This window comes from Callithrix jacchus, chromosome 10, assembly GCF_049354715.1.
Source record: "Callithrix jacchus isolate 240 chromosome 10, calJac240_pri, whole genome shotgun sequence".
Classification (NCBI taxonomy): Eukaryota; Metazoa; Chordata; class Mammalia; order Primates; family Cebidae; genus Callithrix; species Callithrix jacchus.
This window is the reverse complement of record NC_133511.1, coordinates 72056683-72126694: the sequence shown is the minus strand read 5'-3', so window position 1 is coordinate 72126694 and position 70012 is coordinate 72056683. Positions and strand designations below refer to the sequence as shown.

At 47.5% G+C, this 70012-nt stretch overlaps 3 protein-coding genes and 1 pseudogene across 20 annotated transcripts in view; 3 read left to right on the top strand and 1 right to left on the bottom strand.

Moving 5' to 3' along the window:
• HPX (hemopexin) overlaps window positions 1–7214 on the top strand; it is a 10078-nt gene extending 2864 nt beyond the window's left edge. Inside the window, exons 6-10 of the mRNA XM_003734200.4 lie at window positions 455–667; window positions 930–1061; window positions 6364–6494; window positions 6578–6740; window positions 6876–7214. Coding sequence (XP_003734248.1) covers window positions 455–667; window positions 930–1061; window positions 6364–6494; window positions 6578–6740; window positions 6876–7135 — 899 coding nt within the window. The 3' untranslated portion in view covers window positions 7136–7214. The remainder of the gene's footprint in view (window positions 1–454; window positions 668–929; window positions 1062–6363; window positions 6495–6577; window positions 6741–6875) is intronic.
• Window positions 7215–18985: 11771 nt separating this feature from the next.
• Window positions 18986–44940, top strand: APBB1 (amyloid beta precursor protein binding family B member 1). Of its 18 annotated transcripts, none has more exons than XM_035265617.3 (15): window positions 19422–19530; window positions 24850–24899; window positions 27383–28120; window positions 35364–35539; window positions 35641–35697; window positions 35785–35870; window positions 35981–36044; window positions 36464–36613; window positions 36960–37087; window positions 37477–37591; window positions 37736–37820; window positions 38124–38207; window positions 43855–43970; window positions 44105–44281; window positions 44363–44940. In XM_035265617.3, exons 2-15 carry the CDS (start codon window positions 24854–24856, stop codon window positions 44528–44530), a joined length of 2190 nt encoding a protein of 729 aa, XP_035121508.3. In that variant the 5' UTR covers window positions 19422–19530; window positions 24850–24853; the 3' UTR covers window positions 44531–44940. The 18 variants fall into 18 exon arrangements, with proteins under 18 accessions (XP_035121514.3, XP_054097969.2, XP_035121508.3 ...); XM_035265615.3 differs by having other exon boundaries at window positions 35349–35539; XM_035265623.3 differs by lacking the exons at window positions 19422–19530; window positions 24850–24899 and adding an exon at window positions 18986–19169.
• Window positions 44941–45391: 451 nt separating this feature from the next.
• SMPD1 (sphingomyelin phosphodiesterase 1) lies at window positions 45392–49699 on the bottom strand. Its single transcript, XM_009007588.5, has 6 exons — window positions 49269–49699; window positions 48030–48802; window positions 47128–47299; window positions 46821–46897; window positions 46508–46653; window positions 45392–46351 (listed from the first exon to the last, which is right to left on the bottom strand). The coding sequence occupies exons 1-6, from the start codon at window positions 49617–49619 to the stop codon at window positions 45942–45944; spliced, it is 1929 nt and encodes a 642-aa protein (XP_009005836.3). The 5' UTR covers window positions 49620–49699; the 3' UTR covers window positions 45392–45941.
• A 13273-nt stretch (window positions 49700–62972) lies between these two features.
• On the top strand, window positions 62973–63694 carry LOC100411328 (lysine-rich nucleolar protein 1 pseudogene; annotated as a pseudogene).
• The last annotated feature ends 6318 nt before the right edge of the window (window positions 63695–70012 follow it).

The window sequence follows — 70012 nt, the reverse complement described above, 5'->3', positions numbered from 1 at the left end:
TACCCTCCTTAGTCTCACACACAAGGCTCTCTATGGCCAAATCCCTATTGGCCCTTCAGCTTTGACTTTTATCATACTTTTATCTTAACACTAAGCTCCAGAAACCATACGCTCTTCTCTGTTCCATCACTTTGCTTCATGCTGTGGAATCTTTCCTCTCTCTGGAGTTACATCTCTTCTTGTTGTGTCCCTTGTAACTCCTACTTCATATTTCAGTTTAAATATCCTCTTCCCTGGGAAGCTTTCCTTGACTCTCCCCACTGCCCTTGTTGAGCTGATCCTGTGCGCTTTGCTGCTAAATTTTGGTGAATGATCACCCTCCTTTAGCTGCCTTTCTGATGGCTGTGAGCTCCATGTGGTCAATACCATGTCTGGTCCATCCTGGGATCCAGGGAAAACACAAGGGAGGGCATAACCTGGCCTCACCAAATCCCTATCGATTGATTGGACAAAGGTGACAGCGAATGGTTCTGGGACTTGACTACGGGAAACATAAAGAAGCGTTCCTGGCCAGCTGTTGGGAACTGCTCCTCCGCCCTGAGATGGCTGGGTCGCTACTACTGCTTCCAGGGTAACAAATTCCTGCGCTTCAATCCTGCTACGGGAGAGGTGCCCCCTAGGTACCCTCTGGATGTCCGAGACTACTTCATGCCCTGCCCTGGCAGAGGTAAGAAAGCCCCTAGCACTTGAGACCTGTCAGAATTTATTCACCTTCCCTGAGCTTGTGGATCTCATGTGTCATAGCTTTCACCTTAACTCCATGTTGGGACACCTTGGCCTTTAACCTAGCCCCATTTCCATTCTGGATCTTCCCGTTGCCCTCATATGGGGAAACCGACATCCCCACTAACCCCAGCCATCTCTTCCACCTTGGACCTCACTCTGACCTCTGGCCTCTTTCTGTGTTCTCCACCCATTTCTTTCCCCAGGCCATGGACACAGGAATGGGACTGGCCATGGGAACAGGACCCACCATGGCCCTGGTTATATGCGCTGTAGCCCAGATCTAGTCTTGTCTGCACTGACGTCTGACAACCATGGTGCCACCTATGCCTTCAGTGGTGAGAGATGCCTCCAATTCCCCAATATGCCCTCACATCTCTTGAACTTGTGTCTCCCATTTTTGATACATTTCTCCATTGTCATCACTGTGTCACTTATTTTGTTCTCTCTGTCCCCCATCTTTCTGCATGCCCTTCTGTATCCCTCATCTCCCCTTATGAGGCATATTTCTCAATCTTGTCTATCCCAAGCCCCTAACTTCATCCACCTGTCTACCATCTACTCCCATGGCTGTGCTGTACCTCTTTGCCTCCCTTTGTTCTTGCACATCTTTCTGAGTCCTCTGGCTCCCCCTGATTTATCCTCAGAACTCCATCTTGTTCCAGGCTCCCAGTTCCTATGTCCAGACCCCTAGACATAGCACTGCCTGGGGATGAGATGGTCTCATTGCTGAGAACCAGCTGTGAAGTGTTGGGTACTTTAGACCTTCAGAAGGTAGCTTCACTAGCCTATGGAGATTTCTCCTCTGAGTAGCTAATGGAGATACCCCTACCTTGATTTGTGGCATCAATTGGTAAAAGCCATGTAATGACACCTAGGGCTGTTCTGAGTTCAGTCAGGCAGTAAATAGTCATGCTGCACAGTTGAGAATATCCCCAAGAGGAGGAGTGAGCAACCACATCACATCTAACCTGATACATATTTATATATAAATTTAGGATAGTGGTAAGAATATAGAATAGTGCAAATATTTTTTTCACACAAAAATTGTTTGTCTCCTGACCTTTGGACAAATTTGACCAGTGATGACTATCAAGTTCTGTTGAAAAATACATAACTACATGGAGAGCAAATCCCCACAACAGGATCGCACACTATAATGAGAACATACAGCTAAGATGAAACACACATCTGTAGTGAAAACACAACATTGAACTGAGAACGTATGCCATAGTAAGAACACATAAGTATCAGGAGAACATGTAGCTATGGTGAGAGTCCTTTGGGAGGACACACAGACAAAGTGAAATTCAGAAAGACCTTGAGAAAACAGGGCCACAGGAAACACACAGAAGAAGAGAGAGACACCAAGCCATGTAGAGATCACAGAACTTCAAGGCCATGTAGCTGTAATGAGAATGCTACCAACTCCTAAATGAAAAATGTCATATATGTTCCATAGCTGTTGAGAGAACACATGGCATGAAGAAAACACCATTATATTAAAAATACCCAGGCTGGGTGTGGTGTCTCACTCCTGTAATGCTAGCACTTTTGGAGGCTGAGGTGGGCAGATCGCTTGAGCTGCTTGAGCCTAGGAGTTCGAGACCAGCCTGGGAAACATGGCAAAACCTCATCTCTACAAAAAATACAAAAATTAGCTGGGTGTGGTGGTGCACTACTGTAGTCCCAGTGCTCCAGAGGCTGAGATGGATCAACTGAGACTGGGAGGTTGAGGCTTCAGTGAGCCATGATTATGCTACTGCACTCCAGCCTGGGTGAGAGTGAGACCCTGTCTCAAAACAAACAAACAACATATATATAAAATATATAATTTATATATATAAACTATATAACTATATATTAAATATATATTATGTATATACAAAATTTATATATATAAACTGTATATATATAAAATACATAACTATAAATTATATATTAATATATAACTATAAACTATTATACATAGTTTATGCACACACACACACACACACACACACACCCCTAGCTAAGGTGGGAATGCACTATCTTGTTGAAAACACCAACGTGACCCTGCTACAGCATGCAGCAGGCCCTCTCCTCTCACTGGTAAATCTTTTTTTCTCTATCTGCCTCATAGGTGTTTTTTGTTGTTGCTTGTTTATTTGAGATAGAGCCTCACTCTGTTGCCCAGACTGGAGTGCAATGGTGCAATCTCGGCTCACTGCATCCTCAGCCTCCCGGGTTCAAGATTTTCTCTGGCCTCAGCCTCCCGAGTAGCTGGGATTATAGGCACGCACCATCATGCCCAGCTAATTTTTGTATTTTTTAGTAGAGACGGGGTTTCACCGTGTTGGCCAGACTGGTCTCAAACTCCTGACCTCAGGTGATCCGCCCACCTCTGCCACCCAGAGTGCTAGAATTACATGTATGAATCACCATGCCTGGCGTCTCAGAGGTTTTTTTTTAATCTATTCTCTGCTTCTTCACAACTTTGGCTTGCACATAGACCATCATGTCCTTTCCACCTTCTCACTACTTTATGATCTTTTAGTCTCAGATCCAACCAATAACTCCCTCGGTTATTCTTTTATTCCTAGTAAGATTTCCAGAGGGGGAATCTGAATGGCCCAGTCCATATTTTCAAACCAGATCACATTAAAGTGGCTGATGACCAACCTATGTATTGGCTACATTAATGGGTGGGGGACTCATCACTTACTTCGCTGCACAAAGCAGCATAGCTCTGGTTCTTAAAATAGGGTCCCTGGGCCAGGTGTGGTGGCTCACACCTGAAATCTCAGCACTGTGGGAGGCCAAGGTGGGCAGATCACTTGATTCTGGGGGAAACAACATATATATAAAATGTTTATATATATATAAACAACATATATATAAAACATATATATAAAAGCCTAAACAACATGGTGAAATCCCATCTCTACTAAAAATACAAAAAATTAGGTGTGTTGGCATGTACCTGTAGTTTCAGCTAGTCAAGAGGCTGAGGTAGGAGGTTTGTTTGAGTGTGGGAGGCAGAGATTGCAATGAACCATGATTGTGCCTCTGGAATCCAGCCTGGGTGGTAGATTGAGACCCTGTCTCGAAAAAAAAAAGCGGGGGGGGGTTCCTAAGCAGGGCAATTTCAGTGGGAAACCTCCCAGGGGAGGTAGATATGTCAGTCAGCACTACATACTTAGTACACAAGTATAAAGATAACTTGTGGTTGCCCCAATAATACCATGTATTTATTCAACAAGTATTTGTTGAGTATTTGATAAGTAGTGGGCACTGTCCTAGGCACTGAGATACAGTAGTCAACATGGCAGGCGAGATACCTGTCCTGAGAGGCACTGCTAAAGTGAGAGAGGACAATAAGAGAGAGGAAGGAGGAAAGAGAATACTTTTAGGTAGGATTAAGGGTTGTAAAGAAAATAAGACAGGATGGTGAGATAGAGATGAGGAGAATGAGGGCCCTCTTCTGAAGAAATGACTTTTGAGCTGAGACTTCAGTGATGAGAAGGAATTAGCCATATAAAGTGCTGGAGGAAAAGCATTTTAGCGAGGGTGAGCAGCACATACTTCAAGGAATCAAGAAGGAAGCCTGGTGAGGCTGAAACAGAGAAAGAGCAGGTGGGTGGCTTGAAAGAATGGGGAAGGCAGTGGCCAGGTTACCTAGACCTGGTAAGGGCTTTCAGCCATAAAAGGGAGTCATAAGAAGGTCTTGAGCAGGGCTGTGATATATTCTAACTCATTTTTTATAAAATATCACTCTGACTTTTTGTGGAACATAAGTTATAAAGGTAAAATCATATAAGCAAGGAATCCAACTAGCAATTCCTGCAGTTGTCAAAATTAGAGGTGATGACAGCTTGGACTAGGATGATAGCAGCAGAAGTGGTGAGGAGTCATCGTGATATGTTGTTTTGGAGGTAAAGCTGACAGCATTCACTAATAGATAGGATAGGTGGGGCAGAGTGGCTCACACCTGTAATCCCAGCACTTAGGGAGGCCAAGGTGAGTGGATTACCTGAGGTCAGGAGTTCGAAACCAGCTTGACCAACATGGTGAAACCTTGTCTCTACTAAAAATACAAAATACAAAATTAGCCAGGAATGGGGGCACATGCCTGTAATTTTAATCGCACCACTGCACTCCAGCCTGGGCAACAAGAGCAAAACTCAGTCTCTAAATAAATAGGTTATCGGTCAGAGTAGGGAAGGGAAAAGAGGTTTCAAGAATGACTCAGCTTTTGTGGACTTGGCAACTGAGTGGTTGGTGGTTTTGTTTTCTAAAATGGTGAAAGACTAGGGAGTGTGTGTGTGTGTGTGTGTGTGTGTGTGTGTGGTGGGGGCAGAAATCAGTTTGGATATATTAGGTTTTGGGTGACTCTTGGAACCCCATAAGCATGTCAGGTAGAGCTGATGAGAACAGATTCGAAGTCATCAGCACATAGATGGCATTTAAAGCCCCTGGACTAGGTGAGATTGCCAAAAAAGTGAGGGTAGAGAGAGAAGAGAAGAGGCCCAAACTAGGGGATTCCAATATTTAGATATCAGGTTGAAGAAAAGAGTAATCAAAAAGATAAGAGGAATACTGGGAGAGTCTGGTGTCACAGAAACCAAGTTCTAAAAAAAGACATTTAAAGGAGAAGGAAATAGTGAACAGTCAAGTGCTCCTGAGAGGTAGGGTCAGATGAAGAAGGAGAATTGACCACAAGATTTGGCAAATTGGAGAATATTGGCAACCTGGATAAGAACAATTTCAATCGTTGAGGGAAACAGAAGTATAATTGAAGAGGATTGAGGAAAAAAGGATAAATGGGAGCCTGGATAATTCCTTAATAGGTTGTTGTGAAAAGAGGAGAGGAGAAGAAAAATGGGGGTGCTGGCTCCCTCACTTTCCTGCCACCTCACAGGGAGGGACTGGAGAACACAGCCAGAGTGAGAACAAGGAGCAGAAGTGGTGTTTCCTTTTTAACTTCTGGCCACTGTACCTCATTATCTATAACCACATCTCTATACATGGACACCTGAGATCCTTAGGGAGTGCCTGCCAACCCCATGATGTTGGCCTCATCTGGAAACTTAGCCACTGTTCTCTATACTTCATTCATTCATTCATGCATTCATTCATTCATTCATTCATTTGAGACAGTTTCACTCTCGTTGCCCAGGCTGGAGTGCATGGTGTGATCTCGGCTCACTGCAACCTCTGCCTTCCTGGGTTCAAGCGATTCTCCTGTCTCAGCCTCTGGAGTAGCTGGGATTAAAGGCACGCGCCACCACACTGGGCTAATTTTGTAGTTTTGGTAGAGACGAGGTTTCTCCATGCTGGTCAGGCAGGTCTCAAACTCCTGACCTCAAGTGATACACCTGCTTCAGCCTCCCAAAGTGCTGGGATTACAGGTGTGAGCCACCATCCCTAGCTCACACTTGCCTTTGTTTCAGGCATCTGCTGATTCCAGTTTCAACCAGGCCACAGTGCCCAACATTGCTGACTAAGTCTTGCCCTATTTCTCCTTCTCATCTGGCCTTTTCCATCTTGCTATCTGGATGCATTCTCTCCTTCTCATGACTCATTTCTACATTCATCACTAGCCTCTTCTCTGGCTGGGCTTCTTCCAGTAGCCCTAGAGCAAACTATGATATTCCACAGGAGCCCACTACTGGCGTCTGGACACCAGCCGGGATGGCTGGCATAGCTGGCCCATTGCTCATCAGTGGCCCCAGGGTCCTTCAACAGTGGATGCTGCCTTTTCCTGGGAAGAAAAACTCTATCTGGTCCAGGTGTGTGCTGGAGGAGAGGCTTGAGGTGGAGACTGGGACAAGCATATCCAGCTCCATATTGATTACTGTCCTTTGTTCTCCAGGGCACCCAGATATATGTCTTCCTGACAAAGGGAGGCTATACCCTAGTAAGTGGTTATCCAAAGCGGCTGGAGAAGGAAGTCGGGAGCCCTCCTGGGATCAGCCTGGAGTCTGTGGATGCGGCCTTTGTCTGCCCTGGGTCTTCTCAGCTCCACATCATGGCAGGTGAGGAGCTTCTGGGTGCTGAGGGGAAGCCTGTTCTGCTACCTGTCTGTGGCATAGATCCCCACCAGGGCATGCAAAGGCCTTCAGGATCCCCATGACATGGAATTCATGCTATGTTTGATGCCTTTTCCCCAGGACGGCGGCTGTGGAGGCTGGACCTAAAGTCAGGAGCTCAAGCCATGTGGACGGAGCTTCCTTGGCCCCATGATAAGGTGGATGGGGCCTTGTGTGTGGAAAAGTCCCTTGGCCCTAATTCATGTTCTGCCAATGGTCCCAGCTTGTACCTCATCCATGGCCCCAATTTGTACTGCTACAGTGATGTGGAGAAACTGAATGCAGCCAAGACCCTTCCACAGCCCCAGAAAGTGGCCAGTCTCTTGGGCTGCACTCACTGAGGGGCCTTCTGACATGAGTGTGGCCCAGTCCCACCTACCCAGTTCCTCATAATAAAGACAGATTGCTTCTTTGCTTGAATCAAGGGACCTTGGTTGTAAAAGAATCTTACTCCTTACTTTGAGTTGAAAAATTAGCTACTTCTCTTTTGAGGCTCTTGAGCTCAAACAAGGCTGTGAGAAACAAGGGAGGGGAGGGCTAAGGAGCAAACCTCATCTCTGCACAGATGATTCTTAGGTCCAGATCATAAACTGGCTCTTTGCAGACTGTCTGCACTTAGTGGGGAAAAGAGGACCAGAGTAGGAAGAGAACAGTTGAGTTTATACAGCAAGTAAGAGGCGGTGCTAGGACTCTGTTCCAGCTTGCTGATAGATGACCACAACCCAGCCCAAGGCATCAGAAACGACAGGGCCCAGGGCAGGTATGCACGTGCAAAGAGGATTGGCTCAGAGAGCTCCAATCTGGGGGACCTCAAATTGTGGTTCTGGGTGATTCAAGTAACAGCATTCATGGCTTGGGTTGCCGTGAGTTACGTATGACAAGTGGAATGAAGTTGAAGTGAGGAAGCAGAAACACACCAGCTGTGCATCAGAGACAAGGTGGAGAGAGAGGAGAAAGAATGACTTAGAGACCTGGCACCATGAAGCACATTTTTAGAACACGGCCTCTGGGAGTCTTGCTGGAGCCTCAGGAGCCTACCCAATTAGCCTCCTGGGTATCTGTACTATGTAGACCAGAAAATGTCATCTGCAAGGAGGTTACAGTGCTTGGTTATTTTCTGGTCATAAACTGATGAAGGCTTTGGGTTCCAAATTTGCTGACAACTATTTAACTGGGGATTGGGCCTAGACTATAGGTAGCTGTGTCTCACATGAGACACTATTTCTCCACTGCCTTTACAACCGAGCTGAGGTTAGATGCTGGCTTCTTTCAGGCTCAAAAAATAGCCTGAGATTCCAGCAGAGGGCTCTTACTCTGATCTTCCATGTCCTAGCCTCATTTTCCTTTTCTGTAAAATAGTTAGACTGCACCCACCTTCCAGTGACAATGAATATAGACTCAAACCCATCCCGTGGATTCTCTTGGGAAGGGGCTCTGGACCTCATGTGATCTAGGGTCAGCCCCTCCCAACCTGGCAGCCCTTTGCCTTGTGGGACTTTGAAGGGTAGAGTAGTAGCTAACAAGCTCTGACTGTTACACAAGGCTTTGTACTCAGAGGCCAGGCTACAGAGTGGCTCCAGCCTCAAGGGCTGGGAGCTGGGGGACAGTGTCTCAGATTAGGGTCTAACTAGGATGTTGGCTAGAGCAGAGAACAGAGGTTGGGGGAAGGTACCAGGGCTGTGGGTCTACTCCTTAGGAGCATCTTGTGCTTTACTTTCCATTCCTAATGGTGTCTTGGATGGCTCCCCTCATGGGGTTGGCTGCTAGTCTAAGGGGCGGAGACAGAGCCAGAGTTCAAGGTCTGGGCCTTATCAAGTTCATGTACTACATTTTGGGCCACTGCTGCATCATGCTAGGGAGTCTAGAGGTGTCTAAACAGTTAATCCAGCAACTCTGGTACTCATGGTTAACTTCCTCTTATTTACAGAAGGTGGGGAGTACTGTCTCCCCTTTCTCCTCTCCTCCCACCTGTTCTCTTGCAGGGAATCCTCTAGCTTGTCTCCAAGGAACTCCCAGAAACTGTTTCAGTCAATTTAGGCTGCTGTAACAGAATACCTTAGAGTGGGTAATCTATCAGCAATAGGAATGTATTGTTCACAATTCTGGAGACTGGAAAGTCTAAGGTCAAGGCTCCAGCAGGTTCTGGTGAGCGTTTGTTCTGCTTCAGGTGCCTTTTTGCTGTGTGGAAAAGGAACAAGCAGCTCCTTTCAGGCTCTTTTATAAGGACACTAATCCCTTTCATGAGGTTGAAGCCCATGTGAGTTAATCACTTCCTAAAGTCTCCCCCTCCTAATGCTATCACATTAGTGACACTTGGTTCCAACATATGAATTTGGGGGAGATGCCAATATTCAGACCGTAAAAGGGTCCAACTTATGCTTCTTTCATTCATTCATTTAGCATCTCTTATGTGCAGAGCAGTGTGCCATTCTACCCTCAGGAATCTGCCATTCTGTCACAGTCAGGAGGGGAAAACAGACAAAGCATCAAATAAATGCAGTAAAGTGAGATAGACACTAAAATGTAAGATGAAATAAACAAAAGAGTGGAGCCAGCAATACTTAGGATGATGAAAGGGGTAGGAAAGTCTTCATATATGATAAACACTTAAGTGAATTTTAAAAGCTGAATAAAGTTTATGTAATTCCTTTAGCAAATATATATTCACTGCCTGCTGTGCATTACCATACCAGGGAGCATTGAAAGCAGAGGAATAGAGAAAAGAGACAACAAGGAGTGCCAACTGCAACCAGCCCCACAGGGCTGGAGTACAGGGAATGTATGGGGGGCTGGTGAGATGAAAGTGGGAGACAGGCACATACCAGTTTGCAGGAGGCCTTCCATGTCAGTCTAGGAAGCATGGATATTGTCTTTTTGGGGGGCAATGGAGACCTACTGAGGGATTTTAGACAAGAAGGAAGAAGCTGAGGTGATGAGATTTACAGTTGAGAAAGATTTCTCTGATTGCAGCAGAGTGGATACTGGGTGAAAGAGGACCCCCGCAGATGTGGGCAGATCATTGTGGAGGTTGGTGCTGTGGTTAATCTGGTAGATCATGGGGCCTGGACACATGGGAATGGTGAAATGTAGTGGGCAGATCAAAAATATTTAGAAGACATAGTCTATAGAACTTGCTGATGGATTGAATATGAAGGGGAGAGAGAGAGGAATCTCACTTTCTCTTTCTCTTTTTTTTTCAGAGCCAGGGTTTCACCATGTTGACCAGGATGGTCTTGATCTCTTGACCTCCTGATACACCCGCTCGGCCTCCAAAAGTACTGTGATTACAGGTGTGAGCCACTGCGCCTGGTCCCCCTTTTTTTTTTTTTGAGACAGAGTCTCGTTCTGTCACCAGGCGCCAGACTGGAGTGCAGTGGCACGGTCTTGGCTCACTGCAACCTCCGCCTCCTGGGTTCAAGTGATTCTTCTGCCTCAGCTTCCTGAGTAGCTGGGACTACAGGCTCATGCCACCATGCCCAACTAATTTTTGTATTTTTTAGTAGAGACAGGGTTTCACCATGTTGGCCAGGATGGTCTCAATCTCTTGACCTTGTGACCCACCCGCCTCAGCCTCCCAAGTGCTGGGATTACAGACGTGAGCCACCGCGCCCAGCCCAATCCCACTTTCAAACTGCTCCATGGCCCCTTTTCTCGGTTCATCATCATGCCTCTTCTTCCCTGATTTTCCATGGTACTTTTTCAGAGTCACACTCCATGGCTAACAAGCTTCCCTATGTCCTTTATGTACTCCATGGGTACAAGCATCTCTATGTCTTTACCTCCAGCCTTGAGATCAGGCTCTACCCCAAGGCCCCTCTTTCCTCCCCTGTAGCTGCTCCAATGGATGAGAAGCTGTATCAGCATGTCTGCACCATTCTCCCCATTTTTATGCTGTTAAATTCCTTCTCCTTCAGCATCATGGATGTAAGCCATATCATTCTCCCTACTATTCCAATGGCTATCATCTACCAGCCTCCTATGTTCTCTCAGTTGCTGAAGGCTTTGCAGACTGATGTCCCCACACCAGTACCCAATTACTATGGCCACAACTTTAACCCACAGTTGCTCCACCTGTTGAAGAAATTCCTTAAATTCCAGTATCTCTCTTGTGATTGTGACCTCTTATCCTTCTGCCTCCCACACCTCACACCCACATTCCTGTTCTTTGTCTTTGTTACTCTCAGTCTTTCATTCCCCAAAAGCTATTTTTCTCCCACCCAAATTAAACATCAAGATTGATTATCTGGGTCAGGTGTAGTGCCTTATGCCTGTAATCCCAGTGCTTTGGGAGGCCAAATTGGGAGGATCGCTTGAAGCCAGGAGTTCGAGATCAGCCTGGAAACAAAGCAAGACTCCAGTCTCTACAAACAATAAAAATAATGAGCAGGGTATGGTGTCATGTGTCTGTAGTCCCAGCTCTTTAGGAGGCTGAGGCAGGAGGATCACTTGAGCCCAGGAGTTTGAGGCCACAGTAAGCTATGATTGCATCACTACATTCCAGCCTGGATGACAGAGAAAAATTGTCTTCATTAAAACAACAACAAAAAAAGATTATTTGAACAACTTTCTTGACAATACTTTCTATTAAAAATGAAATCGACAACACAAACAAACTATAGTTCAGAGAAAGTTTGAGAACTTTAGAGTCAGATATGTCTGAACTTCAATCCCAGACAAGCCACTTACTGCTTAGATTTGAGAACTTTAACCTCTCAGCTTCTTGTGTGTGTGCACAATGTATATGAGTATGCAAATAAGAATGTGTATTTTATTAATCAGTGTTCAATAAGAATACAGAAACCATTCCAGAGATCCAAGTAGAGAAAGATTTAATGCAAGGAGTTTGTTACAAAGTCGCAAGAAGGCTCAGAGACACATAAGGAGGGAAAGCAGTTACCCAAAGATCAGGAAGCTATTACCAATCTGGATTAGAGGAGCAAACAGGAGAAAAGTTATCACCCAAAGATAAAAAAGCTGGAGCCATGAATCTGCACCAGCTACTGATGCTCTGATGCTATTGGGAGTTTGTATTGCTGATGCTATGCAACCACCTTCACTTTTGCTAGGCAGGAACTGTTGCTGCTGATGTTGCCAGAAGCACTGCCAGAAACAGAAGGGCTTTTTCCTTTCTCTTCCCTTCAGACCTAATTGGAACCAAACTGACAAGGGAGTCTGAGAAATGTGGCTTTCAGATTTCCAGCCCTGGTAGTACAGGGAAGATTACAGAAAAGTGGATGTGGGAATGAGCACCAATAGATAATATCTGCTATGTGCATTTGCATGCATTGTAACTCTTGGTTGCATGTAATAAAATCCAACTTAGGCCAGGCATGGTGGCTCACGCCTATAATCCCTTCACTTTGGGAGGCCAAGGTGGGTGACCACTTGAGGTCAGGAGTTTGAGACCAGTCTGGCCAACATTATGAAACCTCATCTCTACTAAAAATACAAAAAATTAGTCGGGTATGGTGGCAGGCATCTGTAATTCCAGCTACTAGGGAGGCTGAGGCAGGAGAATCACTTGAACCCAGGAGGCAGAGGTTGCAGTGAGCCGAGATCACGTCACTGCCACTGCACTCCAGCCTGGGCGACAGATTGAGACTCTGTCTCGAAAAAAAAAAGAAAAGAAAAGAAAAAAAAATCCAACTTAAAGTGATGTAAGCAAAAAGAGAATTTATTGATTTAAAGAGCTAAAAAAAAATCTATGGGCAGATTTCAACTTCATGGGAAAGGTAAATCTAGGGGTTAAATTGACGTCAGGCATCTGTCACCATCGTTTGATTGCTTTCTTTGAGTTAGCTTCATTCTTAGGAAGGTTCATCTTTCCTTGTGGCAGGTTGCCCCTCAGGCTTCTGTTCTATCAGCACCTCTTGCCCAATAGTTCCAGGAAAGTTCCTGGATCTGATTTTTCACTGGCTCAAATTTTGTCATGTGCCTATCTCTGAATTGATCACTTTAACTCAGATAGGCCAATCCTGGGTTAGGAACATACCACTGAAGTGGAATGTGGGACTACGATGATTCCCATCTGAACCATATGGACAAAGAGTGAGGAGGGGATGGGTCTCCAAATAAAACAGATGTACTATTACCAGTAAAAGGGGGAAGGGTTACTGGGCAGATAATAATGGCAACAACAGATGTTCATGATGGGATAATACTTACCTTATGAAGGTTTTCTTGTTCCCCATCCAAACTTCCTTCTCTTCCTCAGCTAAAGAGTTTAAAAATATTGATATCACTAGGTTTGAAATAGCTCAACCTCTGCTCTGCTCCCACCTTTTGTCCTACATGCACCCCTATCCTCACCCCTCTTCCTTCAGTCTGTGAAGGCAAGGTGTCCAATTCTCCTATGTGAACCCTTCATTCCACACTCTCTCATGACCTCCAGAATCTCCTGATCTTTCATCTTTTTTTTTTCAAATTCATCATCTCTACTGGTATCTTTTAATAGTTTACACCAATGTTCAAGTCTCTACCATCTTTTAAAATAAAGACAAAATAGAATCTTTTATTTTACTAGAGAAATTCATTTTACCAGAGAATTTCATTTTATTTTTCAATTACCTTTTTTATTATTAATACTATTTTTGATTGAAAATCATAATATACAGTTTTGGGGTACAGTGTGATGTTTTGATATATGTATGTAATATGGAATGATTAAATTAAGCTGATTAACATATCCCTCACTTCACCTACCTAGAATTTATTTTTACTTTTATTGATTTATTTATTTTTGAGACAGCGTTTCACCATATTGGCCAGGTTGGTCTTGAACTCCTGACCGCAAGTGATCTGCCTGCCTTCGCCTCCCAAAGTACTGGGATTACAGGCATGAGCCACCACACCCGGCCCTACCTGTAATTTTTATGGTGAGACATTTAAAATTTATTCTCTTGTTATTTTTATTTTATTTATTTTTTTTTCTTGTTATTTTTAAATATGCCATATATTGCTATTGACTTTAGTCTCCTTGCTGTTTAATAGATCTTGAAATTTATTCCTCCTGTCTACCTGGAACACTGTGCCCTTTGATCAACAGCTCCCCATTCCCTTCCATCCCCACCCTTCCCACACCCCCATGCCCCTGGCAACCACCATTCTACTGTCTACCTCTATGAATTCAACTTTATTAGATTTCACATATAAATGAGATCATGTAGCATTTGTCTTTCTGTGTCTATATTATTTCATTTAACATAGTGTCCTACAGGTTCATCCATGTTGTCACAGATACAGAATATCCCCAATTTTAAAGGATGAAATAGTATTCCATTGTGTCTGCAACCACATTTTATTTATCCATTCATCCATTGGTGGACACTTAGGTTGATTCCATGTCTTGGATATTATAAATAATGCTATAATAAACTTGAGCATGCAGGTATCCCTTCAACATACTGATTTCAGCTCCTTTGGATATATACCCACCAGTGGGATTGTGGGATCATATAATAGCTCTATTTTAAGTTTTTTGAGGAACGCTCCATACTGCAAAAACTGAATCTTTATTTGTTTCAAGGATTCACGTAGGAGAATCTCACATCCCTTTGTAGCTACTGTCTATTCTTTCTTCCAAATTTCTTAAAAGGGGGATCAGCACTTATTTATTCTGTTTTCTCATTTTTCCATTTGCTCCATTCATTGCATTGTGGCTTCTGCCTCCTTTTCTGCTAATACAGATCAAATCATGGAGATCCATAACCTCCATGTTGCCAAATTCAAAGGAGGATACCTTTTTTTTTTCCCCTTGACCTTATTGGAAGTCTTTGCTGCATTCGATGTTGACCACTTCTCTCTCCTTGAAAGTCTTTCCTCTCTCGGATTTCTTCCATGATATTACTCTCTCCTGATTCTCCTCTTACCCTTCGGTTAATTCTCAGCTTTCTTCTTGACTGTCTTTTTCTGTGTTGGCTCCTAAACACTGGCATGAGTTCAGTTCTCAGGTCTTTTCTCTTCTCACCCTATGCTCTTCCGGGTAGTTGTTGGAATAGTTTTGTTGAACCAGGCTTGGTTGCTCACACCTGCAATCCCAGAACTTTGGGAGGCCAAAGTGGGAGGATTGCTTGAGTGCAGGAGTTTATGACCTGCTGGGGCAACATAGTGACACCCCCATCTCTTCATAATAAACAAACTAAAAGAATAGTTCTGTTGAAGAAGGGTGTTGAGATTGAGAAAGTTTTTGCCAGGTCTTGAATTTGACTTGTGAATTCTACTTCATGTAATATGTGGGAAGACTTTATTCCTTACAGATTTTCCAAAGGAAAACCACCATCAAGAAGAAAAGAGATTTGTCAGTTCAATAGTAAGAAAAATTACAATATCAAAGCAGTACTTACATATAGTGGAGGATAAAGCTGCCTTCATTCCAGAATTGCCTTTATGGTTAATAGAGATGAAAGCTCTGTTCTTTCATATAGGTGACTTGGGTGCCAACTGCCTAGTAATGCTAATTAGCTAGACTATCAAATCAAATAGCATAAAGCCACTACTCTTGTTAAGTGACTCTAGATGGATTTGCTTCTAATTCAGATTTTTCCTGATGGTTCCAAGGTAATAATTTTCAAAGACTGCTGCCTCAGAGGAACCCACATTGGTCAGAACCATATGCAGCATTTCAGGTGGTTCATAAGCTATTGGTTGCTCCTTCACCATAGAAAGCATCAGAAGAGGCTGGGTATAGTGGCTCACATCTGTAACCCCAGCACTTTGGGAGGCCGAGGCGGGCAGATCAACTGAGATCAGGAGTTCGAGACCAACCTGACCAACATGGTGAAAGCCTGTCTCTACTAAAAATAGAAAATTAGCCAGGAGTGGTGGTGTGTGCCTGTAATCCTAACTACTCGGGAGGCTGAGGCAGGAGAATCACTTGAACCCAGGAGGTGGAGGCTGCAGTGGGCCAAGATCTCACCAGTGCACTCCAGCCTGGGTGACAGAGTGTGACTCCGTATTTAAAAAAAAAACAAAAACAAAAAAAAAAAAACATCATAAGAGGGAAGAGATTACAGTAGAGTAAGCTTGAGTGAAAGGAAAAGGTTGATTCTCCATTGGTCAGGAGGCTTTGCAGACCTCAGAGGAGATCAGGAATTCAGGAAGACTGCATGTGGGTCACATAAAGAAGAAGATGCCCCTGTGAACTGCACATGGGCATCTCTAACTAATTAGACTCCTCTCTTCAACCTCATCATGCAATCTGTGTCCCTCTGACCTGAAGAGATTTCCCTAAATACTGCAGCCTTCCTGCTCAATGAGATTGGGAAGACAAATATTTTGGTGGGCTATCTGTAAATGGGTGATACTTCTGGATTTTTTTTTCATTTTCTCAAAAAATAATCTGAATGTCATTCTTTTCTCTACAATTCCATAACTAATCAACCAATTGATCACTGATTTCTGGAAATTCTACCTCTTGAATATTTGTTAGACCTATGCAGATTTTCTCCATCCCTATTCCCACCACTAGAGTCCAAGCCATCATCATATTTAACCTAGACTATTGCTTCCTAACTGGTCTTCATTCTTCCAATTTTGCTTTCCTCCTATTTGTTCTCCCTCAGCACCTGGAACAATCTTGTAAAATGCAAGGGTGAACATGCCCATCTCCTGCTTCAAACCCTTCCATGATTTTCCATTGCCCTTAAAATAAAGGTCAAACTATTAGCCCAGCATACAAGGCCCTCCTTGATCTGGCACTTTCCCGCCTTCCTATTTCATCTTATGCCATTCTCCACTATCACATCTGTGTTAGACTGTTCTTGTGTTGCTATAAAGAAATACCTGAGACTGTGTAATTTACAAAGAAAAGCAGTTCAATTGACTCACAGTTCTTCAGGCTATACGGGAAATATGGCACCAGCATCTGCTCAGCTTCCGGGGCGGGGGGTGGGGCTCAGGAAGCTTTTACTCATAGCAGAAGGCACCAGGGGAGCAGGCATCCCACATGGCTGATCAGAAGTAAGAGAGTGTGGGGGGAGACATGCCACACACTTTTTATATTTTATTTTTATTTTTTGAGGTGGAGTTTCACTCTGCCACCCAGGCTGGAGTGCAGTGGCATGATCTTGGGTCATTGTAGCCTCCACCTCCTCAGCCTGGATTCAAGTGATTCCCCTGCCTCAGCCTCCCAAGTAGCTGGGACTACAGGCGCCCACAACCATGCCTGGCTAATTTTTTGTGATTTCAATAGAGATGGGGTTTCACCATGTTGCCCAGGCTGCTCTTGAACTCCTGACCTCAGTTGATCTGCCTGCCTTGGCCTCCCAAAGTGCTGGGATTACAGTCCTGAGCCACCACACCCAGCCATGCCACACACTTTTAAATAACCAGATTTCACAAGAACTCACTCATCCTGGGGAAGACAGCACCAAGCCATGAGAGATCCACCCCTATGACCTGAAAACCTCCCACCAGGCCCAACCACCAGCATTGGAGATTACAATTCAACATGAGATTTGATCATGGATGAATATCCAAACTATATCAACACCCATACTGACCTTCCTGTACTTCTCCTGCTACTTAGAATACTTTTCTCTTCTCCTTTTTTGATGACCTCTAGCTCCTTCATCCCTTTCTCTCACTGACTTGTCACTTCCTATAAAAGCCTCCTAAACCTCCCAGGACAAATTAAGCCCACTCACATAGCTCCCTGTGTGTAAGCCCACTCACACATCTCCTTCAAGATATTCATCACATTCCTAATTACACATTTAATGTCACTTTCCCCTGTTAAATTTCAAGTTGTTTGAGAGATGGAACTGTATCTTGTTTCTTGACCTGCTGCTAGCACCAAGGACAGTACCTCACACATAGTAATTATTTGATGAAAGAAAACGAATGAATGAATGAATGAGGATACCTTTGTTCTTTTGTGTAATTCTTACTCATCCTTCAAGAACCCAAGTCAGATGTCATCTCCTCCAGGTGAGATGCAGTCAAATCTGATTCATCCGTGGATCCCTAGGGCCTGGCTTGGGACCTGATACATGGTTCATATATCATAGGCATTTGTCAAATCACTATAAACGATTGGCCATGAGTTGATAATTGTTGAAACTGAATGACAGGTATATGAGAATTCATTATATTGTTCTGTCTACTTTAGTATATATTTGAAATTTTCCATAATAAAAAGTTAAAACATTTATATTTACCTCAAAATAAAAGTCTATTCAAAAATGACCTTGAAAGTTCTGGATTGGGAAGTCAGTAGTTGGTGTCATTCATTGGAATGGATGGAGTCCAGTGTGGGATGTGTGTTGTTGTTGTGGGGTGTGTGTGTGTGTGTGTGTGTTGAAGAAGTTTCTTTTTCACCCCAGAGAAACTCCTTAGATGACTAATGAAGGGGGATGTAATAATGAATTCAAGCTAGATGGAGTGGCTGATGCCTGTAATCTCAGCACTTTGCAAGGCTGAGGTGGGAGGATTGCTTGAGCACACGAGTTCTGGACCAGTCTGGAGAACACAGTGAGACCCTATCTCTACTAAAAATGCAAAAAGCCAGGTGCAGTAGAGCGTGCCTATGGTCCAGGTACTCCAGGGGCTGAGGTGGGAGGATCACCTAAGCCCTGGAGGTTGGGACTTCATAAAGCCGTGATCCTGCCACTGTACTTCAGCCTGGGTGATAGAGCGAGACCCTGCCTTGAAAGAAAGAAAAATAAAGAACGAGCGAAGATTTGGACATCTTTAGTTTTAGGCACCTTAGAGGGGGTAGTATTTAGAGGCTTTCTGGATGGTAATGTAACCCCTCATTATCCTTGATGGCCTCTGGTTTACTGATCTGACCACTAGGATGTATTCTATTATCCAAGGAGGGTCTGTAGTAAATGTTGCACCCCACCATCTTTCTTTACATCTTTACACTCTTCATTCACACTCTCCCCTTCCCTGTGAATTTCCACAGGGGAGAAATGTATTCTTGACATTTTCCAGGCCTTGATGTCAGTTTTATGCTCAGCAGCAGGGGTAGTTCAGTGTCAAGAATCACTGAAGCTCCAGTCTGAATTTGTCGCTGTGACTGCGGGCAAGTCGCTTTACCTGTCTTAATCTTAGCATTAGCCTCTGAAAAATGAGGATAAAACTGGTGATTTTACAGGGCCGATGTGAAGATTAATGCGCATCAGCAGTTTAACACAGCCCGACCCGGTGTAAGTGGTCAATAAATAGGAGCTATTATTATCAGCAACGCTGTGTCCTCAGAGCCTCCCCATCAGGACGTCGGGGAGCAGTGCAGCAGGAGCGGAGCAGGCTGCCTCCCCGGAATCCCTCCGGACGCGGCCGCGGTCCCCGCACCGCCACCGCCACCGGGGCTCCAGCTTAGTCCGCGCGTCTGCCCGCGGGGGTGCGGGGCCAGGGCCCTACGGGGCGCGCAGGGTGAGTCTGTGGCATCGTAGTGGAGGACGGCGCCGCGCTAGGCAGGGGTCCCAGGGAAGCGGCTGCAGGGATCTCTGCTGGGAGGGCTGGACCGCGGGGCTCACGGAGGGCAGAGGGTCTCCTGCAGAGCGAGGCCCCCAGGAAGCTGCGGCAAGTACCGCGCCTGCCGAGCTCGCTCCCGCGCCCGCCCCAAGATGGCGCCCCTCCCCCTCCCTCTGCGCGCGCCTCCGCCGCTCGGGGCGCGGCCCCGCCGCCCGCGCGCTCCTGGGCGGGGGATGTTGTGATGGAGAAGCCGCGGCGAAGCCCGAACCCCGCAGCCTGAGCCACCTCCGTCATCTGGGCCCGGGGCCTCGCCGCGCAGGTAGGAGCTGTCCCTGCCCCGGCCCAGCCGGGGTGGCTGCGCCCCGATCCCCAGCGGCCGGTGGACCCTGACGCCTCTTCACCGCAGTAGCCGGGGTCTCCGGGCCGGGCCCCATCCCCCATCCCCGGGCCGCCCTCCCACCGCGCGCCTGTAGACCGTCCTCTCATACCCTCCATCGCATGGTCCCCTCGGGTCCTCACATCGCCCCCTACGCTGTCCTTTACCTCCTGCCCCTCGGGGTGACTAGGGGCGGGTATGGAGGACGCGAAGCGAGGGGCGGTGGGGGTTGGGGGAGGGGAGGCCCAGGGCCGGGAAGGGGACTTGGGGTGGGGTGGGCTGGCCGGACGCTGCTGCCGCCGATTCCAGCAGGGATCCCAGGCCAGATCTGTCAAGCGGCATTCTGTTGCCCTCAGCGACCGAGGGGTGTGCCCTGGGGCGGCTGTGTCCCCAGCTCAGCCAGGGCCTAGCACTGGCAGGAACACTCATTAGGAGCAGTTTTCCCACTGCCAATTCCTAACCTGTTTTGAGTCTGCCTGTGTATCTCTTGCATTCTGAGCCCCTCCCGCTATGGTCCTAGCTCTCGCCACCCTTCAGAGTCTACGCTTGCTGTCTTCATTTCCTTACTTCCCATTCATTCTTAAAATCACTCCACTCTGTGTCCCTGACACCCACTGAAACTGTCCATGGCAAGGTCACTGGAGATCTCCTGGTGGAGAACTCCAGTGGACACTTCGCTGTTATCTTCTTTACCTCTGAATAGTATTCCGTGGGGTCTGTTCTCTCTCCTTGAAGCATTTTCCTGCTTTCTGTCCTGCAGCATTGCCTGCTTTCTCAATCTCATTTGCTTCCTTCTCTCTTTAGATGCTGGCGAGGCTCTTGGCTCTGTCCCGAGCTGTCTTCTTTCATTCTCTGTTCTTTCTCCCCAGATACTTTATTCACTCCCAAAGCTTCAAATTTCATATATATGCTAATGAGTCCCAAATATATGTATCCAGCTCAGACGTCTTTCCTGAAATCCATACTTATATATCCAGCTGCCCTCTTGACATCTCCCTGAAAGACAAACAGGAATTCCAAACCTATAGATTCCAAGTTGAGTTATTGTCCCTGGTTTTCTCTGTACCCTACTTCCAAATCCCTTCTTCCTTCAAATCTCAGAAATGGCTATTTGCCAATCTGGAGTCATGAGCAAGACTCAAGATTAACCCCCTCTCACCTTCTGCATCTCATTTCACTAAGTTCTGTCACATCCACTCCCTAAATATTTCTCAAATCCATTCATTTCACTCTTTTCCCACTGCCACCCAAGTTAATCCCAGCCACCACCTTTTTTTTTCCTTGACTCCTTTAATAGCATACCCTCTTGCCTACCTTCCTTTAACTATTCTCAACACAGCACCCAGAGTGTTGCTTTAAAAAATGCTTCCGGCCGGGCGCGGTGGCTCAAGCCTCTAATCCCAGCACTTTGGGAGGCCGAGGCAGGTGGATCACAAGGTCAAGAGATCAAGACCATCCTGGTCAACATAGTGAAACCCCATCTCTACTAAACATACAAAAAATTAGCTGGGCATGGTGGTGCATGCCTGTAATCCCAGCTACTCAGGAGGCTGAGGCAGGAGAATTGCCTAAACCCAGGAGGCGGAGGTTGCGGTGAGCCAAGATCGCACCATCTCACTCCAGCCTGGGTAACAAGAGCAAAACTCTGTTTCAAAAAAAGAAAAGTGCTTCCAATCACTTATTCATTCAACACATATGATTTGAGCAGCGACTATATGCCAGGCACTGTGTTAGGTCCTGAAGATATAATTGTGAGCAAAAGAGTTGGGTCCTCGGAGCTGACAATCTAGGAGGAAAATCAAATAAGAATAACATTACAAATGTACTAGATACCATGAAGAAAAGCTGTATGGTGCCTTGAGAACATCAAGAGCAGCAGCTAAACTGGTTTTGGGGATAGGGAGAGAGGGTCAAGGATGGCTTCTCTGAGAACACGACTTTTGAACTAAAATAAAATGGATGAGTAGAAGTTAATTCAACTTAGAGAGTAGGAGAAGAGGTCCCAGGCAGCATGGAAATCATGTGCAAACACGTTGTAGAAAGAAACCACATAATGTCTTTGAGGAATCAGAAAGAAGGCCACTGAGGCTGCAGAGCAGAGTGACCAAAGCCAGGAGCAGGGACGAGGAAGGCAGGTGCCAGACTAAGCAGGAAATTTAGGCCACGTTAAGAATTTTGTCTTAAGGGCTGGGTGTGGTGGCTCACATCTGTAATCCCTACACTTTGGGAGTCCAAGGTTGGCGGATCACCTGAGGTTACCAGTTCAAGACCAGTCTGGCCAACATGGCAAAACTCCATCTCTACTGAAAGTAGAAAAAATTAGTCAGGCACGGTGGTGTGTGCCTGTAATCCCAGCTACTCAGGAGGCTGAGGCAGGAGAATTGCTTAAACCCAGAAGGCAGAGGTTGCAGTGAGCTGAGGTCTTGCCATTCCATCTCAAAAAAGAAAAAAAAGAATTTTGTCTTAAGGTCTTTGTCCTTGATGGTAGTGGATGTGGAGAGTCAATGAAGTCTAGAAATTTTTCTTGGAGAGGAAATTATCAGAGGGATGGATTGAACATAGGGAGTGCAGGAGAAGGACATGTCAAGGATGTGCCCCTACTTCAGATTCACGGAATAGGATGGGTTGTATCATTCCATGAGCCAGAATCCTGAAAGAGGATCAGTTAGTGTGTGGGAGTGGGAAACGCCAGTGGGTGTATTAGCTTGAGACATCCAAGTGGGGCTGTTGAATAGAAAGATGAATGTACTTGTCTGGAGCTCAGGTGAGGGGTCTGAAATGGAGATGTGAATTTGGAAATCATCAGTGTATAACTGAAGCCGTGGACGTGAATGAATACCTATATCAATTATAGGATGAGAAAGAGAAAGGGGCATGAGAATATGAGCCAGCAAAGGAGTCTAGGAACCCAGCAAACAGTAATGAGAAGTGTAAAAGTAAGCCAGGAGACGAGAGAGTGGAGGCCACTGAGAGAGATCCGGGGGGTCAGATGCTGCCGGGAGGGCACCCAAGATGAGGACTGTGTCTGTTGGATTGAATGACATAGGGGTCATGTTGACCTTGGTGGGAGCTGTTACTGAGTCGTGTTGGGAGTGGAAGCAGGTTTGGAAAGGGTTGAGGAGTGAGTGGGAGGTGAGGAAGTGGCAGCAGTGAGTGAGACAACTCTCTCAAGAAGTTTGCCCTGTATGGGGGAGGAAAGAGCAGTGAGTGGCTCTGGAGGAGTGTCAGGTTCGGTTGGGAGATAGTGGGTCCTATTGAGAAGGAGAGGTTGATTATAGAGGAGAAAATAGATAAACAGTGGTAAATAATTCCTGGAAAGGCATCTTAGGAAGAATCCAAATTATAGGTGAGGCCGTTGGTTTTTGGGAGAGAAAGGGATAGGTGCTGAAGTTTGGTTGGATTTTATGTTTGAGGATGTTACCCAGTTGGCTGGCTCCTCTGTGAATTAGGAGGGCCCATCCTCTGACAGGGGTGGGCCACAGAGTTGTGTCCTAGTCTCAGGCAGGCCTTCACTGATGTCCGGGCTGTAGTAAACCCCAGGTTCCTATAATGTCCTGCTCTTCGTCCTTCATAATATTCAGTCAACAAATAGGGAATGCTGTGGGTGCCAGGCACTGTTCTAGATGTTGGCATTACACTGTGTCATAACGACTTGTTCAGTGCCTGTTTCCCCCCAAACCGAGAACTCCTCCAGAGGAGGAACCATTTCCACTCTCCCCTGTGTCTAGCACAGTGTCTGGCATATGGTAAGCTGTCAGATTACATGACTCCTGACTGGGCAAGACTCAACCCCTGCCCCTGTGGTCTGATACCAGGATCTTCAGGTTTAGTGGCTACTTCTTTCAGTTCCTGCCCTGGGGCCCCTGCCTAGCTCCCTGCCTTGAATCAGAACTTATTTGGCTCTTTGCATCCTTTGGTAACTCCAATGAGAGGGGAGAAGTTAGGTTGTGTTTCGTTTTTAAAAAATTGGACTGAGGTTATCTTTTTGACCTCGAGCAGTGGGGTATTGGTGACCACACTACCTCAGGCTAGATGCTCAGGTTTCAGCACTTAAACAGAGTTTCCCCAATCCTCCTCTAATACTTCCTGCCCCGGTGACCAGATTGGCGGGGTTGCCCTGCAGTCAACTTGGCTCTTCACTCTTTCAGCCTCACAGCCTATGCACCGTTCTCAGAGCATATCTCCTAGTGCCAAGGAGGTTGGTCTCAGCCCGACCTTTGAGAAACCTGGCTCTCTACACCACTGCTTCAGAGAAGGGCCTGCCATCCTTAAGGTCCTCTGAGCATGGCAGAGTCTTCTACTTCCTGAAACCCATGGAGATGCCACTCTTGAACAGTGTCTGAGCCAAGATGTTGGTTTAAGCTACCGCTCTCCCTCCGTTTTCCTAGATCTCAGCCCTCACCTCTCCAGAACTCCTGTCCCATCTTACTTCCCTTTCAGGGACTCTTTGGCATTCTCTGACACCCTCCCAAACACACTCTTTGCTCCTCCCCAGCCCACTGGGCCACACAGCCTTTCTTGGTACCTATTCCCAGCCAGTTCTGAGCTTCTTAGTTCCTCCCACCCGCTGTGTCTCTCCTGTTCATCCTTCCTTTCCTTCTGCATGACAGCCCAGTCTGTGGCGGCACAAGGCACACTCTCTCCGGTAATGGGAATGTGAAATTGAATAAGACACCATCTCAGATATTCTGATAGAATGTGGTCCCAGGTGTTCTGAGACATGAAGAAGAGAATAGTCACTTGAGGGTGGGGAGAGAATAGGAAAGACTGCTCAGAAGCTGTGGCTGCTGAGATTAGTTTTGAAATACAAGCAGAGGTCCTCACAAGGGAAGACAGAATTCTAGGCTGAGGGAGCAGTATAAACAAAGACCCAGGGCTTTAAGAGTGTGCAACATGTTCCAGAATCTGCCACACACTTCATGTGGCTGGAGTATAAGGTATAAAGGAGGCGGGAAGTGGGGGGAGGTCTGACAGGTTATAGGAGCTGGCTCAAGGAGGCTCTTGGTTGTTCTGCTGACGAGTGCAGACATTATCCTAAAGGCAGTGGTGAGCCCTCTAATTTTCTGAACCAAGGAGTGACACAATCTGGTTTCCATTTTTGGAAAATTACTGTGGTTCTGGGAGGAGGCAGAGCTGTCTATTTTTTTCTTCATTTATTCCACTGGCCATGAGTTTTCTTATTGGCCAGGCGGAACCACACTGAGCAGATCAACAGCTACACGTGAGGCAGACACATGCACAGAAACCTTTTTCATTTTACAGATATATGGGCAGCATCACACTAGGGTCTGAGGAACTAAAGACACAGAAAGGTAAGCTATGAGGCTGGGCGCTATGGCTCACACCTGTTATCCAGCACTTTGGGAGGCCAAGGCAGGTAGATCACCTGAGGTCAGGAGTTCGAGACCAGCCTGGCCAACATGGTGAAACCCCATCTCTACTTAAAAAAAAAAACCAAAAAACAAAAATTAGCTGGGCGTGGTGGCGAGTGCCTGTAATCTCAGCTACTCAGGAGGCTGAGGCAACAGAATTGCTTGAACCTGGGAGGTGGAGGTTGCAGTGAGCTGAGATCATGCCATTGCACTCCAACCTGGGCGCATAGCACCTGGAGAGATGGGTGAGCCTTGCTTAGGCAGCTGCAGCACCTGTGCTTAGTGCTGAGGACACAGAGAGAAGTGGGATAGTGGGGAGTTGGGGGAAAAAAGAACTCCTTAGCAGAGAAACAGGGTGATAGGGAACTCTGAGATAAGACATCAATGAGAAAGGACTGTACAGTGGGAATTAGAAAGAATGCAGTGCAGTGTTTGTTGGGATGGTCAGTGAGGGAGAATTGTGTGGTGGGGGGAGGGTCAGGTAGGAAGAGTGAATCAGTGAGGCCATCAAGGGAGGAGGGAGTAATGTGGTAGGGGCTGTCTGAAGGGGGGCTTGCATGGAGGGCTCGGGATGAGAGAGAAGTGGGCAGCGGTTGGTCAGGGAGAAATAACTGAAATAGGGGGGTGGTGAGGGTCCAGGGAGAGAGCACTTTATCGTGGGGGTCCGGGAAGGAGAGTAGCAAGAGTTGTGGGAAGGTCAGGGAGAGTGCGGAGGATGGAATGGGGCCCAAGGGTGGGTCCCTGGGCGGTGGGCTGGAAGGCAGTTGGGACTCAAATGGTTGCATTTCGGAGAAGTGGGGCTGTGAGGAGGCAGTCGGACGGAGGGGTCGGCAGGGGGAGCTGTTCTCTTACCTGAAAGGCAGGTGGAGTTTGGGGCACCATGAGGCACAGTAAAGTAACCAAAGTGTTTTCTGACACTGGCAGAGGAGATTCCAAAGCGAGGCCTGGAGGACATGGGACCGATTCATACTTTCATTCAACAAATGTGAACGGAGTTCCTGCTCTGTGCCAGGACTATGCTAGGCACTAGGCATACTGTTTTTAACCAGAAAAGGCAAAATCCTTGTCAACGTGGGAATTATAAATTATAGTCATAAGGAGACAATAGACAAAGTAAATAATAAATTGGCTTGTCACATGGTGACAGGCGCTAGGGAAGCGTTTAGGGGTTGCTGAGGTGGGGCCAAGGTAGCCTATGTTTTTAAAATGGGTGTTCAAGGAAGGCTTCACTGAGGCTGTGCCATTTGGTCAAAGATCTGAAAGGCTGGGCCGGACATGGTGGCTTATGCCTGTAATCCCAACACTTTGGGAGGCCAAGGTGAGTGGATCAGGAGGTCAGGAGTTTGAGACCAGCCTGGCCAACATCTTGAAACCCCATCTCTACTAAAACTACAAAAATTAGCTGGGCGTGGTGGTAGTCACTTGTAATCCCAGCTACTCGGTAGTCTGAGACAGGAGAATTGCTTGAACCCAGTAGGTAGAGGTTGCAGTGAGCTGAGATCGTGCCATTGCACTCCAGCCTGGGTGACAAGGGCAAGACTCAGTCTCAAATCAAAACAAAACAAAGATCTGAAAGGCTGGAGGACCCAGGGGAAAGGCTCCTATAGTGACTCAGGACAGGGCATTATAAGGGCTGGCAGAGGCACAGGGCATAGCCCTGGGGCAGAAGCAGGGATGTTGCTGTCCTGGACCAGAGGCTCAACAGCGTCTCCCCTCCCCACCCCGCAGGAGCTATGCCCAATGGGAGCTACTTATGGAAATATGGAAATTGTCACCAAGATGTAGCTTCAGCTGGCCAGAGGAGCCATGAATTGTGGCCAAGGGCCTGCCCTCTGTGACCTGCCTTCCAGTGCTATACCCTGTGGGGCTGGTTCTGCAGCTTATTTGCTCCTGTCCTCACAGTCCTTGATATGGGGTGGGCATGGGGGCTGGTTGAGCTGAGTAATTTATGAGAATGAAAACAGCCTGGGGAGCTTACAGTGGTGGGGCTTGGGATGGAAGTGTGGCAGGAGGACAGGGACAGTCAGTGATCAGTGTCCAGAACACGTGAGCCAGTCCCATGCTAGTGGTGTTCCTGGCAGAGTAAGCCCTGGGCGGATGAGCTGTGGGTGGGGAGACACAGAGAGCCATTGTGTAGAGGCTTTGCTGGGGGGACCAAGGGCAGAGCAGGCACCAGCTGTGCCATCCCAGCAAGCTCAGAGCAGGGATGCAGTGGACCTCGGACCTGGGCCTGGACTGTCATGGGAGTGATGGTGCTGGGACAGAGTTTGAGCCCAGTCATTCTCAGGAGATAGAGAGCCATGGGTGCTAGCCTGCTTAGTACAGGAAGATGAGGAGGCACAGGGCATAGCCCTGGGGCAGAAGCAGGGATGTTGCTGTCCTGGACCAGAGGCTCAACAGCGTCTCCCCTCCCCACCCCGCAGGAGCTGCCAAGGCCATGTCTGTTCCGTCGTCACTGAGCCAGTCGGCCATTAATGCCAACAGCCACGGAGGCCCTGCACTGAGCCTACCCCTGCCCCTGCACGCTGCCCACAACCAGCTGCTCAACGCCAAGCTGCAGGCCACAGCTGTGGGACCCAAGGACCTGCGAAGCGCCATGGGGGAGGGTGGTGGGCCTGATCCAGGCCCCGCCAATGCCAAGTGGCTAAAAGAGGGCCAGAATCAGCTCCGTCGGGCCGCCACGGCCCACCGTGACCAGAATCGCAATGTGACCTTGACCTTGGCAGAGGAGGCCAGCCATGAGCCTGAGATGGCACCCTTGGGCCCCAAAGGCCTGATACACCTGTACTCTGAGTTGGAGCTCTCAGCCCACAATGCAGCCAACCGAGGCCTACGAGGACCTGGCCTGATCATCAGCACCCAAGAGCAGGGGCCAGACGATGGAGAGGAGAAGGCAGCAGGGGAGGCCGAGGAGGAAGATGATGATGATGACGAGGAGGAGGAGGAGGAGGAGGACTTGTCTTCTCCCCCAGGGCTGCCTGAGCCCCTGGAGGGTGTAGAGGCCCCTCCTGGGCCCCAAGCCCTTACAGATGGCCCCCGGGAACACAGCAAGAGTGCCATCCTCCTGTTTGGCATGCGGAACAGTGCGGCCAGTGATGAGGACTCAAGCTGGGCTACCTTATCCCAGGGCAGTCCCTCCTATGGCTCCCCAGAGGACACAGGTACCTTGTGGAACTTGACATGGGCATGTAGGAGGGTGTGAGGGCAGAGGTTAAGCCTCTCATACAGAGGCCAGTGCCAGCCTGATGTGAGCTGAGAGCCCATGTCCACCAGGCTTTCTCATTCAGAGAGTGCTGGATATTCTGGTAGATCTAATCATCATGTGTGCCCTGATAGATGGATTTATCCATTATGCATGCCACCATGGTTGATAAGTGGGCTAGTTTATTTACTGGACACTTACTAGGTAACTGGTCCTCTGCTCAGCATTTTCAGGCTTTATCTTCACAATAAAGCTGTGAGGTAAATACTAAGATTATTCCCATATTACAGACAACAAAAAAAGAGACCCAGAGAGGTTTAGTAGCTTTCTTCAGACCACAGACAGGCTGAGATTACAGTAGAACTGAGATCTAAACCAGGTCTGAGTCCAGGCCTGAGCTTTTGGCCCTGTGTTACACTGCCACCAATGCATAGAGCACAGTGCACTTAGGTGCCCTTGGAACCATCTGCCCTGTTTTAACAGGCCACGCCTGTTGGGAGCAGCCAGCTCCCAACAGGTCAGGAGTTTGAGATCAGCCTGGCCAACATGGCGAAACCCCACAGAAGTCTGTTTGGAAAGACTGGGGATGTTGTGTGCTTATAATCCATATGTCCTGTACAGACCACCATTGCAAGGATATAGTTTTGTCAGGAATAGGATATTGACTAAAGGGTAGAGAACAAAACCCTTTAGGTGGGAGAAGGAGAATAGATGTTAGGATTACTCATTAAATATGTCCCATTTAAATAAGCTGAGTCTCCACATTTTCTAATGTTATGTAGAGAATACAGGAAAAGCTGAGGAACAATGGGTGGAGATAATGGGCTGTAGTCACAACTCTGGAGTTCTGTAGATGGAAGCCTAAGAAAAATTAGGAAAGACCCCCCCATCCTCACCAGACGGCAGACACCATACCCATCTCCCAACTGTGCAATCTTTGTAGAGAATGTGGAGCCTAGGGCTGCACACCATCCCCTTTCGAAAAATTCATTCTGGTCTGGGTGCAGTGGCTCATGCCTGCAGCACTCTGGGAAGCCGAGGTGGGTGGATCACCTGAGGTCAGTAGTTCAAGACCAGCCTGGGCAACATGATGAAACCCTGTTTCTACTAAAACTTCAAAAATTGCTGGGTGTGGTGGTGTGTGCCTGTAATACCAGCTACTCAGGAGGCTGAGGTAGGAGAATTGCTTGAGCCAGGGAAATGGAGGTTACAGTGAGCCAAGATTGTGCCATTGCACTCCAGCCTGGGTGACAAGAGTGAGACTCTGTCTCAAAAAAAAAAGAAAAGAAAAAGAAAACCTCATTCTGGACATTTCAAACATATGAAAAGTATAGAGTAGTGAATAATGAACCTGATTTACCCATGACCCAGTTTTAACAATTATCAATACATAACTAATCTTGCTACATACATGCCGTCTCCCATTTCTAGGCCCCAGCCTAGGTGATTCTGAAGCAAACACTTTTATCTATAAATGTTTAGTGGCTCACGCCTGTAATCCCATCATTTTGGAAGGCTAAGGTGGGCAGATTGCTTGAGCCCAGGAGTTCAAGACTAGCCTGGGCAATATGGCAAAACCCTGTCTCTGTAAAAAATACAAAAAAATTAGCCGGGGAGGATGATGTCAGCTGCTGTGGTCTGAGCTACTCAGGTGACTGACCTGAGAGGGTCACTTGAGCCTGAGGAGGTTGAGGTACAGTGAGCCATGATTGTGCCACTGCAGTCCAGCCTGGGTGGCAGAGAGGGACCCTGTCTCAAAAATAAATTTAAAAAAATAAATGTTTCCTTTTGCATTTCTAAAAGATAAAACTCCTTTTTAAAAAACTCCACCACAATATCATTATTGTACCTACAAAAATTTAACAATGATTTCTTAATGTCATTGAATATCCAGTTGATATTTATGTTTTTTAAAAGGCTGGATTAAGGCCGGGTGCAGTGGCTCACACCTGTAATTCCAGCATTTTGGAAGGCTAAGGTGGGTGGATTGCTTGAGCCCACAAGTTCAAGACCACCCTTGCCAACATGGTGAAACCTCATTTTCTACAAAAACAAAAATTGCCCGGGCATGGTGGCTCATGCCTATAATCCCAGCATTTTGGGTGGCCGAGGTAGGCGGCTCACTTGAGGTCAAAAGTCTGAGATCAGCCTGGCCAACATGGCAAAGCGCTGTCTCTACTAAAAATACAGAACTTATCTGGTCACAGTGGTTTGTGTCTGTAATCCCAGCTACTCGAAGGCTGAGGCAGGGGAATTGCTTCAAACCAGGAGGTAGGAATTGCAGTGAGCTGAGATTGTGCTACTGCCCTCCCGCCTGGGCAACAGAGCCAGTCTCCGTCTCAAAAAAGAAAGGAAAGAAAGGCATTAGCCAGGTGTGGTGGCGTGCACCTGTAATCCCAGCTACTGGGGAGGCTGAGGCAGGAAAATCGCTTGATCCTGGGAGTTGGAGGTTGCAGTGAGCTGCAGTGGCACCACTGCAGTCTAGCCTGGGTGACAGAGCAAGACTCTGTCTCTAAATAAATAAATAAATAGTCTGTATTGTGTGAATCAGTATCCAAGTAGTAGATACATAGTTGATCTGTCTCTCTCTCTCTCTCTTTCTCTCTTTTTAAAGTAGAGACAGTGTCTCACTATGTTGCCCAGGCTGGTCTTGAACTCCTGTTCTGAAACAATCCTCCACCTTGGCTTCCCAAAGCACTAGGCATACAGGCATGAGCCAGTGTCTTTGGCCTAATCAAGTTACCCCTCTAATTTATTTGCTTGCAGTTTTGCTTTTGTTTTTTAACTGAAGAATCATTTGTTTGTCCTGGGTTTTCTATGATCTGGATTTTTCAGACTCTATCGTGTGGTTTTATTTACTATGCTCCTCTTCCCCTGGATTTCCTGGAAATTGGTAGTTAGTTCTAGGGCCTTGATCAGATTCAGATGTGAGTGTTTTTGTGTTTTGCTTTTGCAAGAATATTTCATAGGTGGTATTAAGTACTTCTACCAAAGGCAAACTCTGATTGCGTCTCTTTCTGTGATGTCAGTGGCCTTTAGTGATCATTGCCTCAACTCCTTTGAAAAGGAACAGCCCCTCCTCCACTCCAGCTGATTACTTTTGGGATTGGGGTGAGGAAAAATGTAGTTTCAATGCAGCCAGTTAAAGGGAAACTGAAAACTAGATATTGGTATAAAATAGCCCAATTTCTAAATGTCAACAAATTGTTTTTTTTTTTTTGAGACGAAGTCTCACTTTATCCCCCAGGTGTAATCTCAGCTCATTGCAACCTCTGCCTCCCAGGTTCAAGTGATTTTCCTACCTCAGCCTCCTGAGTAACTGGGATTACAGGTGCACGCCTCCATGCCCAGCCAAGTTTTGTATTTTTAGTAGAGACGGGTTTCGCCATGCTGGTCAGGCTGGTCTCAAACTTCTGACCTCATGATTTGCCTGCCTCAGCCTCCCAGAGTGCTAGGATTACAGGCGTGAGCTACCATGCCTAGCCAATTAATTCTGTTTTTTGAAAAACACTGTGCAGGCCACACACAGTCCATCTGAGGCTTGCATCAGTCTGCAGGTTGTAGGTTGCAAGTTTGCAACCCAAAGGGGTGTGAGTCAATGGCCAAATAGAGGCCTCATTGCTTAGTCGCCCCTGGGATGGTCACTGTGGTGGCTGCAACTATGAACCACCTATGAAGCTTCTAGGAGTAGGAGGACAGAACTGCCGAAGAGCTGGGACAGGCATGCTGGGCAGTGACCTCAACAAGGATGTTGGAATGGCGAGGGGATTCTCAAGGATTGTGCACTGGTGGAGAATTTGTGAGTTGAGGATAGAGGTGGGAGCCAGCCCAGGAAAGGGACTAAGTCACTGATGGCTCTTTTGTGACTGTGTTGCTGCTACCATGAGGGCTGCAGAGAAGGTCTGTGCTCCTGCAGGAATGAGGCTAGAATTAAGCAAAAATTATTTTCTCCTTCCTATTGTAGGATATTCATAGAGTTATGGATTGAATGCATAAATGCATGAATTCATGAATTAAATGAATGATGAATGAGTAAACTTTACTACTTGTATTGGATTCATACTCTGCTCCAGGCCTTGTCCTAAATGCTGGAAATGTATACTATGGGGCAAAGATGTTCTTACCCTCGTGGCCTTTTCAGCCTGGTAAGGAGTCAAAGACAGAAAGAGGTGGTTATGATCAGTGTGATGAGCTCTCTGGGGCTGGGGAAGTACAGGAGGGGCCCCTGACCCTGCCTGTGTGAGTGGTGGCAGAAAGGGCAATGGGTTAGTTTTGAGAAGGTACCTGTACACTGATGTCTGAAGGAGAAGTAGCTGATAGCCAGGTGAAGATTGAGAGAAATAGAGGTGGGCTGGGAGAGGGTGAGGGGCATGTCCCAAGCAAAGAGAGAAAAGGGATGGGGAGTGGCCAGAGATAAGGCTGAGAGGCAGACAGATTCATGACAGCACCTAAAACCTGGGGAGGAATTTGGACTTCATCCTGAGGGCAGTGACAAAACAATTAAGAGAACTAAATTGGAAAATTACTTGATTAGTATCTCAGCAGAATCATTTGGGCTGTAGTGTGCAGCTGAGATTGGAGGAGACTAGGCAGGAAGAGAAAGACCAGTTACAATGTTGTTGCAATGATAGGTTAAAAAAAATGCAAGTAGCCTGGGCTACATTAGTGATGTGGGGTGGAGAGAAGGGGAGAGCATTAAGTCAATCACTGATTCCTGAGCAAGTGAGTACACCTGGTTTCGCCACTAAGGCATTTGTGAATGAATGAATGAAGGAAGGAATGATACATGAACATTTAATGTGTAAGTGCCTGCATGAATTGATGCAGGAGTGAAGGTGTGTGTTCCGGAATAAATGCATGTGTGTGAAAGTAAAAGCCTGGGTGAGCTGTGCTTGGAGGGAGATGTGCCAAGCTCCAGAAGGGCCTCCCAGATGGCCAAGCGGGGAGAAGCTGCCCTTCCAGGACAGATCGGAAGGATGCAGCTCTTCGAAGCAGGAAGGCACAGGCTGGCAGGGATGGCAGATGGATTGGTGTGTGTGACTCAGTCAGGAGATGGCAAACTGGTCCCCAGATTCCAGAAGTGTCCAGCCTTCATGAAGCAGTGGCTTTGGAGGGCATGGAGGCCCTAGGTGTGGTGTTCCTGGAAGGTTTTAGCAGGAGAGTCCTGAAGCAATGGAGGGTGTCTGGGGAAGAACAGGTGTTCTCTGAGCCTCAGCTAAGTTTCAGGTTAGCTGCAAACCTTATTCTTTAGAGTGTGAGGTGTGGGGGGGAGTCGGGGAGGGGGAGAAGCGGTGATGGCTGCCTAGAAGGTGGATGGGCAAGAGCCCCTCCTCTTTGGATGTCCGTGGGCCTACGTCATTTGAAAGCTGAGGATGGTGAAGCACCCTGCCTGAGTAACTCATCAGGTGTGCAGCCACCTTGGTGTAATCACGCCTACTCCCAGCCCCACTGTGTCTGGTTGCCCAGCAGCCGGGGTCTTGGGACTGTCTGTCCCTTAGTGCTGCCTCTTGGACCAGTCAGGATTCCAGGTTTCCCTGGTAACGGGAAGCACGTCAGCAGTCTGGGCACTCCCAGCCGGTCCTGGTGCTGCGGTTGCCGAGGAGACGCTGCAGCCTAGCTGGGCCCTGGCAGGTGAGGCGGGGGCGGGGGTGGTGCTGGGAAGCCCCAAGCCCAGCCTCATGCCTGCTGGGGCCCAGGACCTCAAAGCCCACCCTTGGGTTCAAACGGCTGTGTATGTCCTGGACAGGGGCTGGATCCCTGAAGGCCTTGAAACCACACCCTATTTATGCTGAGAGCTATAGGCAATACAAGGCAGGCCCCAGGCAGCTGGGGTATTCCTGAGGGGCTGAGTCCCCTGGTGTCCCTAACACTGGGCTTGGCTTGGGCACTGAGGTGACCACTGAAGGATGGGATGGAGATTCAAGATTGGGAGAGGGGAACCAGGGTAAGGAAGAAGAGGTGTGAGCAGGAGGGGCTGGGGTCTCATGAATCTCCCTTTCTCCTCCCTTCCCCACCCCCAAAGGAGATGCCCTAGCATGGTGGTCCTGGCCCCTCCCTAGCAAGCTCCAGGCGGGGGAGGATCTTGCCTGGCAGACGCTCTGCCCTGGTGAGAAGGGGGCGGGATGAGCTTTTCTCTGCAGCCCAGCACCAGGCTGTGAGCCCAGCTGGCTGGGCTGGAGGGGCTGTGAGGAGGGAGGGTGGAGGCAGGAGGGGCCGGGAATGAGCGCCATGTTCTCCCAGGACTTTTTCCTGGCCATCATCCTGCAGGACAGCAGCCCAGGTGAGGGGCAGCACGAGGCTGGGCATCATGTGGGGTGGGGCTGGAAGAGAGAGAAGAATTAGAGGACACATGAGCGGGTTACAGGGAGGAATGGAGTGGTGTGACTCAGCCGGCAGAAAGGGTGTATGACACAGATGTGAGGTATGTGTGTATGTGCATGACATGTTTGCCTGCAACTGTGCGGCAAGGGTCAGGGAGTGAGTGTCTGTGGTGTCTGCACACATTTGGCAGGGGTTGATGTATGCTGTGTGTCTGAGTGTGGGTCTGCCTATATGTGTGGTACCCATATGTGTATTAGGGACCACTGTGGTGTGGTATCTGCACACCTGTGTGGCAGAGGCTGGTATGTTTAGCTGCATGCGCACATACTTCTGTGGTGTCTGCTAAGTGTATGGCTAAGGTTGGTGTGTGTGTTTGCCCCTGCACATACATGTGCACCTGTGTGTGATACCTGCCATCTGTGCTGGCATTTTCTGTGTTGCATAGACTGGTGTTTGTGACTGCACAGGTATGTGGTAGGGCTTGCATGTGTTGTGTGTCTGTGTGTACATGTATGCGTGCAGGAGTTGGAAAGTGTTCACCTTCCTGTACAGAGATATAGATATGTATGAAAGGAGGTTGATTGGGGTCACCCAACTTCCCTTGCTCCCTTCCTTCTTTCTTCCCTGCCTTCCTCCTTTCCACAGTGTGGCCACATTAGCCACTAGCAGGGCCCAGGAGGAGACCTGAACTATGTTCCCTACTAGTGACCCCACATGTGGTGACTCCAGACTGTAGGCTCTAGGAGGAAGCAGGAACTGTGTTGTCATATAGCTCTTCCTCCAACCCTTCTCAACCATGGGGTCTCAGAGAGGACTGGGCATAAGCACTGGCTGTCTGCTTGTTGGGTAGGCTGACCCTCACCAAGCCTCCTGCCTGGCAGATTCCTTCTGGAACCCCAACGCCTTCGAGACGGATTCCGACCTGCCGGCTGGATGGATGAGGGTCCAGGACACCTCAGGGACCTATTACTGGCACATCCCGACAGGGACCACCCAGTGGGAACCCCCCGGCCGGGCCTCCCCCTCACAGGGGAGCAGCCCCCAAGAGGAGTCCCAGGTGAGGCTCACAGGCCTGCTGGTTTTGGGCCAGGGCTGGAGGGATTGTGTGCTGCTGGAGTAGGATGAGATACCCACTTACTGCCCCATCCCTTTTCCTAGCTCACCTGGACGGGTTTTACTCACGGAGAAGGCTTTGAGGATGGAGAGTTTTGGAAGGTGGGTAAGGGGACCTGCTTTACCAGGGGATAGATAGCTGGAGAAGGGGTATCATTTCAATCCTGAGTCCTCAATCCCCTTCCCAAGGATGAACCCAGTGATGAGGCCCCAAGGGAGCTGGGACTGAAGGAACCTGAGGAAGGGACATTGACCTTCCCAGCTCAGAGCCTCAGGTGAGCCACCAGATGCGGTGGGCTGGCAGTGGGATGGTTCTGTCTGGAAGGGGCCTTGGGACAGCTCCATTTATAGGGGCCCTGTGCTAAGTGTTACCATCTGCCTTCAGCCCAGAGCCGTTGCCCCAAGAGGAGGAGAAGCTTCCCCCACGGAATACCAACCCAGGGATCAAGGTTTGTTCAAGACTGACACCTATTCTAAAGCCGGGCCCTTCTATATGTGGGACAGCCCCTCATGTTGTGCTCTGAGGGGTCACAGCACAGCTCCCCAGGTCCTGAGTTAGGAGTTCTTCCTGTCTCAGCACAGAGTCCTGTGTCTGAGCTGGAGGCACTTCAATTTTTAAATCGACCAGCTCAACAGCCCAGTTGGGGCCCTCATAGTCTTGGTTCAGTTGCTGTTTTGTACTAGCCGGGGTCTCATCTGACATCTCCCTCTCCCTAACCACATCCTGTCTGGGGAGCTTCTCCGTCTTAGTTCAGAACACCCTGCCTGCTGCCACGCTCTGAGTCAGGAACTCTGCTGTGTCCTGTGCTGGGGGCTCGCCAGTTTGACTCAGATCCTCTACCTCCTGTCCCTCTTCTGTGTCTGGCAGTGTTTCGCCGTGCGCTCCTTAGGCTGGGTAGAGATGACTGAGGAGGAGCTGGCCCCTGGACGCAGCAGTGTGGCAGTCAACAATTGCATCCGTCAGCTCTCTTACCACAAAAACAACCTGCATGACCCCATGTCTGGGGGCTGGGGGGAAGTAAGGACCTGAGCCAGTGGTGGGTGGTGCTGTGGGAGTATGAAGGAAATTGTGAGAGATGGGAGATCTGACCTGCCCACAGTGGGGTGGGAAAGGAAGGGGGATATTGGCCCACCCTAAGTGGCATCCCTGTGGCTGGGACCTTGGGAGATGGTAGCCTAACAACAGTGGAGTCCATGTGAGAGATGACAGGTGACCTCTACTAGAGTGAGGCCAGCAGTGTGGGTGGTCTGACACCAAAGCAGGGGCCCCAGAGCTGTAGCTAACATTCCCTGAGCTGCAGGGGGCAAAGATCAGCCACCATTCCAGCTGGAGTCCCACTGAGTGCCTGCTTCTGGGCCTGCAGGGAAAGGATCTGCTACTACAGCTGGAGGACGAGACGCTAAAGCTAGTGGAGCCACAGAGCCAGGCACTGCTGCACGCCCAGCCCATCATCAGCATCCGCGTGTGGGGCGTCGGGCGGGACAGCGGAAGGTGGGAACAGGCCCTGGGATTCCAGGGTGGGAGTCCATCCGGCATCAGAGTCCTCTCTCTAACTCTGTTCTTTGCTTCTCTTATGCTGCTGGACCCAGAGAGAGGTACTATGCTTATTTTCCCCCTCCTACACCTGGACCAGATGCCTGGAAGTGTCCAAGCTCCCCTCTTGTGCCCTGCCCCTTCCTACCTGCTATGCTCCACCATTACCCTCCCCCTCAGCATGCTTGCCAGTCTACCCTCCCTTCAGAAGGCAGTACCTACTGGGGACCAGCAGTGGGCAGAAGGCCTGGAGGAGCTGTGTTGGGCAGGGAGGACGTAGGTGGGGAGGGGACCAGGCACAGCACTGGCTGGCACTGGGAGACACTGAGGTGCCCCTCCCCCAACAGGGACTTTGCCTACGTAGCTCGTGATAAGCTGACCCAGATGCTCAAGTGCCACGTGTTTCGCTGTGAGGCACCCGCCAAGAACATCGCCACAAGCCTGCATGAGATCTGCTCTAAGGCACGGCCCCCTCCACTCCCTGGACTAGCTGCCACCTTCGCTCTACAAGGGTGTGGGTGGGGTCACTGAGTGGGGTGGGGGGGGCCCAGGTCAGTGAGGCTCTAACAAATTCTCCCTGGCTCCTCGCCTCCCTTCCTTCCTCAGATCATGGCCGAACGGCGTAATGCCCGCTGCTTGGTAAATGGACTCTCCCTGGACCACTCTAAACTTGTGGATGTCCCTTTCCAAGGTTAGTGTCAAAACCCCTCCAGGTTCAGCTCTGCTTTGTTGGCAAAGGTGGGAGACCCAAGGAAAGGCATGAGCTCCTGGACAGCCCTGATAGAAAAATGAACACATGAAGACTGAATACACCAATAAGCGGAGCCACACTGCTGCTACTTTCATCTTGTCCCCTGCTTCCCTTTGACTGGAGGGAGGGGACAAGATGAAAGTAGGGCCTTGGCTGGGCAAGTGCCCAGCTTATGCCCTGCCAGTGGGAACTGGGGGTGAGCAAGTTCTGCCACCATGATCAACCTCCTCTTCTTTCCCGTAGTGGAATTCCCAGCGCCTAAGAATGAGTTGGTCCAGAAGTTCCAAGTCTATTACCTGGGGAATGTACCTGTTGCTAAACCTGTTGGTATGTGTGTCCTTCTATACCTAGGGGCCGCTACCTTGATCCCAAAGCTCTGCCCTTACCCTGTGCCTTCTAGCACTTCCTCTACCAGAACCTTCCTCATGCTTGGTGTCTTCCTACCCTTTAAAATGCATCCCACCTCCCTGTCCTGCCTATAGTAGCAGTCAGCACGCCTTTGCTGAGTATCAGTCACCTGAGCTGTGCCGAACCAGGCACAGAGGGAGACCCCACTCCTACATCCCATGGAAAAGCTTTGTTTGGGTTGGGAGGCAGATGTTAGATGACTGGAGACACCAGGCAGCAGCCTGTAGCTGAGTTTAGTATTACAGCGCCAGCTATTGGCCAGGGGCATCAGGAGAAGGAAGCAGTGAGCATAATTGTCACATACTTTATTGTTGCAAAGTACTTTAAAAACAAGAAAACAGGGTCTCATTGTGTCCCCAGGCTGGAGTGCTATGGCACAATCTCAGCTCACTGCAGCCTCCGCCTCGTGGGTTCAAGCAATTCTCCTGCCTCAGCCTCCTGAGTATCTGGGATTACAGGCTCCCGCCACCACACCTGGCTAATTTTTGTGTGTTTAGTGGAGATGGGGTTGCACTGTGTAGGTCAGGCTGGTCTTGAACTCCTGACCTCAAGTGATCCACCCACCTCAGCCTCCGAGAGTGCTGGGATTACAGGTGTGAGCCACTGCGCCCGGCCTGATCTGCTTAATTCTTAACTCAGTGCTTTCATAGTGTCTGTCATTTATTTGTTCATTCAGTTAACAAGTATCTTTGAGCTTACCATGTGGCAGGCCCTGGACTAGGCACTGAGAGAAGAGCAGCCACAGTCCCATTTTCATAGAGGTTATAGAAGGTTGGCCGGGCGTGGTGGCTCAAGCCTGTAATCCCAGCACTTTGGGAGGCTGAGGTGGGTGGATCACGAGGTCAAGAGATCGAGACCATCCTGGTCAACATGGTGAAACCCTGTCTCTACTAAAGATACAAAAAATTAGTTGGGCATGGTGGCACATGCCTGTAATCCCAGCTGCTCGGGAGGCTGCGGCAGGAGAATTACCTGAACCCAGGAGGTGGAGATTGTGGTGAGCCGAGATCGTGCCATTGCACTCCAGCCTGGGTAACAAGAGTGAAACTCCATCTCAAAAAAAAAAAAAAAAAAGAAGAAGGTTATGGTAGGAAAAAAAAAACCAGTAATTAATCAAAAAATAATCACACAAATAAATGTGTGAGTTATCCACTGAGAGAATGTAGCAAGATATAATAGAGGCATTTCGGCTAGTCTGGGGTCGTGAAAGACTTCCCTGTGAAAGTGACAGTTCAACTGAAATCCACAAAATAGAAGTGAATGTGGTCAAGTGGAATGGAGGTGGAGGTGGGATGGGAAAAGATGAGTGTCCACAGTGGGAGGTGCTTTGGCACTTCCAAAGTACTGAGAGAAGGCCAGTGCAAGTTGAGGCTGAGAGCTGGGCAGCGGTCAGGCTGCCAGGTCAGGGACCTTAGGGGCTACGCTAATCATTTTTTTCTTCATCCTAAGACCAGCAGGGAGCTATTGAAGTCTCCAAGAGTGCACTTGACTTAATCAGATTTGAATTTTGAAAGCCCACTTTGGCTACTTCATGGAGGGGAATGTTAATTGGGTGGAGGTGGATGTGAGCAGCTCGGTTAGGAGGCTCTTCCAGTAGTCCTGGCCAGTAATGAGAGTATCTTGGATAACAGTGGAGCTGAAGAGGAGTGCATGGGTTCAAGAGCTGTTTAGACAGGTATAGTCAACAGGCCTTGGCAGTTGGTTCAGTGTGGGTGAGGGACAGAGGCATTAAGGGTGACTCCTGGGTTCCTGGCTTTTGGATCTTCTGGATAGTGGATTCTTTCTTTCAAGGTGGCAGATGCTAGAAGAGGCCAATTTGAGTGTGGAGCTTGTGAGCTCACTTTTGGACATGCTGAATTTGAGGTGCCTTTGGGGAAACTGAGAGGCAAAGTCAGGTTGGCAGCTGGATTCACAGATCTGGAGCTGAGAGGAGAGGTCTGAGCTGGAGATAGAAGTTTTGGCATTATTGGGTTGTAGAGGTAATCAAAGCCACATAGAGTAGCTTGACCCTGGAAAGTGGGCATCCTGGAGCGAGAGGGAAATAAGGCTAGCCATAGCCTTGGTGCCCTGCAACATTCAATGGATGGGTGGAGAATGAAACTGCCAAGGATAGTGACAACAGCAGAGAGGTGGGAAGAAGAAAAGAGGCTACTTGAAGAAGTGGTCAGGCATCATGTCAAAAGACACATAGGAAGAACTCAACAAATGTTTGATGAATGAATTTAAAAGAATGAATTAATGAATAAATGAGACTTGCTTCAGATTACATGGTCAGGAAAGGTAGACCTAGGAGTCAAACCCTGGTCATCTTTAATTCTCTGTGCTTTCCCTCATATCGTGCTGACTTTCATGTCCAAAATCTTACACTGAAAGAGGGGACCCTTGTTAGAAAAGGTGGAGATTGACTGAGGTTTTGAAAGAAGGCTAGAATTTGCAGAGAGGAGTGGGTATTTCATTTGGATTCAATGGCATTGCCAAAGACTTGGAACTGGAGGTGAGAAAAGCATGCTGACCCCTGCGCCTTTGCTTTCCTCCTTTTCATCCTCAATTTCTAAATCCTTCTTGGCTCTTCCAGTTGTTACCCCCATTCCCATATGTGCTCCTTTCCATCTACCACTTCACTCATATCCTCACTGCTAGACCCTTGACTGCCCCATCAACTCCACACTTTTGGACAAGTGGTCTCTAAACTTACTTCCTGCTTCATTTTATGTTCCTTTTGTAATCTCTCTTTGTAATATTAGCCCCTCCAGAAGCTGCAGTATTCATTCGTTAATCATTCATTCATTCAACAAGTGGGATTGAGTGCCTGATACATGTCAGGTACTATTCTAGCTTCTTGGCATGCATTAATGAACAAGACTGACAAAGATCCCACCTTTATGTAGCTTACATTCTAGCAAGGAGAGACAGACAATAAAATGAGTACACTGTGGAGTATGTTAGAAGGCAACAACTGAGCCTGGGTGCAGTGGCTCATGCCTGTAATCCCAGCACTTTGGGAGGCCGAGGTGGGTGGATCATCTGAGATCAGGAGTTCGAGACCAGCTTGACCAACATGGTGAAACCCTGACTCTACTAAAAAATACAAAAATTAGCCAGGCATGGTGGCGGGCACATGTAATCCCAGCTACTCAGGAGACTGAGGCAGGAGAATCGCTTGAACCCGGAGTCAGAGGTTGCAGTGAGCCGAGATCGCGCCATTGCACTCCAGCCTGGGTGCCAGAGCAAGACTCCATCTCAAAAAAAAAAAAAAAAAAAAAAATAGGGAAAAGAAAAGAAAAGCACAGCAGGCTAAGGAGGATTGCATTTGGAGCTGGAGGTCAAGGTGTAGGTTTCAGTCCTGAGTTGTTAGCAAATCTGACAACCTTTTTCCAGACTTTGCTCCACTGCTTTCACTGCTTTCGCCACTTCCCTGCCAAACCTCCCAAAACTCTGAGGCCAGGCTCCACCTCCCACAGTCCCATCTATTCATCAGTTTGACATTGATGTCCCTTTCACACACCTGAACTTTGAGATTTCCAGTTGCCCTGGCCTAAATGTTGTAAACATCACACCCCTCTGCCTGGCTTTTGAAGCACTCTGCAATCTGACCTGGCCTATCCACTTCTGTGACACTTGGTTTTACCAGTTTGGGTGCATTTGCCCATGCTGCTCTGAGAGTGACTTGATCATGCATCTGGAATTTCTTCAGCAGATAAGCCTTGTGTTACAACTGGGGACAGAGGGATGAATTAAATTCCCATTTCTGTTCTTAGGATGGCCACAGCCCAGTGTAGAAAAAAGTTTTCCAGGAGTTACAAGATGTTGTGGTAAGAGTTATCTCAAAAGTTGTCCTCTCCCTGCCCTGCAGCAGGGATGGCTTCCTAGGCAGTACCTAGGTGGAGACCCGAAGTATGACAATCTGGAGTTTCTCAGTCCAGCAGGGAAAAGGCACTTGAGACAGAGGCTTTCCTTCAGTTGCCGTCTGTGTCTCTCAAGGGCATTCTCTTCTCTTGCTTTGCATTCCCCATCTGCCTTACAGGCCAGTTGCCAGGATTAATTGTTAATAATAATGCTACGCAAATCATTTGAAGCTCAGGGAGCAGTAAAATATGAGGCTTGACAGCTCCTGTGAGGCCAGTTTTTGGAAGACTTGGATCCTTTTGGGAGCAGTTTGGCCATGATCCAGCCGGAAGAAAGATGAGCAAGGCCAAGACGGGAGAAGACATTCAAAGAAGACATTTGTTCTCTGCCCACAAAGAGTCCATATGGTCTGCTCCTAGTGGGAGCTGAGAGTCACTAAAAGGGGCAGAGGGTCTGGGAGTGGACCACAGAGGCATGTGCCTTTTGCACTGGCATCGCGCAGAGACAGTAGCTCACACAGCCAGCTTATGAGTGTGGGACTAAAACTGATGCCTTCCACACCATGTGCTTCTGCCTTGGTGCTCTGCTGAGTGCAAGCAAAAGTGGAATCCACGAGGGGAAATGTTTATGGTTTGAGGTGGAGGAGACCATGCGTTATAAGAAAGTTGATTGATCTAAAAGTCAGGAACCTTGGGTTCCTTGGCCTTTGAGTATGTTGTAGACATTCTTGAGTAGAACAAAGATCTTGAAAGCCCTTCTAGTTCTGAAAACTAGTAATACAGAGAAGAGGTAGGAGAAAGGCATGGCTAAGAACCCAGGCTCTGGAATCAGATTTCCTGAACTCAGGTCCCCCATCAAGGGATGGGACCTGAGGCATATTACCTATCTCTTCAGTTTTCTTATTTGTAAAATGGAAATAAAGTAGGGCCAGGCGCAGTGGCTCACACCTGTAATCCCAACACTTTGGGAGGCCAAGGCAGGGGGATCACCAGGTCAGGAGTTTGAGACCAGCCTGGCCAGCATGGTGAAACCCCATCTCTACTAAAACTACAAAAATTAGGTGGGCATGGTGGTGGGTGCCTGTATTCTCAGCTACTAATGAGGCTGAGGCAGGAGAATTGTTTGAACCTGGGAGGCAGAGGTTGCAGTGAGCCGAGACAGCACCATTGCACTCCAGCCTGGGCAACAGGGCAAGACTCTGTCTCAGGGGAAAAAAAAAAATTATCTATTGTGAAGTTGTGTTGTGTGGGCACAAATGAGGTAATACACTGTAATGACTTACTTAACACACTGTGATACCGAGTAATCACTTCTCAAAATGGATATCTTAAAAAAAAATATTGGCTCTTAGGAGAGGACTGGTCTGTAGGGACTGATTTGGGAGTTGGTGTGAAGCAATGTGGTATCTGAGTGGGATGAGCACTGAGAGAGCAAGATTTGGGAGGTCAGTCAGTTCAGAAGGGTGGAGGAATAGGCAGAGCCAGTGAAAATAATGAGAATAGGATTCAAGATCTTAAAAAGTAGGAAAATGTCCAGTCACTGAAGCCAGGGGAGGAGAGCCCCAGGGAAGGGATACTTGGACAGCACTGTCCAAGCTGTAGGCTGGTAAAGTGGGATGGGGAAAAGGCCCTGGGTTTGATTGGGTGGAGCTAGAGGTCTAGGGTAGAGCTGGGGTATCCTCTCTCTACCCTCAGTGGTGTCTTGTGTCCATATGTTCTAGGGGTAGATGTGATTAATGGGGCCCTCGAGTCAGTCCTGTCCTCCAGCAGCCGTGACCAGTGGACCCCAAGTCATGTCAGTGTGGCCCCTGCTACCCTCACCATCTTGCACCAGCAGGTAAAGAGCTGAGGTAGAAGTCATGGCTGTGCCTTGCCATGGAGGGAAGACGGGGGGTGAGGGGAAGAGCTGCTGCTAAGATGTGGAACACAGTGCGGGTGGTGTTCCTTTTTAACTGAGTTCCCTCCCTGCAGACAGAGGCAGTGCTGGGAGAGTGTCGGGTGCGTTTCCTTTCCTTCCTGGCTGTGGGCAGAGATGTCCACACGTTTGCATTCATCATGGCTGCTGGCCCAGCCTCCTTCTGCTGCCACATGTTCTGGTGCGAGCCCAATGCTGCCAGCCTCTCAGAGGCTGTGCAGGCTGCGTGCATGGTAAGCAGGTAGGGTGGTGGGGTGGTGGTGTGGTCCCATGTGAGGCAGGCTGGAGAGTGACTGCCCCGCTTGCCTCTGCAGCTTCGCTACCAGAAGTGTCTGGATGCCCGTTCCCAGGCCTCCACCTCCTGCCTCCCAGCACCCCCTGCTGAGTCTGTGGCACGGCGTGTAGGGTGGACTGTCCGCAGGGGTGTTCAGTCGCTGTGGGGTTCCCTGAAGCCCAAACGGCTGGGGACTCATACCCCATGAAGAAGCCCCCACCTTCCCTCCACCTGCTTGTGTTGGGCCCCAGGGAACTAAAGGGTGTGGGTTAGGGAGGGGTCTAGAGGCTATTCCTAGGCCTCAGACCTCCCAAATATGCCCCTCCCCCATAGCTAGGGTTCCCTGCCTAAGAGCCAGGGAGGGAGAGATCTAATCCCTTCAAGGAATCGCTAACACTGGAGTGATAACAAGAGGAGCAGGAAGCAAGGCCAGCCCTGGCTCTCCATCCCCATGTGTTTCAGGTGGAACAGGAGGAACTGGTCCAGGCCAGGCCTTATCCTCCTAGGACCCAGCAAGGGCAGGAGGAGGAAGGGACTGGTCCAGGCATGGGTCCCTTCCCCCTGCTCCATGGGCACCTCTGCTGTATTGATATCACTAATAAAGTCTGTCTGCACTGCTGTGTGGCTTCTTATACCTGTACCACACCATCAACCCCATTACCTTGTGCCTCATTTATTCATTTTTTTGAGACAGGAGTTTCGCTCTTGTTGGCCAGGCTGGAGTACAATGGCACGATCTCAGCTCACCGCAACCTCCACCTCCTGGGTTCAAGTGATTCTCCCGTCTCAGCCTCCTGAGTAGCTAGGATTACAAGCATCCGCTACCATGCCTGGCTAATTTTGTGTTTTTTACTAGAGATAGGGTTTCTCCATGTTGGCCAGGCTGGTCTTGAACTCCTGACCTCAGGTGATCCACCTGCCTCGGCCTCCCAAAGTGCTGGGATTACAGGCGTGAGCCACCGCGCCCGGCTGTGCCTCAGTTATGATCTTGCTCCAAAGGTCTCCTTGCCCTGCTTGCTTGGAAAGAAGAATTTGGGACAGTCACATAGGGGTCTGGAGTCCAAGTCTCTTATCTTTATTAATTTTTTTATTTACTTTTTTTTTTTTTTTTGAGATGGAGTCTCTTTGTTGCCCAGTGCACTGCAATCCAGTAACCTGGATCCCAGCTTACTGCAACCTCAGCCTCCCAGGTTCAAGCAGCTCTCTGCCTCAGCCTCCCAAGTAGCTAGGATTACAGGCTTCCGCCACCACACCCAGCTACTCTTATCTTTATTTTAACAGACTGGCGCACAAGCAGTACAGGGTTCCTGGCTGAGCAGCACAGGCCTGGGGGGACAGCTCAGCTGTCTTATCTGCCTAGGGCCCTGTCAATTTAGGCCTCTGCTCCACGGCACAGCAGCCTCAAGGCAGTCTAGATCCTGGGCACAGGCAGCCAAACCCCCTCCCATATCCAGCTAAACCAGCTCCAGGAAAGGAGAAGGTCCTGTTTCCCCAGCATCATTGGGGCCCAGGGACTGGTTCTTCCACTGGATGATCTTGCCTGGTTGAACCACAGCAGCAGTTGGGCTTTTTCATCCTTTCCTGCATCAAGAACTTTCCCAACTGTGGGCCCTGGGGCCCTAGCAAAACAGTGGCCTTGGCCACAGGCCCTGGGCCTCTGGGAGGCTCCCACCTGGCACCAGGTGGCGGCACAGAGCAGGGCTGTCAGCACGGCCAGAGAGCTGGGCACAAAGAGTAGCTAGACGGCAGGGCGTGCCACAGGGCTCCGAGGGCGGGTGGCCCTTATGGTAGAGAAACCAGAAGGTCTGGAAGAGTTGCATGTCACCCCGCATGCGATACACCAGGTTGTGCCAGGCCTCAGGCAGTGCATTGAGAAGCCCATAGGTTTCTCGAGCCCTGTAGAGAAGCTGCCAATGCGGCATAGCTCCCGGTACGTTTGCCTGGGTCAGATTGAGGATGTAGGTCTCATGGTCCAGGACCACGTGAGAGCTCCCGGAGTAGTTTCCATCTATTTGGTACACACGGTAACCTGCAAGGAAGCGGGTTTGACTGGAGGGGAAAGGAGCAAGGGCAGCTCCAGGAAGGGGCCACACATCCTGCCCATGCTTTGCAGTCTCTGGCTCCAACCTCCTTCCTCTGTCCCACCAACTGCAGGATAAGGGAGGCTCCCTTCTGCCTCACTCACCAGGATTAAGGCCGATGTAGGTAGTTGCACTGGGTGCCAAGAAGGCTACAGCCAGGGGCCGGCTCAGAGTCTCTTCATCATAGAAGACCTCAAATTCATCCACATGAGTGTGGCCAAAGAACTGACCAGCCAGGGTGTTCTCATACCTGGCCAGAAGACATTACATTCGGAAGATTCAGGATGCCCTTTTTCTCCAACCTACTCAATTGAGGAGGCTCCCCATGCCATGGGACAGCAGAAATGGTGAGATGCCCAAGGGAATTTTCAGGCTTCAGACCTCCTGTCCCCAGTCCCACCCTCATCTCCCTCCTACCTGGCTATAATTCGGTAATAATTCCAGCTCCAGCTCTTCAGACAGTGCCCTGGGGGAATGTGGCCAATTATATGCACCTAGTAGGGAGAGTTAAGGATGGTAATCAGGGCACCCAGGGGTCCAGACAGCCCTGGCTAGAGAGAGGGGGACTGAAAGAAGGCTTTCAACCATGACCATGAACCAAACTCCCAGGGAACACTTTTGTTGGGAATGTCAGGAAAATCAGACTTCTCTGTGCAGAGGGGCTACAGCTCACAGGAGCCTACTTGTCCCCCAGCACCACCGTGTTCCCACCACTCCCTCTCACTTTGTCTCCTCGATCCTCAGCAGCCTGAAGCTCCCCAACCAGCCACTGGAGCTGTCCTGCGGGATCCGTGGAGTTGATCAAGAGCCAGAAATTCTCACGGGAACAAAAATTCATATTGAGAGAGATGAGGCGGAGGCCAGGGTATGGGGAAAGAGCATAGAACCCTCCGATTCTGAAACAAAGTAAACATGAGAGGTCAACACTTGTTCCAATCCTGATCCTGCATGCTCAGTCCTGTGCTGGGCATTTGGGTGGAGGGTAAAAGCATACATGACATCTTCCACACTTACCAGGAGCTCATGGTCTAGCCAGAGACTCAACGGTTCTAATTATTAGGTCTGTGTGACATAAAAGAAAAGCTCAGAGGGCTGAGGGCTTCAGGAGTATGGGGGATGGATAACTGAGCTAGAATAGGAAGCAAGGGCCACACAAAGGGAAGATGACATGGGATGGGTAAGGTGGGAAAAAATGGAGCAGTTTAAAAAAACGGGGATCATTTCCAGAGGGCCAACATGAACCCCAGACAGCTGGGGCATGGAGAGGTTATACTGCCAGACCTTTGAAGGAGGGTGGCTGGAGATAAGGGAGGGCTGGGAGCAGGAACTCACACGCCTATAGTCCCAGCACTTTGGGAGGTTGAGGGGGGAGGATCACTTGAGGTTAGGAGTTTGAGACCAGCCTGAACAACATAGCAAGATCTGATCTCTACAAAAATTAAAATAAAAAATAGCCTGATGTGGCAAAAGAGTAGAAAGGGAAGATGGAGTCAGATTAGGGTAGCCAAGTGAAGAGCACTAAGGACTCATGCTAGAGCAATCAGAGACAATGCCCCAGGTTCCCTTCTCCCTTCGCTTTCATTCGCTTTTCTTTTCCCTTCCTGGGTTTCCATGGATGGTAAGTACCTGAGGGTGCGCAGGGCTTCAGCAGGCAGCCAGGGCTCCCAAGCCTTGGCCATTGCTTCATAGAGCCAGCCGGAGGAGTGATTGCCCTCAATGAAGGGGGGAGGGAAGCTATTGACTGGTGTGCTCTCATGGTTGCCCACAGCAGGGTATACTGGCACAGGCCCCAGAAACTTCCTCACGAGGGCTGTGACGGTGGTTAGGGCCCGCAGTTGGTCCTGACGAGTCTGGTGCCAGACATCATGGGCGGGGATGTCTCCTGTCCAGTATACCATATTGAAAGGGCCGGCTGGGCCCAGCCCACTTAACAGGCTCTCCAGGGTCCTCAGGGGCAGGTCACACTTGCTGTATTCACCCCAGTATCCAGCACCTGGCTGGGAGGCAGGCGGTCGTCCAGAACCCCGGCGGCAACACAGTGGGTCAGCACAGTCAGGGTCCATGCCCTCCAGGTAGTCATGATCCCAGTGCAGGTCAGTGAGGAAGAGGACGCGGCTGACAGGGGCACCTGGGGCTGGGGGGCTGGGGGGCTTGGGGGGCGGCTTTGGCACACTGGGCAAAGAGATGTTCCAAGATGAGAAAATGTCCCAGTGCCCACAGGTGGAGCCCAGCAGCAGGCCACAGGCCTCAGATGGGCTCAGCACTGAGCGTCTCCAAGCCTCCACCATGTCATCCTCAAAGAGATGGATAATGGATTGGCACACAGCAGGTGGTGCTATCTTCAGCAGATTGCATAGCTTGATGGCCACGGAGCCCACACGAGCCACATTGGGTTCCTTCTGCGGTGGGAGGAATGCATAGTGAGAAATCAGAGGCAGAGCAGGGGAACCAGACCACCCCTGGCCACCACCCCTTAGGCCTCCATTTCCAAACTGGGGGCTGGGCAGGACTCAGTGCCACCATGGTGAAGAAAGCTCAGTGCACACCTTTGCCTTCCAGATATTGCCCTGAAACTCAGGCAGCACCAGGCCATTGCTTCCTCTTTAGTTCAGTGGCATTTAAGGCCTTTGCTTGACAAGCTGACTTTCTCAGGCTCTGTCTGCATTCTTTTCTTACTTCACAAAGGTCACAATGGAGTGGTGGCATGTAGCTATGGGTGTTCCCAAAGGGGAGCAAGCCCAGTGATTGTAGATGCCACCCTCTCCATCTGGGATGCATTCTGACCCCAGGGCGCCAGCATTAGCCCCAGCCCCCAGCCCCAGCACTCCCTTCAGCCTCCTCCACTGCAGCCCCTTCAGTGCTCACCTTCAGCCCAAGGTTGATGACGGTGAATAGACCTTTGCAGACTGGGCACGTGAGGTTCCCCCACCCAAAGACATCTCGGAGCTGGGGCACTATGTGATGTAACCTGGCAGGATGGTCTTGGGCAGGAAGAGGGTGAGCCTCTGCCGGAGTCCAGAGAACCAGAGCGTCAGGCAGAGCCAGCGCGAGCGCCAGCACCAACACCGGGCCCATCCAAAGGAGTCCGGGGGCTCCGGAGGTTCTGTCTTGTCCCTGCTCCCGGCCTGACCTGAGGCGGTTTTGGCGGGGTGACGCTTCATAGCGGGGCATTGTCGGGTTTCCTACACGGGGCTGGTTCGTCTGTCCCGTCCCCATCGGCCTGGGCCCTAGCTGGCCCTCAGGGCCCGGGGAGGCGCTGGGGACACCCGATTACCCTTCCCTGTAGTCGGCTGACTGCTCCGCGGCCGGCTGCACAGCAGCTCCGCCCCTTCCTCTTCCTACGACTCCCAACAGCTGATCCCCCGGCGGCCGGCACCTGTCAGCGCCGCGGAGGCGGAGCGGGCGGGGCACGCCCGGGACCGCCCCGATCCCGCTGCCTCTCCCCGCCCAGCTCTGCCGGAGAGCGCGGCAGCCTTGGGGGTGGGGATGCTCCGGGCGGTCACCAGGGGCTCCGCCTCGGGGTCACAGCCGCCGGAGGCTGCGCCAGCCGCCGCGCTCGTGCTTTGGGGCTCAATGTGATGTGGCTGGTGGAAGGCCCGAATCTGCGTTCAGACTGACCCCGGCATTTAGTTCAGGAAGGGAGGGTAGGAGAGAGCAGGGCCGGCAGAATCCTCCCACTGGGTGTGTTGCCCCTGACAGGAAGGCGCCTTCCCTCGATTGCCCATGCCCTAACACTGGCACCAGCACCCTTGAGTCACCCTGAGAATCACTGAGTCACCTTTGATTCAGATGAGGAAACTAAACCCTAGAGATGGTGAAGAGACTAAGAAGCCGTAAAGACAAATAGCTATGGGGGCCAATAACAGGGGCTGGAACCCAGCTGGGTCTCCCACCTCCGTGTGCCCCCCAAGGTGAAAGCGAACATTTATGGAGTGGTTTACGATGTGCCAAGCACCAATCCAGGCAATTTACAATTATTAATCTTCAATTCTCACAACAGCCCTAAGCAGTACCTATTATCTTGGGGCTCAGAAATCTATACCCAAAATACGGTGGTTTGACTTATTAAGCTAAGCCTCAAGGTCTCTGACTTTCCTACGCCAGCTCTTTTTCTCCCAGAGCCTTTATCTACCAAGCATCCAGACCCATCAAAAGGAACAGCTGCTTTTTTTCTTCCCCTCCCTATAAAACCAAGAATATAGCCAGGCATGGTGGCTCACGCCTGCAATCCCAGCACTTTGATAGGCCGAGACAGGCGGATCATCTGAGGTCGGGAGTTGGAGACCAGTCTGACCAACATGGAGAAACCCCGTCTCTACTAAAAATGCAACATTCGCTGGGCATAGTGGTGCATGCCTGTAGTCCCAGGTACTCGCGAGGCTGAGACAGGAGAATCGCTTGAACCTGGGAGGCGGAGGTTTCGGTGAGCTGAGATCACGCCATTGCACTCCAGCCTGGGCAATAAGAGCAAAACTCTGTCTCAAAACAAAACAAAACAAACAAAAAACAAGAATATAACCATACCTGAACAGACCGTTTCACATGGTAATCTACTAGTTAATCTGTTCCCTGATCCATTCCTCTCCCTCAGCAGAATTCCTCTTCTCACTCCCATAACCTGTTTTGCCGGGATGCCACATAAGCTTCTGAACTCAGTTGGTAAGTGGTTGTCACTCTGTGGTTCCTCGTGGACCCATTAATAAAATGTGTATACCTTTTCTTCAATTAATCTGCTTTTTGTGGGTTGATTTCCAGCAGAATTTCAGAGGGTGAAAGGGAAGTTTCCCTTGGTCCCCGCAAATACTATTATCCGCTTTTAGGATGAGGCACAAGGAAGTTAAGTGGCAGAACAGCAATTAAACCCTAAATCAAGGCCGGGCGTGGTGGCTCCTGCTTGTAATCCCAGCACTTTGGGAGGCGGACGGGTGGATCATGAGGTCAGGAGTTCAAGACCAGCCTGGCCAGGATGGTGAAACCCCATCTCTACTAAAAATACAAAAATTATCTGAGCATGGTGGCAGGTGCCTATAATCCAGCTCCTGGAGAAGCTGAGGCAGGGAATTGCTTAAACTCGGGAGGCGGAGGTTGCAGTGAGCTGAGATTGAGCCATTGTGCTCCTGGAAAACAAGAGCAAAACTCCATCTCAAAAAAATAAAAGATAAAATAAAATAAAATAAAATAAAATAAAATAAAATAAAATGTAACAACAGTCGCTCTCACTCTTCTTTGGGCTAAGTATCTCTTGAAATCACTTGCTATGCCAAGTAGCCATTAAATGCCATACATCTTATAGTTCAACAATGTATAGCCAAGCACTAAAGAATGTATAACCAGGCTGGGCGCGGTGGCTTATGCCTGTAATCCCAGCACTTTGGGAGGCTGGGGTCAGTGAATCACAAGGTCGGGAGATCGAGACCATCCTGGTCAACATGGTGAAACCCCGTCTCTACTAAAAAAGGCAAAAATTAACTGGGCATGGTGGCATGCACCTGTAGTTCCAGCTACTCAGGAGGCTGAGGCAGGAGAATTGCTTGAACCCAGGAGGCGGAGGTTGCAGTGAGCCGAGATCGTGCCACTGCACTCCAGCCTGGTGCCTGGTGATAGAGCAAGACTCATTCTCAAAAAAAAAGGAAAAAATAAAAAGAATGTATAACCAGTGTTATTTCTATAAACAATGAGAATTCCTGATGAACAACTTTTGTAATCACTTCCCCTCCTAATTCTTTTTTTCTTTAAAAATTTGAGCCTCTCGTGTTGTCCAGAGGACTCTCACCAAGACAACTTGCAAGTGTGTCCTGGGTTACAGTCCTCAACCTTGGCCCTTGGTCTGAGTAAACTCCCTATAGGTACTTTTCTGAAGACTTTGCATTAACTCAATCCTCACAACAAATTTAGGAAGTCGGCATTATAATTATCACCATCTTACAGAGAAGGAAAGTAGGATTAAGTAAGTGGCTCAAGATGCCATAGCTAGCTCGTAAGTGCTGGAACTGGCATTTGAATGTGTCAACCAAAAAACACGTCTGAGACAGGTCTCGATCAATTCAGAAGTTTATTTTCCCAAGGTTAAGGACATGGCTGGAAGAAATAAACACGGAACCACGGAAACAGTCTGTGGTCTGTGCCTTTCTCCAAAGATGATTTTGAGGGCTTCAATATTTAAAGGGGAAAAGTGAGCCGGAGGGAAAGAGGAAGGGTATGGTAATCCAATTGTCACAAGAGACAGCTCTGTATTCATCTGGCACTATACATAAGATAAAGCAAATATGCCTGTGGATATATTTAACCTTTTTTTTTCTTTTTTTTTAGACAGAGTCTTGCTCTGTTGTCAGCCTGGGGTGCAGTGGTGCAATCTAGTCTCACTGCAACCTCTGCCTCCTGGGTTCAAGTGATCCTCCTGCCTCAGCCTCCTGAGTAATGGAGATTACAGACATGATGTATTACCATGCCCAGCTAATGTTTTTGTATTTTTAGTAGAGACAGGGTTTCACCATGTTGGCCAGGATGGCCTTGATCTCTTGACCTCGTGATCCACCTGCCTCGGCTTCCCAAAGTGTTGGGATTACAGGTGTGAGCCACGGCACCTGGACTTAAACTTTTATCTGTAGCTATCTGTTTAGGAACAAAAGGAAAGACAGCTTTTCGTATGACTCAGTTGTCAGCTTAATTTTGTTTCCTTTTGGCATAGTAAACTGTGCTCCTGAGTTTTTATTTTCCTTTCACAAATGCAACATTCTGGCTTCTATTCTTTGCTGTGTGAGGACCCATTCAGAACACCAGAGTTGGTGTAACGATTATTTTAAGCTGAAGACATTTCAGATTAAACAGATGCAGAAATAAACCTTCTTGGAGCTTTCTTCATCTGGTAAAACTTCTTAGAAATGTCGACCTAAAGGGAAAAATCTAAGGCAAACAATATAAGTAGTGTTTATTTGGGCCACGTTTGAAGACTGCACTTGGAAACATAGATTCAAGTTGCCCTGAGTATATGCTCCCAATTAGCAGTAGTTACATATGGGTTTTTAAAGGAGAAGCAGAGGCATTTCCTACTGAGGAGTAAGCTCCGATTTTTTATCTTGCCCAAATTCCTATCAAAAACGTCTGGGTAGTCATGCCCTATTAACCATAAATTCTCATCAGATGGGTTTTATTTAACTCTGTATGTTGTGACTTACTTTTCAGCCTGACTCTGGCATAACATTATGTGACAAAGAAGAAAATAAAAATGTTTTACCCCAAAACATGTTTATTTGCCATATTTGGGGTGGGGGGCAGAGACAGAGTTTCCCTTTTGTCACCCAGGCTGGAGTGCAATGATGTGATCTTGGCTCACTGCAACCTCCACCTACCGGTTCAAGGGATTCTCCTGCCTCAGTCTTTGGAATAGCTGGGATTACTGGTGCCTGCCACCACGCTTGGCTAATTTTTGTATTTTTAGTAGAGATGGGGTTTTGCCTTGTTGGCCAGGCTAGTCTTGATTTCCTGACCTCAGGTGATCCGCCCACCTCAGCCTCCCAAACTGCCGGGATTATAGGAGTGAGCCACCATGCCTGGACACTTTGCCATATTTTGAAATGGCCCTGCAAAGCTGTCCTTTGTGGGGGAAAATTTACATCTGTAAAGAATCTCTAATAACACAGATAGAGCTTTTTCTTCCAGGCCCTCCCAATCCTGAAGAGATTAACTGAGAGTCTAGCACCTTTTAAAGGTGTAGAAAGCAAAAAGTTCCTCTTCAAAGTTTCCCTTCTTGTTAAAGAATAAAAATAATAAATGTTAGAAATAATCGTTTTTTGTTTGTTTGTTTGGTTGGTTGGTTGGTTTTTTTTTTTTGAGACAGAGTCTCACTCTGTTGCCCAGGCTGGAGTACAGTGGCAGATCGCTGCTCACTGCAACCTCTGCCTCCCAGGTTCAAGCTATTCTCCTGCCTCAGCCTCCTGAGTAACTGGGACAACAGGCACATGCCATCACACCCAGCTAATTTTTTATATTTTTAGTAGAGACTGGTTTGCACCCTATTAGCCAGGCTGATCTCCAACTCCTGACCTAGTGATCCACCTGCCTCGGCCTCCTAAAATGCTCGGGTTACAGGTGTGAGCCACAGTGCCCAGCCCAGAAATAATAGTTTGTTTTAAAGACTAACTTTCTTCAAAGCCTTTTTGCTTTTCACTGATAACTCTTTGTTAAGCCCTATCCTATGTAGCTGTTAGACATGCCCACAGACACATAGTACATTTTATGTCCTTGTACTTTAACCAAGATATTTATGCTGGGCATGCTCACAGGCATGCCCCAGCTTGCAACCTATGCCCCTTCCTTATTTGAACTTCCTCTTTTCCTTTGTTCCCATTGCCTTCACCTGTTTAGAAAAGTTTTTAGTTGTTAGCCAATTGGGTTTTAGTTTAGATTGTGAGGTCTGGCTCCAACTAACGGAGATTGGACACAGCAGTAAGAACTCAATGCTTAAGGAATAAATATGCCAGCCTTTCCTTTGTTCATTGTACTCTCATGACAAGATGGCTAATAGCACCCTTTCTGCAGAAAGTAAAATTGCTTTGTTGAGAAAACTTTTCTTCTGAATGCTCATTTTTCCTTACAGTACCTAGGAACAAGCACTCTGTCTCTAACAAAAGGTTTGAATAGGAAATATTTGTTATCTGTTGTCTCTAAAGGCAGCCACTATGAGACTTCAAAGAACTTTGGTCTCCACAATCTTTTATCTTAACCTGAACGTTTCCTTTCTATTGATCCTAGGTCTTTAGACAAACTCAACCAATTGTCAACCAGAAAATGTTTAAATTTACCTACAGCCTGGAAGTCCCCCACCCACGCTTCAAATTGACCCACCTTTCTGGACCAAACCAATGTATTTTTCAAATTTATGATTGATGTCTCATACGTCCCTAAAATGTATAAATCCAAGGTGCACCCTGACCACCTTGGGCACATGTTCTCAGGACCTCCTGAGGGCTCTGTCACAGGCCATGGTCACTCATATTTGCCTAAAAATAAATCCTTTCAAATACTTTACAGAGTTTGACTCTTTTCATTGAAGCCAAGTTGTTCACCAAGAATTTACATAAAAATAACATAAGCTATTGATTGGCTATTCCTTGTTCTTTGTATCACAAATCTCAGAAATGTGAAGATAAAGGGTGAGGCATGTCTGAGTAGGAACAAACAATTGCACCCTATTTCTTGGTTTTGTGGGAACAAGGGTATGGGTGAGGGGTGAGTGTGTGACTGAAGTCTCATACTCATTTTTCTCTGGACCTGATAAATTTTGCATGCCTTACATAGTTCAGAGTGCTCTGAGCTATTTTTCTTTTATCAGAAATGAAGACTGCCATACATGTCCTCTTCAGGAAGGCTTCCAATCAGAGGAGGGAGACCATGAGTAAACTTAACATAAATAGCCTTTTCAGGGCAGTTTAATGGCTCTGAAGACAGAAAGACCACTCATGCTGGTATACACCACAGCATCACACACTTTCTGGCCTCAGGTTTCTTCTTTTAAAAACTGTTTTGTCTTTCCTTTTTCAGGCTGGTGCTGTGGCTCACGCCTGTAATCTTGGCACTTTGGGAGGCCAAGGTGGGTGGATCACCTGAGGTCAGGAGTTTGAGACCAGCCTGGCCAGCAGGGTGAAATCTTGTCTCTACTAAAAATACGAAATATTAGCCGGGCATGGTGGCCGGTGCCTATAATCCCAGCTACTCCAGAGGCTGAGGCAGGGAATCACTTGAACCTGGGAGGTGGAGGTTCAAGTGGGCCAAGATCGTGCCACTGCACTTTAGCCTGGGTGAGTGAGCGAGACTCCATGTCAAAAAAAAAAAAAAAAAAAGGAATCTCTTCCCCTGCCCCCAGGACTTTTCTCCCCTTTCCCTTTCTCCTACTAAGTTACATGTGTAAGCCTTTAATTTCAACCATTTGATGAGCCAACTACTTCTTTTGTGGTTCCCCTGTGCATACGAATAAACCCTTTTCTCCTGTTAATTTGTCTTTTGCTGGTTTAATTTACAGGCCTCAGGCACTGAACCTAAGAGGATAGAGGAAAAGGTTTTTCCTCTCTGACAGCTACTTCTGCACAACTGTAGGCTTGGATCTATAATCTTCAAGGATTAGAATTTTGGCAGTAGGAAAAGGAAGGAGGAGGAATGTCATGAACAAAGTACGAGGCATGAAAGATCCTGGTAAACTGGGCATGGTGGCTTGTGCCTGTAATCCCAGCACTTTGGGAGCCCGTGGCAGGGAGATCACCTGAGGTTGGGAGAATCAGGTGATCAGGCAGGAGAATCGCTTGAACCCAGAAGGCAGAGGTTGCAGTGAACCAAATCGTGCCATTGTGCTCCAGCCTGGGCAAAATGCCATCTCAAAAAAAAAAAAAATTAAGCTATAAACTAAATTCCTTCCCAACGTTAGTTCGGTTTACGCCTAGGAATGAACAAGGACAGCTTGGATGTTAGAAGCAAGATGGAGTTGGTTAGGTCAGATGTCTTTCACTGTCATAATTTCCTCAATTATAATTTTTGAAAAGGCGGTTTCACAGCTGAGTGTTGATGAAAAGTCAAACTTTGTAAAATATTTGATGAGATCTATTCTGAGCCAAAAACGAGTGACTGATGGCCTGTGACACAGCCCCAGGAGACCCTCAGAGCACACGCAGAGCGTGTGCCCAAGGTGGTCAGGCTACAGCTTGGTTTTATGTCTCTTAGGGAGACATAAGACACCAATCAATGCATGTAAAATGTACACTGGTTTGGTCCAGAAAGGCGAGACAAATGGAAGCAGAGGAGGCTGGGGGGTGGGGGAGAAGAGCCTCCAGGTCACAGGCAGATTTAAAGATTTTCTGATTGGTAATTGGTTGAAAAGAGTTATTATCTAAAGAGCTGGAATTAGTAGAAAGGGATGTTGGTCAGGAGCAGTGGCTTAGCCTGTAATCCCAGCACTTTCAGAGGCCAAGACTGGTGAATAAGCTGAGGTTAAGATTCAAGACTGGCCTGGCCAACATGGTGAAACCCCGTCTCTACTAAAAATACTAAAACTTAGCCAAGCTTGGTGGCAGGCACCTGTAAGCTACTTGGGAGGCTGCGGCAGGAGAATTGCCTGAACCTGGGAGGCAGAAGTTGCAGTGAGCCAAGATCGCACCGTTGCACTCCAGCCTGGGCAATAAGAGTGAAACTCCATCTCAAAAAAATCTAGGTTAAGTTAAGGAGGTTGCAGAGACCACGATTTGTGTGTGTTTGTTCGTTTCTGTTTAGTTTTGTTTTTTGAGACAGAGTCTTGCTCTGTCACCCAGGCTGGAGTGCAGTGGCGCAATCTCAGCTCACTGCAATCTCTGCCTCCTGGGTTCAAGTGTAGCTTGAACCTTCAACCTTCAGAGTAGCTGGGATTGCAGGTGCCTGCCACCAAACATGGCTAATTTTTGTATTTTTAGTAGAAACAGGGTTTCGCCATGTTGACCAGGCTGGCCTTGAACTCCTGACCTTAGGTGATCCACCGGTTCCTAAAGTTCTGGTATTATAGCCGTGAGCCACCTAACCCTGGCCTGAGACCAATATTTTATTATGCAGACGAAACCTTCATGTAGCAGGTATCGGAGCTCTGTCAGACCTAAACAGGTGCCAGACTCTTAGTTAATTTTCTCCTGGATCAGAGGAGAGACCTGGAGAAAAAAAGAGGTTGTGTACAGAATGTAGGTTTTCCCCACTAAGAATTCTCTTTTTTTTTTTTTTGAGACGGAGTTTTGCTCTTGATGCCCAGGCTGGAGTGCGATGGCGTGATCTCAGCTCACTGCAACCTCCACCTCTTCTCCGGCCTCAGCCTTCCTGAGTAGCTGGGATTACAGGCACATGCCACCACACACAGCTAATTTTGTATTTTTAGTGGAGACGGAGTTTCTCCATGTTGGTGAGGCTGGTCTCGAACTCCTGACCTCAGGGGATCCACCCACCTTGGCCTCCCACCAAAGTGCCGTGATTACAGGTGTAAACTACCATGCCGGGGCTAAGATCTTTTTTTAAAATGTTAATGCTGGTCACTTGTTCCCAATTCTGAAGAGAGGAGAGTATGAGGAGGCATGTCCAATCCCCACTTTCGATCACGGCCTGAACTAGATTTTCTGGTTTAGTTTGGAATGTGTTTGGTGGAGAGGGGAGTCTATTGGTCAGTCAGGGGGTTTAGAAGTTTACTTTTGGTTTACATGGGGGAATAAGTCTTTTGTTCCTGAAGGGAGGTCTAGGTGGCACATCAGAGAGTCCACCACAGACTACCTCTTGTGCCACTTAAATTCATTTCATGGAAGTTCTGGAAGCAGCTCCTCTATCGTGCTAATGAGTCTCTCTTCATGGTGGAAATTAGAAGAAAGATAGCGGAAAGAATTATAGCTCTCTGAAGCCTATCTCAGGACAGCAACCGACAGTCAACATTTCCCCCTTTTATCCATTTTAGCTTTCCTTCACCCTTAGAGAGCATCTTTGCTGATTTCAGTGGCTTACCTGATGGTGTGATGCTAACTTTCTCCCTGAGGGGTCTGAGCCCCAGTATCCATGTACTGCTCAAACCATACTGCTGCACTTGTCTTTTTACCATCAAAATTGGGCAGAGACTACCAAGAGGCACCCAAGTAGGCCAGCTGGATGCCAGGCATATTCCCCCATGTCTCCCTTTTGTAATAGTTGTCTTATCAGGATCGACACTGACAGTCAGGATCAACTCTACAGTCACCAGGATCATGCCTCTTGCCTGCTGGCCCCTTCACACAAGGAGCCCAGAGTTCCTAGGTAGCAACCATAATCCATTTCCCCTGCTGGACACATTTCCCCACAGGGAATCAGAGCCTCTAAATCAGCAGAGCCAAGAGTTGTAGGGGCAGAAAGCACAAATTTCCCAAGTAGATTACTGGGAGGGACGGCAAACAGGGTCAGGCCTGCGTTCTCTCTTTGGTTCTGAACCCATATGTTCTACCTATTGGGAACAGAACACCGTATAAGGTTGTTGGTTTAAAGTGTATACTGCATGCTAGAAGATAGCACCCTTTCATCTCTAGGAATTACTTCCACATTTGTGCTTCAGCTGTGCATCTACCAGCTGATTCTATTACTGTATTAGTCTGGCAGTTTCTGGATGGTCTGCTGTAATGTGACCAGTGGATACTATAGTCATGTGCCCACTTTACACCTTTTTTTTGCTGAAAAATGATATGACATGATAGGATTCCATACCTGTTGCTCTGACACTCTGTAAGTCTTGATAGTGGTGATGGTTGGGGCCCAGATTGTTCATAGTGAAAAATTCACTATGAACAAAGTTCTGCAGGGCTGGTAGTGGGAATGGTGAGACAACCTTATTGATTTTCTCTGGGGTTTGGAAATTCTGAAACCTATTGTGGAGGCTTCCAGGCTGTTGGACAGTGACTAGAACTTGGGGAAGGGAAAGGGACGCTGGTGTTTAAAGATCTAAAGCTTATACAGCCCGTGCCTCTGTGGCGAATTGAGTGCCTGGCTTGGAAAGTGATTGGCAGAGGGACAAAATGGGCCGCCTGGTTGGGATAGAGAACTTCCTAGTTAATTTGGGGTAATATAAGCAGGCATTCACTTAGGGTACCTACATTTTGTTGTATCAGGAGACCTGTACACTTTCTGGACAAGTGGTCAGCCAATTCTTGATCTGTCTGTGAAACTGCAAATTAAATTCAAAATTCCAGACAGCAGCCTAACACTGATGGGGAAAGGTCTCCCTCTTGTGGAAATTTAGGGATTACTGGAACACTAGTAATCTATACGTTTAAGAACCCAAGTCCAGAAGAAAATTTCTCTTGACAGGCAATTCCAACGCATTGTATGTAGAACCCCCAAGTGGTAAGGGCTGCAATTTAAATTCAAGCTATCTGGATTAGAATCCTTGTCCTGTCACTTATTAGTTGTGTGACCTGGACAATGCACATCACTTTTTGAGCTTCAGTTTCTTTCTGTGTGACATGGAGATAATAAATAATATACGGTTGTGAAGACGCAACGAGACAGTACTTAGAGCAGTAGATAGGACAGAGGAAGACTTTTAGTATCTGATGCACACTTTTTTTTTTTTTAGACGAAGTTTCTCTCTTGTTACCCAGGCTGGAGTGCAATGGTGTGATCTCAGCTCACCGCAACCTCCGCCTCCTGGGTTCAGGCAATTCTCCTGCCTCAGCCTCCTGAGTAGCTGGGATTACAGGCACGCGCCATAATGCCCAGCTATTTTTTTGTATTTTTAGTAGAGACGGGGTTTCACCATGTTGACCAAGATGGTCTTGATCTCTTGACCTCGTGATCCATCTGCCTCGGCCTCCCAAAGTGCTGGGAATACAGGCATGAGCCATCGCGCCCGGCCCTGATGCAAACTTTTAAAGTTGCATCTTATATTTCATCACCAACTATACAGTATCTACAGCCTTACCCATAGTAGATGCTATCTCTGTATTGACTATCATTATTCTTTTATTATTATTGAAATGGAGTCTCATTCTGTTGCTCAGGCTGGAGTGCAATGGCATGATCTCAGCTCACTGCAACCTCCACCTCTTGGGTTCAAGTGATTCTCCTGCTTCAGCCTCCTGAGTAGCTGGAATTACAGGCACCTGCCACCATGCCCAGCTAATTTTTGTATTTTTAGTAGAGACAGGGTTTCAGCATATTGGCCAGGCTGGTGTTGAACTCCTGACCTCAGGTGATCCATCCACCTCAGCCTCCCAAAGTGCTGGGATTACAGGTATAAGTCACCACGCCCGGCTGACTATCATTGACTTAATGAGGTCTAGCTGATAGCTCTCCCCAGCCTTCCATGCCTTATCCACACTGACCATTGTCAGGAGAGAGGAAATCTATGTTTACAGCAAGATAGAGGCCAAAAGAAAAGTTAAATGTTAAAAACTGTGCCCTCCCCTCCCCCGCTCCAGCCACCCGACCCTGTAAATGTAGGGTGTATTTACTTAACAACAGTAACTCAGCTCCATCTATTGTCAGGCTCATCCACTGTTTGGTGTCAGGCCCAGACCAAGAAGCTGGGGATACACCTGTTAGTAGGGAAGGCACTGCCCTGCAGGAGACCCCAGGTCAGGAGAGGATGGGGGCGAGAATAACATACATGTGTGGCTGGTCACTTCAGGGCAGCCTCTACTTTTGTTCTATGCTCAATCTGAGGCCAGACTTAGTTTCTGCAAACAAATCCAAACCCCCAAATCCTTGCTAAGTAATGTAGATTTACTGAAGGTTTCCAGGGGAGAGGGAAGAGGAGGATTACATTGCATAGCATAAAAAACTCCTCTAGTAAAATGTGCTTCCCTCTCCTAAGCCTCTCTCTATCTTTCCTTACTTCTCTAAAAGTCTGTGCTATTTTCCTTCTTTTTGTTTTTTGTTTGAATTTTTGTTCTGAGATGTTCAGCAAGATGGGGGAATAGGAAGCCCTGCATCACCTTCCTCTCATGAACATGCAAATTCAACAACATTGCATGGACAAATTCTCTTTGCGAGAAACCCACGAACTAGCTGAGAGACTTCTGCGCCTGGGCCGATCATAAAACCAGACATGTTGAACCCAGGAGGGAAACTCAAGACTTGCCTCTCACCAGAATTTCAAGTGTCCCAGTACCAAGCTTTTCTCTGGGGAATAAATTGGACCATGTTCTTAGTGCCTCAGATTTCCTGGGATTTTCCCAGAGGACTGTCTTCTGTCTTGTCATGATGATGGGATCTGTCTCTCCATCTTTAGCTGCTTGGGGGAGAACAAAGATAATGATTTGGGCTGGTGGTTGCCATAGCCCCTTCCATCGGCAAAAAACAGAATGAGTTGTTTGAAAAAATTCCAACTCCCAGCTTCCTTCTGGGGAGGAACAGAGTTGGTTCAAAGAATCCTAAGAGGCTACTATGAACAATTATACCCTAACCAATTGGATAACCTAGAAGAAGTGGATGAATCCTGGCCAGGCATGGTGGCTCATGCCTGTAATCCAAGCACTTTGGAGGCTAAGACGGGTGGATCACCTGAGGTTGGGAGTTCAAGACCAGCCTGACCAACATGGTGAAACCCCTTCTTCAAAAAGAAGAAAAAAAAAAATTATCTTTTTTTTTTTTTTTTAAGACAGAGTTTCTCTCTTGTTCCCCAGGCTGGAGTGCAATGGCTCGATCTCGGCTCACCGCAACCTCCGCCTCCTGGGTTCAAGCAATTCTCCTGCCTCAGCCTCCCGAGTAGCTGGGACTATAGGCATGCGCCACTGTGTCCAGCTAATTTTTGTATTTTTAGTAGAGACAGGGTTTCACCATGTTGACCAGGATGGTCTCGATCTCTTGACCTCTTGATCCACCCGCCTTGGCCTCCCAAAGTGCTAGGATTATAAGCGTGAGCCACTGTGTCCGGCCAAAAAAATTTTTAAAAAGAAAAAAAATTAAAAAAAAGAAAAGAAATGGATGAATTCCTAGAAACATACAACTTGCCAAGATGAAACCGTGAAGATATACAAGATCTAGATAAATCTATAACCAGTTAGGAAATTGAATCAGTAATACAAAACCTCCCATAAAAGAGAAGAAAATGAAGAAATGTCCCATGCCTCTGGGATGAAAACCTCCCCAGACCCAAGACAGGGTGAGGAGGAAACCAGAGTTGGCAAGAAGCTCAAAAACACAAGAAGGAACAAAAGGGGGCCCAGGACCCCACAGCCTTCTCAGTCCAGGACCCTTGGTTCTGTAAGGCCCGGGATGCTGTGGACACTTGCTCAGTGGGGAAGGAGGGTGAGGAACAGGTAGACTTAGGGCAGAAACAGAAGCAGAAGAGTCCAGGGAACACAATAGAAAGATGAAGAAAGGAGAAGGAGGAGGAGGAGGAAGAGAAGGAGGAGGAGGAGGAGGAGGAGGAGAAGGAGAAAAAAATCCACAAGGAGGGAGACGTTCTCCCAGGCCACTCCAAACCCTCCTGGTCCATGGAGAACAGCCCTAGGAAAGGATGTAGAAAGAAGCCAGTCAGAGTTGAGGCTCAAGAATACATTTTCACAGGAGATGGCCTGAAGGCCCCCACGAAGGACAAGATGAAGTCAAAGAAGAAGGTAGAGCAGCCATTCATCGAGGAGCTGGCTCTGAAAAGGAAGAAAAAGAAGAAGAGGAAAGAGAGTGGGGTAGCAGGAGACCTTTGGAAGGAGGAAACAGACACAGACTTAGAGGTGATTTTGGAAAAGAAAGGCAACATGGATGAGGCACACATAGACCAGGTGAGGGGAAAGGCCTTGCAAGAAGAGATCCATCCAAACACAAGGGACACTGAATAACCAAATGAATCTTGAGAAAGAACAAAGCTGGAGGCATCACACTTTCTGATTTCAAAATACATTAAAAAGCTACAATAGGCCGGGCATGGTGGCTCATGCCTGTAAGCCTAGTACTTCAGGAGGCCGAAGCGGGCAGATCACTTGAAGTCAGGAGTTCAAGACCAGCCTGGCCAACATTGTGGAAGCCCGTCTCTACTAAAAATACAAAAATTAGCCAGAGGTTTTGGTGCATGCCTGTTATCTTAGCTACTTGGGTGGTCGAGGCAGGAGAATCACTTGAACCCTGGAGGCAGAGAGTGCAATGAGCTAAGATCTCACCACTGTACTCCAGTCTGGGCACAGAGAGAGATCCTATCTCAAAACAAACAAACACGTGGAGTAATTAAGATAGCATGGTACTGGCTTAAAGACAGACATTTAGACCAATGGAACAGAATAGAGAACCCAGAATAAATCTATACATATATGGTTAACTGGTCTTTAATGGTGCCAAGAATACACAAAAGGGGAAGTGGTAGTCTCTTCAACAAACAGTGTTGGGAAAATTGGATAACCACTCAAAATTGATTAAAGAATTAAATATAAGACCTGAAACTATAAAACTCGTAGGAGAAAACATTGGGGAAAAAATTCATGACATTGATTTTGGCAATAATTTTATGGATATGGCCGAAAACCCAGGCAATAAAAACAAAAACTACACAAGTGTGGCTACGTACCACTCAAAATCTCCTGCACAGCAAGGAGAACAATCAACACTGGAAAGGTGACCTATTAAATGGGGGAAAATCATATATTTGCGCAAATCAAAATATTTGCTATTGGGTTGTAAGAGTTCCTTATATTTTTTGGAAATGAACCAGGGGGTTTATTTAATCTTTTTGTTATTGTTACTCAATAATCAAACAGGTAATAAACCAATTTAAAAATGGGCTAGGCAGGGCATAGTGGCTCATGCCTGTAATCCCAGCACTCTGGGAGGCTGAGGAGGGAGGCTCACTTAAAGCCAGGAGTACGCTGATCTCATATATATATATATGGAAAGTATATATATACTTACATGCTGCTCTCCTCAAACAGACCCCTGGAGACCAAGCTTCAGTGAGGCCCACAACACTCTAAAATCACCCACTGGTCCTCTCTTTCCATACAAAAATGTGCACAAAGTTAATCACCACACTAACAAAGCTCCCCAAACCATAAAATGCTACAACAAAGTGCATACACAACCTCAAATGTCACTAAAAACATGGCATAGAACTTGTGGGAATAAATATAAAGTTTATATGTACTTTCTCTCACACTGGATGCTTCCTGCCTTCACATACTGGACTCCAAGCTCTTCAGCTTTTGGACTCTTGGACTTATGCCAGTGGTTTGCCAGGAGCTCTTGGGCTGTTGTGGTCCGGCACATCTGCTGGGGGACTACCAACCTGCAGGAGTCCCCGAGACTGCCAACGTAGATGTCTCGTTCAACCTGTGGGAGAGAGTGCACGGAAGTGAAAGAATAAAGGAAAGCGGAGTCTGGAGGGCTGGCTTAGGCTATGTCCAAGCAGCAATTTTATTTTTGCAATACGTTTCATTATATACTTTTCTGAAGTCAAAGTTGTTTACACCAGATCAATGTACTTAAGTTACAGTAAGCAAGTTACGCCCACTAAGTTATGCCCAGTAAGTAAGTTAAGTCCAATAAGTAGGTTACGCCCAGTAAGTAGGTTACTTCCAGTAAGTAGGTTATGCCCAATAGGTCAAGGTAAATTACAGTCACGCCCAGTAAGTTATGGTAAGTAAGTTACAGTTACACCCAGTAAGTTACGATAAGTAAGTTACCAAGTGTAAATACTTAAGTTAATATTTTACAATGAAGGTAACAAGGGTCCAAAATGAACACAATCAAGCAATAAACCATAAGGAGCCAAAAGTGGACACATTGCCTCCCAAGTCCTCATATCCATAAAGTAATGTCTGTTAATTATTTAGAATAACATAGTCCCTCTCTCGGTTCCTGCTTTCCCTCAGCTCGACTCCCCCAACTTGGGATCTGGGTCCGGGCTCAAACTCACCGTATTGCGAGGCCCATTTCCTAGGGGCCTCACACGGGAGCGATCCCCACATTGGGCCTTTGGCCACAGACTGAAAACTGCATTCTTGACTTCTCTACTTTTGAGGTTTTGGAACTCAAACTGGCTTCCTTGCTTCTCAGCTTGCAGATGGCCTTTTTTGGGACTTCACCTCGTGATTCCATGAGTCAATACTCCTTAATAAAGCCCCTTGCATATATACATCTATCTTATTAGTTCTGTCCCTTATATATATGCCATATATAGCAAGATCTTTCTGTACCACAAAAATTTTAAAAAATTAGCTGGGTATGGTGGTGGGCACCCGTAGTCTTAGCTACTCAGGAAGCTGAGGCAGGAGGATCTCTTAAGCCCAAGAGTTCGAGGTTACAGTGAGTTATAGTCATGCTACTGCATTTTAGTCTGGATGACAAAGTGAGATCTTGTCTCAAAATTTCCAAAAAAAAACCCAGAAAACCAACCCCCAACAAACAAAAAAACAAACAAAAAATGGGTTAAAGACTTGAAGTGATATTTCTCCAAAGACATACAAATGACCAATGGGTATACAAAAAGATGTTCAATCATTAATTATCAAGGAAATGCAAATCAAAACCAGAATGAGATATTACCTTGCTCCTGTCAGTATGGCTATTATCAAAAAACAAGTGACAACATGTATTGGTGAGGACGTGGAGGAATTACAACCCTTGTACACTGTTGGTGGGAAGGCAAAATGGTGCAGCTGCTGTGGAAAACAGTATACAAGTTCCTCAAAAAATTAAAAATAGGCTAGTATGGTGTCTCACACCTGTAATCCCAGCACTTAGGAAGACTGAGGCGGATGGATCACCTGAGGTCAGGAGTTCGACACCAGGTGGTCAACATGGTGAAACCCTATCTCTACTAAAAATACAAAAAAAAAAAAAAAAAAATTAACTGGATGTGGTGGTGGGCACCTGCAATCCCAGCTACTTGGGAGGCTAGGGCAGGACAATCGCTTGAACCCAGGAGGCGGAGGTTGCAGTAAGCTGAGATCACGCCATTGCACTCCAGCCTGGGCGATGGAGTGAGACTCTCTCTCAAAAATAAATAAATAAATAAATAAAATAATACTACCATATGATTCAGCAATCCCATTTCTGAATATTTATCCAAAAGAATTAAAACAGGGTCTCGAGGAGGTATTAGCACATCCATGTTCATTGAAACATTATTCACAATAGCCAAGATGTGGAAACAGCATAAATGTTCAGCAACAGATGAGTGGATGAAAATAAGGTGCATATACAAAATGGAGTACTACTTGGCCATAAAATGAATGAGACTCTTTCATTTGCAACAACATAGGTGGAACTGAAGGTCATTATGTTAAGTTGAAATAAGGCACAGAAAGACAAACTTCACATGTTCTCACTTATTTGTGGTAGCTAAAAATTAAAACAATTGAACTAATGGAGGTGGAGAGTGGAATGATGGTTACCAGAGGCTGGGAAGGGCAGTAGGGGAAGGGTGCGGGGGGGAAAGTGGGAAAGCTGGATGGATAATGGGTACAAAAAACAGTTAAAAAGAATGAATACTCTTAAATTATACTTTTAAAATAAGAGTATAATTGGACTGTTTGTAACACAAAGGATAAATGCTTGAGATGATAGATGCCCCACTTGCCCTGCTGTGATTATTATGAATTATATGTCTGTATCCAAATAGCTCATGTACCCCATTAATATATACACTTATTATGTACCCACAAAAGTCAAAAATTTAAAAAATATTGTATATACATACAATGGAGTGTTACTGAGCTTTAAAAAAGAAGGAAATTCTGCAATATGTGCAATGTAGATGAAACTTAAGTATATCATGCTAAGTGAAATAATTCAGTCACAAGACAAATATTGCATGATGCCAATTACATGAGGTTTCCAAAAGCATAGAGATGGCCAAGATAGTGGCAGCTCATATGATTTATTTTACCCCAAACTATTCAGTACTCATGGACTACATATCCAAGGTAAAGAGAACATCTATTGGACAAAGGACTAACATCTAGAATATACAAAGAACTCAAACAGGCTGGGTGTGGTGGCTCACGCCTGTAATCCAAGCACTTTGGAGGCCAAGGTGGGCGGATTACCTGAGGCTGGGAGTTCAAGACCAGCCTGACCAACATGGTGAAACCCCGTCTTTATTAAAAAAAAAGACGTATTATATACACACACACACACACACACACACACACACACACATATATATATATACATATATATAAAGAACTCAAACAAATCAGCAAGAAATAGACTAACAGTCTTACCAAAAAGTGGACTAAAGACATGAATAGACAATTCTCAAAATAACATATACAAATGGCCAAAAAGCATATGGAAAAATGCTCAATGTTGCTAGTTATCAGGAAAATGCAAATAAAAACCACAATGTGGTGCCACCTCACTCCTGTAAGAATGGCCATAATAAAAAAATAATAAATGTTGGTGTGGATGTGGTGAAAAGGGAACACTTTTATACTGCTGGTGGGAATGTAAACTAGTATAACCACCATGGAAAACAGTGTGGAGATTCCATAAAGAACTAAAAGTAGATCTGTTGTTTGATCCAGCAACCCCACTCCTAGGTATCTACCCAGAGGAAAATAAGTCATTATATGAAAAAGATACTTGCACACCCATGTTTATAGCAGCACAATTTGCAATTGCAAAAATATGAAACCAGCCCAAAATGTGGATAAAGAAAATGTGCTCTGTATACACACACACACACACATACACATGTATACACACACACACACACATATACACACACCATGGAATACTACTCAGCCATAAAAAGGAATTAAATAACGACATTGACAGCAACCTGCATGAAATTGGAGACTATTATTCTAAGTGAAGTCACTCAGGAATGGAAAACCAAACATTCTATGTGCTCACTCATATGTGCAAACTAAGCTCTGAGGACACAAAGGCATAAGAATGATACATTGGACTTTGGGGACTAGGAGGAAAGGGTGGGGGAGGGCAAGGGATAAAAGACTACGCTGGGTACAGTGTACACTGCTCGGGTGATGGGTGCACCAAAATCTCAGAAATCACTTCTAAAGAACTTATTCACGTAACCAATACCATGTATTCCTCCAAAACCTACTGAAATTGAAAAAAAAAAAATTAAAAATAAACTAAATAAAATTAAAAATTAGCTGGGTGTGGTGGTGCACACCTGTGGTCCCAGCTACTTGGGAGACTGAGGTGGGAGGATCACTTGAGTCCAGGATGTTGAAGCTTCAGTGAGCTGTGATTGCGCCACTAAACTGCCTGGGTGACAGAGTAAGATGCTGTCTCAAGAAAAAAAAAGGCAGGGCGAGGTGGTTCACTCCTATAATCCCAGCACTTTGGGAGGCCGAGGCGTGTGGATCACTAGATCAAGAGATCGAGACCATCGTGGTCAATATGGTGAAACCCCGTCTCTACTAAAAATACAAAAATTAGCTGGGCATGGTGGCACGTGCCTGTAATCCCAGCTACTCGGGAGGCTGAGGTAGGAGAATTGCTGGAATCCAGGAGGCGGAGGTTGCGGTGAGCCGAGATCACGCCATTACACTCCAGTTTGGGTAATTGGGTAACAACAGTGAAACTCCGTCTCAAAAAAAAAAAAAAAAAAAAAAAAAGATAAATACAAAGAAAATGATACACAAGAACTTCAACATAAATTTGCTAAAAGTTGATAATGAAGAGATTTTTTTTTTTTTTTTTTGAGAAGGAGTTTCGCTCTTGTTACCCAGGATGGAGTGTAATGGCGCGATCTTGGCTCACCGCAACCTCCCCCTCCTGGGTTCAAGCAATTCTCCTGCCTCAGCCTCCCGAGTAGCTGGGATTACAGGCACGCGCCACCATGCCCAGCTAATTTTTGTATTTTTTGTAGAGACGGGGTTTCACCATGTTGACCAGGATGGTCTCGATCTCTTGACCTCGTGATCCACCTGCCTCGGTCTCCCAAAGTACTGGGATTACAGGCTTGAGCCACCGCACCCTGCCGGATTGATAGATTTTATTACATTAAGATTGAAAACTTTTGTGTGATAAAACCATCATGAGCAAAATAAAAATGTAAATGGGTCATTGAGAATTTATGTTTTTTAAACATGCATGACAGATAAAAGCATTAATAGTCTTTACATGTAAAGATGTATTTCAAATCAGTAAAAATAGGCAATGAAGTTATGAAAAATGTTTAGACTTACTAG

Bases quoted from the DNA above. Each gene is read 5' to 3' on its own strand.
- APBB1 (XM_035265615.3), top strand. From the start codon at position 24,854: ATGGGCAGCATCACACTAGGGTCTGAGGAACTAAAGACACAGAAAG. The intron at 43,971-44,104 runs GTAAAGAGCTGA...CCCTCCCTGCAG, and splicing joins TCACCATCTTGCACCAGCAG to ACAGAGGCAGTGCTGGGAGA. The intron at 44,282-44,362 runs GTAAGCAGGTAG...TTGCCTCTGCAG, and splicing joins CTGTGCAGGCTGCGTGCATG to CTTCGCTACCAGAAGTGTCT.
- SMPD1 (XM_009007588.5), bottom strand. From the start codon at position 49,619: ATGGGGACGGGACAGACGAACCAGCCCCGTGTAGGAAACCCGACAATG. The intron at 46,898-47,127 runs GTGAGAGGGAGT...TCTCCCTACTAG, and splicing joins CTGAGGATCGAGGAGACAAA to GTGCATATAATTGGCCACAT. The intron at 46,352-46,507 runs GTGAGTGAGGCA...GCTTCCTTGCAG, and splicing joins CTACATCGGCCTTAATCCTG to GTTACCGTGTGTACCAAATA.